The sequence below is a fragment of the Anopheles marshallii genome, chromosome 2 (genome assembly GCF_943734725.1).
Source record: "Anopheles marshallii chromosome 2, idAnoMarsDA_429_01, whole genome shotgun sequence".
NCBI lineage: Eukaryota > Metazoa > Arthropoda > Insecta > Diptera > Culicidae > Anopheles > Anopheles marshallii.
Window position 1 is genome coordinate 46,595,511 of NC_071326.1, and position 72,089 is coordinate 46,667,599.

General features: G+C 43.2%; 3 protein-coding genes across 3 annotated transcripts; 1 reads left to right on the forward strand and 2 right to left on the reverse strand.

Moving 5' to 3' along the window:
* The first annotated feature begins 3,904 nt into the window (after positions 1–3,904).
* On the forward strand, positions 3,905–42,815 carry LOC128709938 (uncharacterized). Its single transcript, XM_053804973.1, has 15 exons — positions 3,905–4,475; positions 5,894–6,057; positions 10,697–10,796; positions 19,052–19,162; positions 23,614–24,877; positions 30,036–30,126; positions 30,277–30,486; positions 30,785–30,908; positions 36,145–36,730; positions 36,829–37,005; positions 37,070–37,434; positions 37,592–37,684; positions 40,846–41,023; positions 41,581–41,592; positions 41,762–42,815. Exons 1-15 carry the CDS (start codon positions 3,905–3,907, stop codon positions 42,813–42,815), a joined length of 5,100 nt encoding a protein of 1,699 aa, XP_053660948.1.
* Positions 42,816–47,967: 5,152 nt separating this feature from the next.
* On the reverse strand, positions 47,968–50,091 carry LOC128718045 (nuclear receptor subfamily 2 group F member 6). The gene is made up of 5 exons (XM_053811719.1): positions 49,956–50,091; positions 49,711–49,833; positions 48,674–48,863; positions 48,495–48,598; positions 47,968–48,353 (listed from the first exon to the last, which is right to left on the reverse strand). The coding sequence occupies exons 1-5, from the start codon at positions 50,089–50,091 to the stop codon at positions 47,968–47,970; spliced, it is 939 nt and encodes a 312-aa protein (XP_053667694.1).
* A 2,455-nt stretch (positions 50,092–52,546) lies between these two features.
* On the reverse strand, positions 52,547–55,793 carry LOC128709314 (GATA-binding factor A). Its single transcript, XM_053804301.1, has 5 exons — positions 55,580–55,793; positions 55,328–55,432; positions 54,773–54,951; positions 53,452–53,713; positions 52,547–53,382 (listed from the first exon to the last, which is right to left on the reverse strand). Exons 1-5 carry the CDS (start codon positions 55,791–55,793, stop codon positions 52,547–52,549), a joined length of 1,596 nt encoding a protein of 531 aa, XP_053660276.1.
* Positions 55,794–72,089: the final 16,296 nt, after the last annotated feature.

Below are 72,089 nucleotides of genomic sequence, written 5' to 3' on the forward strand. Positions count from 1 at the left end.
GTGTGCAATAAATTTAGATCTGTCCTAGCCAAATATTTCTCATAGCCCGTTGACACTAGCGAAAAAGAAGGAAATCTACAATCGCATTAAACAACGCAGTATAAACGGCGCATAAGAAACTATTTCAACTGTTGGTAAATACGGTCTGAATAGTTTTTATCCGTAGTAATTTAGTTTTTTTTTATTATAATTCAATTTTGCTTCTAATTGATAAAAAATGTACATTGTTATGTAGTACATATAACAGATAGTCCTATAACTGCTCACCATTCGGGCCTATGAGGCTTGGAACTCCATAAAAAAAAACCGTCAAAACTTATTTATCGACCTGATAACTTTTTAACCAGATCTTATATCAATTATTGCACTAGGATTATCAACCCAGGCAAAACATAAAACTCTATGTAGCGCCCATAAAAAAATAATAATCATATTCAACCTGGGTCGATAATAGCCTTATCATCGCATCCAATCTCATACAGTTTTGTTAGACAATTTAAACTTATTGATTGCGTCGAAAGCAACTACACACCTGTGCCAATTTAGAAAACATTGAGCGAAGCAAAACGTGACCACATGGTGAACAGAAAGGGACCTAAGCCTTTCGTCTTCGATACCTGAACCAGTTGCATCTAATCACAATGGCTATCGGGTAACGAGCCCTTGAAAAATGAGAAATAAAAGGAAATTGTAAAGTATGTGTAAGTCTCGCATCGATTCCTAACATCGCCATAAAAACCTTCAAGGTTATACAATTCGTCGTCCACTAGCATAGCTAACCTTCAGCTGCATTAGGCTTTGATCAACTGCTTATTAATATTAATAGGATTGGGCACGGTGTGAACTGCCAGCCAACGTAAAATGCAAGGTATGTTAGTGACAGTGTATGCAGTGTCAGCATTGAACATCTTCCGGCTTTTAGAAAAGAACCAAAGAAAAGTGGTTAGTGTTGCCTTTTTTTTTGGACACACTCATCCAGTCACTGCGGGTGTGATGCAACGATCCATTCCGCATGTTATGATGCAGCCAGATGGTTGGGAATGTTTTCATAAGCCCGCTAGCAGTACTTTCCCGTGTGCTAGAAAACTAATGCGCTGTCTTCTAGTGCCCAGTAAAGCGTTTTTCATCCCGAACGGAATAAAGGTTACACATTTTATTTCACGCTTCTCTTCAGCTGCTCGCTGTAAATCCTTCTCTTCGCTGCTGTCCTCTTGTCAACTGGCCACAATCATACGCCTTATTCGTGGCATCGCCTATATCACCATCGACAGTTGGTGCAACGCCGGTTGTGGTTGAGTTGCGCGCGGAAGGATTCATTGCTCTCGTTCGCATCCACTGGGATACACTGCCATGTCCATGGCCATCCGGGTGTACTGGCGGAAGAAAACGTTCTCGCAAAAGGATGGGTGTGCACACAGGGAGTAGCGATTATGCGCTTCATTACATATGCATTTATTTTTACGTAACCAAGTTGGCATCCTATCCGCTCGAGAGCTGGAAGCTTATGGCCCCTATGCCTGTGCCGAACTCTCGAGGTCCTATGCAATCGGTTATGAATGTGTCGCCGCTTGCATGTGTTCATCTGCCCTTGCATCGTTTCGTCCCCTGTTGCCTTCCCTCCGAAAGGCGGAAGTTGAGTCGGTTGACGAAAGATATTATCCTTCACCGAACGCCAAACGATGGTACGGATAGTCTCTGCACCTCCCGAAGGCAACAACTCGTGACACATAACGATTCAGGTTTCTTTCCCTACATAATGTTTGTGTGTGCGTTTTTTTTTTCTCACTCCGTCAGCCGTATTTTATTCATACACCGTTCCTTCCCATCTTTCTTTTTTGCATTTCATACTACAGTCGACTGTTTCACGTCGAAGGTTAAACGTTGTAAGGATTCCCCGGAGAGGATCACCTTCCGCAAAGACAGAAAGGGGTAGTAGAAACGCGCCCGAGTGCTTATGAATGCTCCGCTTAACCGAGTGGTTGCTGAACGTTCTCAGGATGTGGCAAACCTGTGTTTCCACTGCCCGTGCATCCCGTCGTGGAATTAATTAAAAGTCCTTTGAAAGTGCTTTTGAGAAAAGTAATTATTTCAACATTTGATCGGTATGGCTTTTGCTCGCACTCGTTCTGTTGCGCTTCCCTGTCAGCTCTTGCGGTATCGGTAGGTGATGGTTATGTGGGTTTCAGGGTCGACCGTCGCGTTCGAAAGGATTTTTATACTAAAGTTCACTGAAACGATGCAGAGGGACAACCGCATACCGGCAGGCTAACGTTGCAAACTTGTTTGCCGGCGACGAGTGAAAAAGCCTCCCGTTGAGATCACTTCAAACAGGAGTATTGAGAAGTAGTGCGATGCTGGTCTCCTGTTTGATAGTATTCTAAAACACCAGGGATGTTCCCTGTAGCTGGCATTATTACTGCTATTTATTAAAGCACCTTTGCAAACTGTTGACAGGTTTGTTTCTTACAATCGTGATACACGGTTGACAAAACGATACTTTAAACTGTATGTTTAGTTCATCGTTTTTAATCTTCTTAATACATGTATAATACATAATACAAGTGTAATATACTTAATACATACATACATGTAGAGAAAACTTCATCTTTTTCTTGGCATAACGACCTACAAGGGTTATGCCTGCCATTTCTGGGTTACTAGACTCATATTACCACGTAACCGGATAGTCAATCCTTTGCTACGGGGGATTGGTCTGGATGGCATTTCGGACCAGTCCTGCCGTGTGAAGACTGGCGCCGCTACCAAAACACCAATATTCTTGGAATCAAAAATATATTGGGTACATTATCTAGCATAAAATGGTGACTAAACAACAAGTTAAAACAAGAGACGAATAGCAAAGAGGTTGTGGATCTATCACAAGCACAGTAGCTTGCCATCAACTTCATCACCATTTATCCCGCGCTTAAAGCACATTCACCTTTCGATGTCGGTGTCAGTTTTGATTCCTTTGTTGCTTTATGTTTTCTTTCGTCTATTATTGAATGATTACTTCACGGTCGATTGAAGGCACGGACCATTCACATCTTCTCATGCTAATACCATTTCATACGTGAACAACTTGGTTTAGCAGGCGTTGATTGAATTTCCAATATAAAGGTAAAAAAAATTGTCGTTTCGCATATTGTTAAAAATAAATCATCTCGCTAGCTAACCTGATCCGGTTGGATGCTGCTTGGGTGCCATTGGCCGTACCATACGGGAGAGGATGAAGAAATTCTCCATTTCCACGCATAATCGGGTTTGGAGCCTTGCTCTACCAGGGTAACACAGCGTGAATTTTGCACAATACAGCAAATCTGTGGATTTTGTATTTGTGTTGATAACATACAGTCTCATACGTTTGTATTAACTACAAGGTTATTTTCACTCACTGTGGATATGAAAATAATAGCTTAATTCGTACCCATCTCTGACCTCCTGTATTTGAATACTAAATGTTAAAAACTCTGTATATTCCTTTCTTTTTGTGCTAGATTGGCTACAAATATGCAACCCCGGCTGCAGATGTTATCCGGATGAAAGCGAACCCAACTTCACGACCATCGCCATTTGCGCTAAGTACGGTGCCGCTGCTGGAACCATCTTAACGAGCTGATCATTGTAGCGCTAATTAAATAATGCAACACTAAGATAGCGATGGGTGTGCCACCGACCATCGTCGATGTCACCCGAGACGGACGAGTTCATTAAAATGCACCGAGCGAACTAATTTATCATTGGCCACGAACGAACCAGTGGCGCAACATATCAAGCGGCAACCGGTTGGGTAAGCGTACGCGAGTGGGGTCGAGTATGAAAATTGCTGCCCCGTTCGCTGTTTGCACTGGACCCCGGCCAGGACCAGCTTAGGAGACGTGTGCTACCCAATGAGAGCGAACCAATGGTCACCCACATGAAGCCACCATTGCGCCGCATGTACAACGTTACCCAAAGACTGCTGATCTTTGCAGTGCTGTTCCTCAATTCGTTCATTGATCTTGCCGCTATCGATGGTCACGTCCTTCCACGTCCTCTCATCAGCACCACTAGCAGCATCCCGGTACGTAACTTTTCCACCGCTGGCAGTGACAATATTGCGACGATCATCGGCACTACCACTTCTGGCAGTTCTACGCCCTTCGACGTTTCCGGTTTCACTACCACGGGCGCTCCAAGCTCCCCCAAACGTGTTACGGTGTTGCCGTTTGTGCGCACACCGCCCATCGCTACCACCGACCATCAGCATACCGAAGGTGACCTGCACAGTGACATGCTGAACAACACTGCCGGCAGGGTTTTGGTGGTTGCACCTGAAAACTTTTCTATCGACCAGCTACGCCAAGGATTTCTCAACTTTGTCAAACTGCTGCAAACTAACCGGTCACCGGTGGCGGCGAGCGACAGCGACGGCGATAGCGACAATCTGACGCTTTCTCGCTTCGACAAGCTGATCCAGTTCCGGGCCTGGCGCGGTAAGTTCCTTGTTTGCGTTCCTTGAGCATACCTTCGTCCTATTATACTTGCCAACTTGCGATAAGAAGGGTGTTTGAATATGTTTCTTTTCTTTTACAATCGGGACACTGCTCGTGAATGTTTTAAATTGAATTCAAGCATGAAAGTTTGAATGGTTAACTTCGTTTTGTCCGCACAGCTGACAAGCTGGTTCGTTCGGGGCACTTTTCTTGTCAGCTCAACAGTTACATTTCCCGAATAGTGGACAAAGTTTGCATGAATTATGTGGTAAAGTTTAACTACCAGTGCATACTATGCAAAGAGCATTGATTTGAGTGCTGCTGTACGGATTGTATATTTAATATATGTTTCCACCTTCCGACGGCGATACCCATTGACCATGCGTCAATCACCTTACCAGCACTCAATCTCAGGCGAGAAATGAAATTAATTCGATCCTGTTGTCGTCAAGTTGTAATTACTTTATTTCGAATCGATAAATAACTTTATTTCTAGCGAAAGCAATCTATTTTTTTATTTCTATAGCAGCCATTACCCCATGTCATTTTTTTTTTACTTCTGTGCGCCTGCGGAACCCATTCGCACGACTTCATTTTCGAGCCGCTTTCCATGAACTTCTCGACCTACTCTGATCGCTTAGCGTATCACCACTTTAACCACTCTGACTTCCAATGTTTGCCCCCAGCTGGTGACGCGTGGAGATTCGACGTTTCGCTCGAAAATCGAAAGCAAAATAGCTAAGGAAATGGTTGATTCTGCCAGCTACATCCCACGAATTCAATGCCCGGTTCCGGTACCGGGAACCATGGTTTTTGCGATCAAGCAGAACACCATCCCCAGTAATTGATTTATCTATCTAATATATTTGCTTTTTTATTTTACGCAGACGTAATCCAATTTATCCGTCATCGTCGTTCCGTCAACGGTACCGGGACGGGTTGAGCGTAGTAGCGTTCCGTATCGGGCCGGCCCCCGGGGCCTTGAACCGATTCTCGATAACCATCCTAGCCACCAATCTGAGACGTACAACTAGATTTCGGTTGGATCGTTTTCGGTTTCGATCCGATTTTTTCGTCCCTACACGCATGCTTATGGTTTGTCTGTTGCTTCGCAAATTTCTGCACCCGAATTCATTTTCTAACGGTTGTGTTTGTATGAGGAAAATCACGTTACACCATTTACCACACAACATCTACCACTTAACGCATTATTGCATAGGTTTTTACGCTACTTGCCTGTTTAACCCTTTTCGCTCCATCGTTACATTCGAGATTTGAGATTTTACTAAGAAGCGCGATATCAATGCAAACAAGAAAAGAACTTACTTTATAGTACACCCTTATCGATGAGCTGTTTATTTGGCACACACGTTCCGCTTTGCGGCCAACTTACCGATTCACTCTTTCCATCATCACAGATATGGTTGCGTTCGAAAGCTGGCTGGATGATCCCGCGTTTGCGACCGTAGTTTATATGTCGGACGAAAGTGACAGCTTCATCGGATACTGTGACAGCCTATCGACACACTTATCAACCGTCTACAGGAAGCTGGTGCTCTTCTGGCCTTGCCCAAGGATGAAGGTAAGCAAAGATGGCTAGGACAATGTTTATATATTTAATCTTACACATCTGCACATTCCTGGCGTCGCTGAAATGTCCACCAATGTCTGTTCGGAGTTCGCTGTTAGAGTTCACACTCTGTCCCACTTCATAGAGGGTTTTAAGCATATTGGGTATGTCAAATAGCACTTGAAGAACAAAAGATGTTATTTTTTATCCCTCGTATATAAGACTGACATTCTTCGGGTATATAACGTCAAAGAAAGCAAGAAATCTAGACCAGACCTAGATCTCGTGAGGTTGTTGTACCAGTAAAGAAGAGTTTTAAACTTAACATCGGAAGACAAAAATGTTTTGATTAGTAATGTATTTTGTGAAGCAAGCTATCAGTATAACTGCCACCTTACACCTAATAACCAGAGAAAGGAATGATTTGATGATGAGTTGAATTGAGGAGTTTAAGAAGAAAAGCCAAAATCTAAGAAAACAAACATAAGCTAACCAGTGCAGTCTGTAGGCTCAGTTTTTATAAGAAATCTTACAAAATAAGGGCTCCATCAGCTCCTGCGATCGAGAATACTCCATCATGACACGAAATGCAGGTTGAATTGCACTGTGATACATTTGTTAGACATCGGATGGAGGATGATAACACCCTCGCCACATACAGCGGATGGAACAGACTAGCATTGGCGGTGTGAGTGAAGAAGGAGAATTAACAGCTCATGGTTTAGCCGAACTGCAAGGAGGAACAGAATTCCCAACATCCGTGAAGACCAAAAGGCTACGATGTTTCAGGCACGTGATAAAGTCCATGTCCTACCAAGAATATGCTAGGTTGTGCCCCTTTCGGCACGAGGCACATTGATTTTGGTGGTACGATCAAGAGAAGCCCAACCTGTCAGAGATCGAACGTAACCGGAGGTAGAGGACAGAAATGGTGAAGCGAGTTTCGTGGAAAAAGAACGGTATCCTGGCCATGTCAGCATAACCAGCCCATCTGTCCACGTGTCAAGATGAAGAAGATGTTCACAATTTCAGTAATTCATGTTGCACGAGCTAGTTTGAGAAACCAATTTGATCCTACCACTAATTTCAGTAAACTTTTTCACGAAACCATTGCTTGTTGAGGTGAACGATTCTGATAATCGATGCTAGCAGAAATATGGGGAACGTGATTTTATTTCATAGAATCAATCTTATACCTACAAATCTACCATTCATAAACGTACGATGCAAACTGAAAAGGATTGGGGTTACACGTGCCGCAGACCTCTCCACTGGAACTACATGCTGAGATTTGTTTGGCTAATTAAGTCATAGACATTGGCTGTTTCACTCCTTTTCTAGCAATCACTTCGCCTACATACTACCAACAAAAACAGACATACAGAGCTCTCGAAGGCAAGAAGTTTTACTCGTTTCACAATTCATGGTAACATTATTGTGATTCTCATAATGATTTTTAAGATCTGGTTTTTAGGATTTTGAAGAATTGAGCCATTTTCTTTTTTGGTTATCCTTTTTTGTAACGATACGAATGATCTTATTTAAAAATTCACATGTATAAATATTATTGTAACAACATCTTGGATTACGACACATCCAGGATAATTAGCAGCATACATCAAACTGCTTTCTTACTTCTTTCATCCTAAAGATAGGCAACCTTTTCGACAATGCCGGTGCACAAATGGTCATTTTTAGTGAAGGTCAGTAATCACCAACCGTTCCAACGATTATCTGCTGAAATTTTCTATGCAGTGTGATTATAAACACGAAAGGTGCGAAAGAAAAACACCACACCACTGTGCCAACCGTGCTGTCGAATGCCTCCCGACCAGCATCAGTATCTGCCGGCAACAATCCAGAACCTGCTTCCTGTTCGAAGGCAAACGAAATGAAACGAAGCAAAACATAATTTATGCAGTTTTATTTACATAATCACGCCGCAATCAACTTCTCAAGAGTGAGCAGGGGCGAAGTGTGCCTGGGTTATCATATTTTTTGTATTAAGCTTTCTTTCGTTTTAAGCAGGGAAAATGGAGAAGAAATAGAATCAGCACTGTAATGACGATAACGTTGATTATGATTGTACCGTTGATGTAGGTAGAACAGAACAGTACAGCTGCCGGTAGCTTTCAATCCCACCGAACGGTGTCCAGCTTAAATGGAGCACTTTGAACTGACGAAAATATGTCGGATAACTCACGTTTGATTATATTACGTTCTGGTTGTTGTGTGCACGAAGATGGTATTTCTTTCTGTACAACATAAAAAAGCGACGGTCTTTTATTCTGCATCCAAATGTTGTTTTTTTTTGTGAGGTTTTTTTCCTTTTCTTTCTTCAGTTTTGTTCGCTGTGCTCTCAATAAATTCTCTTCTGTTTTGACCCTTTTTTGCCCAAAAGAATTTGTTAATGGAGCATCAATTTGGCTGCATCTAATTACTTGCTACAAACCATTTGGGGTGGGGTACACATTGGGGTTTTTTTTTTTTTAAATGTAGCATGTATAATCATCTGCGGACGATAAGTAAGGCTTTGATGTTCGCTTCGTTTAGATTATAAACTCATTGCCATTTTTTTTTTCGCATCCGCTGTGAAGATCGTGATTCTAAAATAGCACCGGCACATCTGCGACTCGTCGTGCGACATTTGTGCCTGTTTACGCTATGGTTCGTTCGCCAACGTGCGCCAAATTGGTCAGCGATTGCCGGTCGCTGTTTTGTTCTCCTTTTTTTGCATTAAAAGAACCTGAACATCTGTACCCTAAATCTTCGTGCCACACATGGGCGAGGAAACAAACAATAAATCCAACACGTCTCACAAAATGGCAAACATACCCTGAAATGGCACCAACAGCGAACAGCTCCACTGCCGGACAAGCAGCATAGGCACCTGTTAATTGATTACATCATTATCGTAATGAGCGCTGCAGAAGGTAAACATAGAGCAGCACCGCGTGAGCTTGAGTGTGGTCCACCTTTGCGACTGAAGCTAGCATCTCCACTGGATGCTGTCGTTATCACTATCGGTTTTCAAAGAATTCGCTAATGGCGAATAACGGCAAGCATCTGGCTATCGGTCAGCAAACTTCTAACTACACTGTTGGTGATGGTATCCAACACGAATCCATCTTGTTTCAATCCAAACGCGCCAGAATCGTACAGCATCCGTACACACAACGGGCACTCCGTTGATGTTGGAAATTCAAGGACCTTTCGAGTTCGCACAGCGTATCCGCAGCAAGGATTCGCTTTTCCGTGCCCTTTTCTTTGTGGATACATCAACCACTTCAAACGCCATAATACCAGTAAAATATTGAGGCTTGCTACACTCTGAAAGTTAGCTGAATTGGAACAACTTTTTTCTGAAGGCCTCCCAAGTATTTCCATCACGCCTTGTGGCACAATACAAACGCAACACAACCTGCCAGCTATAAATCGCTCAGACTAGGTGATAACGAATATATGATGGAAGAAGGATAGATAGGTATATTGAAAGAGAGAGACAGAGAGAGAGAGAGAAAGAAAAATAAATAGAGAAAGAGAAAAACAAAAAGAACAAAAACCATAAAAAAAGTTAAGTGACAGTCCGACTATCTCTACGTATAAAGTTACCCGCGAAAAACGGCCACTCTGTTCGGGAAACGATTGAAGGCATCGTTTTTTTTTTGCATCCAGACCGTTAAATAAATTTCTCAGCAAAAAATAACACATAAATGGAGGAACGCTTCACAGCTTGATCTTTTACTTTTATTTGCACCAATTTTTCCGTCCTTTTGTTGTTGTTGTTGTTGTTGTAATGGCTTAAAGAGACTTTGAATTCCTGTGGAATTCTTTCGTCTCTTACTCCCTATTTTGTGACGCTCACGCACACTTCAAAGTCAATCAAATAGTCCGTACGTCTTATGGCTTGTTTCTCGAGTGCCTGCTGAATTTGTAATAGCATTTTCACCAACAGCCTTAAGCCGGACGAAAGTTTTTCAAGGGCTGTTGTATTTTTTGCATCAATGTGTACGGCAACTTAAAAGTATCATATTATAATTTAAATGCTGTCTTGATTCGACCACTGTTTTTGTACTAATTTGACCCAGTTCGATTTGCACCATGTCGGAGCCATGCCATGCAATGCATGTACAATGAAAGCATTCAAAGTTTGTTAACGTATTTCGGTCAACTATACCGGTCAATATCAATAGAATAGCTTTCATCGACAATGGCATCTTTTGGGTAGCTGGAACGTACGACAAGGTAACAGCAAACAGCGCTAGAACGTGGTAATGATACGAGGGAAACGTAAACTTTCCGTATCGTGTGTCACTCAATGAAAGAATGAAATGCTTGTCAAGGGCACTTTCCGTCGCGTAGGCCAACCTCCCTAGCAACGGTCACGTTGACCGACTGCCGTTTCCAGCCACTGGCATGCCAGTCGCCGAAGCACTTCACGCCAAACTCGTATTTCATCCTTGGGACGTTTCAAATTTCCAGAACTTAGAAAATCACCTCACCGCCCAGCTCGACCCATTCGCAGTCTTTTCATTACGCTCTCTATCGCTCTGCTGCAGTACTCGTGCGTTTGGTGACATTTTCACGGCCCAACCGATGCTTCTTTCCTTTCACGTATTTTTTTTTACATTTCTGGCCCATCTCTTTTCAGGCGACGGAAAAGTTCATTCCCTCTTACGAAACAGTTTCGTACGCTGTGAAAAGCATAGCGCAGCAGCTTAATTGGACCGAAGCGATCCTGCTAGCGACAGGTAAGTGTCTTTTGCAGGTTCACAACCAAACAAAGCAGCGGTACGCGGTACCCCGGCACGAGACGCATAAATAAATCAATCCGTAGCCCACGCTACGCCAGCGATTGGTTTAAACGGTTCTGATACTATACCATTTTTGCCACCGTACCCCGGTGCCGGTCAATACATGAGCTTCCATCGATAGAGTGTTTTGGTTTAGGCTTGGCAATGGTTTTGCACATACGGCCCAAACAAAAAAGTGTTTGATTGTTGCTGAGGAAAAACGAGTGCAACTTGCGTATTGCTAGAATATTCGCCATAATTTCTCACAAGTCGTGAATTTTTAGATTAATTGCTCTGTTTTCGGTATCCTTTCTAGTCTCCTTTATTAAACACTAATATAAACCGCATGCAAAATAACTAAATTTGATTCTCACATTCGTATCTCATCTCCATCAAATCTGTTACATCTCATCCGATTTGAATCTGTTACAGTTGAGAATCTTTTTCTTTTTAGCGCAATGGTCTATTAGGCCATGTCAACTATAATATGCTTACCAGACTTACTATAACCACTGATTCACATGTAAATTGTGGTTATCATGATCTTATTATAATTGTTCTGGATTGTAAACCTAAGGATCATATTAAATACTTATCAAAGGCCAAGCGGCCAGAACGTTACCTAACGTAACGTCGTAACGTAACGTAGTCATCGCTCTCAACTATCACTTCGTGTTGTTATCTCAAAGTTATTAGAGTTGATTCTTTGTTTGAGGTTTTCTATTAAAAAAAACTTTTGCCCATCGTTTCTTAAAGCTATTAAGAGACTTGATGGTCTTCAATAAAACGTTAGCGATAGATTTTTTTACCAAAACCTCCAGTTATTCCTTCTGGAGCAAAGGCTTGCTGATGTTGGCCATCAGACAACAAAGTTCAACTTGAACAGATACTTTTCCACTGGACGATTGTTTCAACTTCCACGGAGAATGCAAAGATTATTTTGTCATCGATCTTCGTCTTTAGATGATGCCGCACTGTTCTGTTGCGGTAACGTCTGATGTAGTGTGGCCAGAACAAGACATCTGTTCGGATGGATGGATTTCTCCTCACGGGATAAGATATTCTTGATGCCAAATTGACCATATCGGGCGAATACGAAGCTCTTTGAAGTAGTTTCAGGAACAATGTAATGCCGGTCGTTTAAAAAAAAACCTCAAAAGCAGTTATTACACTGCGTTGGAACAATAGTTAAAGCATAATCATAACCTAAACCTTGAATAAGTAAGCAGAAATGATATTCATTTACAACAAATCTTGAAATCGTTTGATTATTTTTGTCACTTTTCAGTGCAAACATGGTAAGAGTGTCCATTGCATCATAAAATTAATAAATCCCTTCTGAAAATGCAAGCGAACAGAAGTCCCTCTGTATCTATTCTATTCCCACTTCTATCATGCTCTTGCTGGCAGAGTTGTTACTTTTAGTATCGGTCGCTTTGGTACTGTCGACATACCATCCCGGTAGGCTGTGGGCGATTATAAATATTGCCGATGATGAGGCCACTCGGAAATCGACAAGTACTACCCACAATCCATCCCTATGGTCCCTTGTTGACGGTTTGAATTACACGAAAAAGTTGTTGCGTTGCTGGCGTCCTACGTTTGCTGGGGTTTTGCTATGCTCGGTGCCGTAATAACCGTAAAGAAGCATGAAACAACCTACCGAGCGCTTCCGACGGTAATCAAATAAAAATGTTGAAATAGGCTGCTGTGGAAAAGGACAGCCAAGACGGCAACGATCCGTTCGGCATACATACAAACACTGTAAGATCGGACCAACATGACCTAATCCAAGTGAACGGTCCTGGTCAAACTTTGAACGTACCAGGAAAAGACATATTTTGCTGCTGAATGGCGAGCAGAAAAAAAACACACACACAAATAATTCTGCCCCGGAACCGCTGTAAGCCGGGGAGCTTAAATTTTGTGCCACTTGTTTCTTGCTTTCCGTGGGCTGATGATAAGATGATAAGCAAACAAACGGCCCAAATACGGAGCGTTCCAGCAATGTGGTGTGCATTAACCGCATAAAATAAAGTTGGTGGGCAGTGATGTTGCTGTGCTTGCCTATTTTCCAATTCTTGTCTATGCATTACGATAGATCCTGGTTTAGTTCCATAATTGGCGGAAAGATTGTTAAAAATAAAAACAATACAAGTAGCATCGAATCTTCCCAACACTGAGCATCGGACATGCTTTGCCATTTGCCAAGTGGCCTTTACAATGATCCAAGGGGTTTGTTAAATTATATAACTAAATTATAGGCCACTCGTAACGTGCCTTACGCCCGCACAGCTTTTGCTTCCTCGTCAGATTTTCAGGGCGTGCGAAAATTTGATCCCGTTTGAATTGTTCCAGCACCTCTGGTAACGTTCTAGTTACCGAGCATGAAAAATTAAGCATTTTATCTTACCGAGGCAAGCGCACGGCAAAGAACTACTAGCCACGAACAGCGAACCGTTGAAGGTGTTTCCGGAAGTACCGACCAGTGCAACGGTGGCCAGCGTTTTCCATTAAAACTTATCAGGGAATGAAAAATGAAACACTTTCGATGGCTGGTACGACACGAGTGGAATGTAACGTCAGGCTCACGATCGCAATGGCAACGTTACTTCGTCTCCTTGTTCCATCGGGACCATTTCCGGACGCGCGCGGAGCTTTGTACCAGAGCCGATCCTGAGAATGCTCGCACGTGGCTGCAAAGTACACGCCATTGTTTATTTAGGGCCGTGCTACATTTTGTTTGGATTTATTTGCAGCTTTGAACGATTCACAAATTTCGAAACTGTTGTTTCTGCCGCTCTCCGGACGGCAAGTGTGCGCGGTTTGAATTCACTTTCGCAACGGTTTTGGCGATGGAAATTTCGAACGCGCCGCGTACCACAGCGAGGAACCGAACAATAAACCTACCCCTTTTAACTTTGCTCGTTTATTATTTGAACTGGACCGCGGCTGTTTATATGCAGACTGATGGTGATGAATCTGACAAATGTTCATCATTCTTCGCAAACGTTGAAATACACAGAAGAGGCGCAGTTTGTGAATCACCAAGTGGTGCCGCATGCAAACCGACTCAACAACTGACTTTGTTGAATCCGTAAATTATTTGCTGGTGTCAAAATTCAATTTCGTTTCCTCCTTTTGTTGAACATGAGTTAAAGCACGCAAATAAGGCGATGTAAATCACCTTGCGAATAAATTTGGAACTGACTGCAACTTCCTTCTTCCTTCGTGTACTATATCATTCAAATGCAAAATTTAATACTTTGTATCGGTTCTATTGTATATCCTCTATTTCCGCTTTCAAAGGACCTTTCTATGCAATTGTTCCCATTTTCACGTTCCCAAATCCCGATGAAAGAAAATCGATCGTAAAACTGATTAAAGTTTAAAACGCTGACTCACGGGATGCTTCGTCGCTGTTAACATTTGTGTTAACGAGTGTCGAAAGCCGTTTTCTTGCAGCGTTTTGCAAGAACTTTTATTCCACGGCAATGGTTCGTACAAGTGTATGTGAATAGGTGGGTGACCGGCAATGTTACAATAGTCACCTTCGGCTTCAATTTAAATATTCATTCTTCTCTTCACATCGTTCCGCGATCGCCCATCGCCCAACCGATTCACCTGCACAGTAAGCCGTTTTTCTTTCCTGTCCAAAGGTGGTACGATCGCGGAAAGAAAACTGTGAAAATCGAACGGTTTTGAACAATCCATTGTGCGATTCATCCTGCCACCAACATGTAGTCGACGTTGGAGAGGGACCATCGGGCTAATGTCTGCTATGGAGCGTTTGCAAAATCACTGACTGATTTGAAATTCCGTTCGCTGAACAATCCACCAGTCAGCTGATTGAACACTGTTACAACACCGGGCTTTTTGCTGTATCCCTTTACTGATAACCTCTGCTTCATTCAACAGGCGCACCTCCCAGGGAGGCACCTACAAAATTGGGGTGGAATTGAAATGCTCTCAGAAGCGATGAATGTGACGCTTGCCCATAACCCCCCATTGGCGTTGGCATTGTTCGCGCGTGACTATACGCGTCGGTGTTTTTTTTTTGCATTCTTACGATAGTCCACGGGAGGGTTGCCAATACATTATTCGCCCACGGCCGCACGTCTCATTTTCTTCAAGCATTCCAACGGACATCCTTAGCCACCCCAGCCGGGTGATAAATCTATGGCTCATTCCTTTCGGTTGCCGTTCAGTGGGCGCCAGGCTCATGTGTCAATCAGATCCAGGCTCGAGAGGCAAATATGCCATTCCTGGTCGTCACTTTTCGCGCTTAGGAAATAAAACCGAAGCTAACGGTATGCAATAAAACCAACACGTTCATCAATTTTCATTTGCCTGTCAAATCGAAAGTGTACCAACGCGTGAAACCATATATTGAGGTCAAACTGAGTGGGTGACAACGGTGCACGGACAGTCATGCTGAAGTACTTCACACTGTTGTATATATTGGGTTAGGAAAAGAGATGGATGAAGCCATCCGTGAAATTGTTGGATTGTTGGAACGTCTCCAAAATTCGGCCAACACTAACATCAAATCCCAAGCAGCGAGAAAAGGGAATATTTCATGGAATATCGTTCGGAAGCCTAGCAGGAGCTTCCGGTCTTCGGTTTTTATTTCGGCCAGCAGCATCCTTCGTAGGGGCCTTTAGTCAAAGATGACGACGCTGTATCACAATAAATGAAATCTTTTTCAGGCGATGAAATCTGTACGTTGAGATGTTTGGACGAATGTTTACAGAAGAAATGAATGGCAAAGGAGCTGTGTATTTCGTTGGAATAGTTGCATTCGACAAATAGTTTAGGTAAGGCAATAGGTTAAACGGTTGCTGCATTAAAATAAATTACGGGTTACCCACGCTTACAATAAAGCATTTACAAGGGAAGAATCCAAAGTATTTTCTCTTCCTCAATGATTTTCCCATTCTCAATGCTCAATGAACCGTTGCTCTATACACTGTAGTCAATATTTATTTATGAACGATAGCCAACAATGTGTAGACTGTGAAGATGTGGAGACTTCTCTTAACTTACCTTTAAACTACCCAATAAATTAAGGGAGATTTAAGGGTAATGTAGGAAATTCTCACTTAACCACTGGCTGTAATATACGGAATTTGGCCAACACTGTGTTTGCAAGAAAACTGTCTACCTTGGGAGCCGGTCTGTTTGCTACTGTTTATTCCATTGTCAGGAGAGTTCATTTTACATTGCTCGGCAGTGGCGGATCTAATGGTGGGCTGAGTAGACGGCCGCCTTGGGCCTCACCGTGTGGGGGCCCAAAAAAAAATGTTTAGTAAGAAAAACTTTATGAATTGACCTAAAAATGGGCCAGAAAAGCGTCGCTTTAACCCTCTCCGTATGCTAGAGGGGTCCCGAAGTGTATCACCCCTCGTTCAACAGTTATGAAATAAGTCCAGGGCAGCCCGATAAGGATGTTATCGGGCAGCCCGATAAGGATGTTATCGGGCAGCCCGATAAGGATGTTATCGGGCAGCCCGATAAGGATGTTATCGGGCAGCCCGATAAGGATGTTATCGGGCAGCCCGATAAGGATGTTATCGGGCAGCCCGATAAGGATGTTATCGGGCAGCCCGATAAGGATGTTATCGGGCAGCCCGATAAGGATGTTATCGGGCAGCCCGATAAGGATGTTATCGGGCAGCCCGATAAGGATGTTATCGGGCAGCCCGATAAGGATGTTATCGGGCAGCCCGATAAGGATGTTATCGGGCAGCCCGATAAGGATGTTATCGGGCAGCCCGATAAGGATATTATCGGGCAGCCCGATAAGGATGTTAGCGGGCAGCCCGATAAGGATGTTATCGGGCAGCCCGATAAGGATGTTATCGGGCAGCCCGATAAGGATGTTATCGGGCAGCCCGATAAGGATGTTATCGGGCGATCCCATCCAACTACGCTTTTAGCTTCGTATCATTTGATTGGCCTCGTACCAACCCCCATCCCCCCTTCCTGAACTGTAATTTCTGAAATAAGACCAAGACCACCCTCCCGCTGTAATTAGGAGCCTCAACTATTATTCCGCCTAGGGCCTCCAAGGGGTTTAATGCATCACTGTTGCTCGGTATCGATTGTCCGAGGTGTCTAGTCCAGTTCTTACTTGAAATATTTCATGAAACGTTTCCTAACTATAAGTGTAATCTATTTCACGAAACTATTCTTCCTTCCCTTTCCTTGAAACAATTCCCTTTCATTTTCCACAGGTAACGAAATTAGTCAGGTACAATAGTACAATTAGTACAATAGAATAAGGTGCTACAATAAGCTATTACATCATCAACAGCTAGCCGTAAGTTGTTGAGGCAACTAATTGCAACCACCTTTACATACTCGTCATATTACACCCTTGAGAAGCGAAAATCTTGTCCCCCAATCGTCACGTGCAGCTAAGCTAATCCAAACCCGCTAAGACTCTCCACTGTCAGTGGATTACCGGATTCAGCGTACACTGATAAAATCAAATCAATAGGAGTCCATTTTCCCCACCCGTGTGAGGCAACTCAAGACGCAAAAAAAACCATCATGGGTACGCGCTGGAAACAGTGAATAGGAGTGTCCAGCTCACGGATAGCGGAGAAAACAATTTCTACTGATTGAAATTTATTTTTATGCGATCTGACTGTCACGTATTGATGACGATGCGCTACTCACAGCATTGGCGACCAGCGTGCAACGGTCTGCTACTATGTTGACGCTATGTTGACCGCTGGTGGAAAGATTATGAGCTCATAAACGATGGCTGGTGCCGACACGCTGCTTCTTGCTGTCGTCCGCAGGAGTTTTCTCTGGTGCGTTTTATATGGGGTCGTCCCAAGCACCGAGAACACCGGATTACCAGCGTAGCATCGATAAGGAAGCACGATCTGCACGAGCCGGACAGCTTGCCGTATCCTGCACGCTACCTCAGGCTTGGTGACAAATTGATACAAATTTATAACCGGCGGAATTAGCTTCACTTCCAAACAGGCCTCGCCCGGTTGGTATTCTGCTTTCTTGGAACTGACATTACTAAACGATTGCATTTGGAATGAGAATCGCTTCCGATTACGCTTTCACATGCCAACCGTTAAAGTGAGAAAGTTATTTCCAGTCTGCAGCTTGATTTCGAGCTTCACCGTTTGGGGCTGTCGTGCAGCTTCCGATCCTCCCCACGATTGCTCTAGGTCGAAAATGTCGGTCTCAATTCCACGAGTCGTATCCACTGATTTGGGATTTGCTTCCGCTTTATCCAGCAACCGATACACACGCATTCGATTTTGATAAACTTCTGGGGCCCGTTCAATTTCGGGCGTTCGAAAACAACTTTGGATGGCATCTGTACGCATTCCGGGTTGATTTATTTCGTTACTTACATTACTTACATTACATTACTTTACATTATCCAATTGGTGTAAGACTGCTCGGCATCTTTTCTCATGGTGCTTCCTTTCCGAAACCGAGCTATATCTTAATTTGGGACAATAATGTGTCAGCCTTTAGACTTTCACGGCAGTGCAGGAAGGGGACGCGTTGCTTTTACTTGTAATAGCTTATTGCTCACGATTTATATCGATCCCGCGCGCAAAATAAAGCAAAATCCCCAATTCAACCGAACGGAGGAAGGTTTCGCAAGTGTACATAAATCATACTCATTTCCACACATACTCACACACTTGTAGATGCAGCCAACGGATTGCTGAATCGCAAAATCTCACCCGAGTGTGTTCCGACTTTCGCTTTCCTCCTCATTGCCGTTGACGCCCACGTGGAAAGAAACGCCATTCCACTTCGCATCCGTGTGTGCCACCAGCACGGGCGAAACAAATATTTACAATCTATTGAAGGACGGAAATTTGTACGGCAAAAGTCAACAGATTGGTTGCCAGCGTTTAATATCGCGCTATTGATGCCAAAACCGGGTCGAAGGAGTGTTTTAAATTGATTGGCTTTTTCGGCAAAAGACACAGAGCATCGTGATCGGAAAGTGTATCGGTCGATATTTGGAACTAGTTCGTGCTTGTGCACGGATGAAGTTTGTTTTTCCTCAGCCGCATAAGCAATGTGTTTAATTTCGATGTGTTGAATTTCTGCCTTTTCCTGGAAACGAACTGAAAATAGTACATTTGGCTAATTTCTAGTATAAGTTAATGTTGGATATTATGATGCATTACCACTGATTGCTTATTTTCCTACATTTACAGATGCCAACCGTGCATTATCGCTTGCCTTAGCCAGTAATCTACACATACCCTACACGATCGCAATGGACCCATCCAGCATTCCCTCCACCTTTAACGATAGCAATGGAAAAGGTAAAGTATAGCTGGACAAATTGTTCCTCCATCTCAACCACTTCTAATCACATCGATAACCTGAAGCAATCGCTCGATTAAGAAATGTAATATGAACATAATTTCACGCCCTATTACTTTCCTATTTCATTATCGATCGGTTGGTCGATAAAGATGATGGAAAAATTCAGCGAAATCCAACTCACTCCCTGTTAAACATAAAGAAAAAAACAAAAATTGCGGAAAGCGAATCTTGAATTGAAAAATATAACCAACACAAACCGATATCGGAACCACACGGCGTACTGCTCCCGATCACGGGAATACCTGCGCTTATCTGGCACCTTCTCCATCCAGTGAGTTCATAATGGAGAATGAAATGTGAATTCGAATTTCAATTATTACATTTTGTTCGTCACCACCACTACCAACAGTACACCGTCTGCCTCCGGTGTACACGGACTTTTTTTGAATGGGAGCGCTTTTTACGGCTGGTCGATTCAATTCGTTTGCTGGCAAACGGGCTTCATATATTTTTTTTGTTTGAGACTTGTAGATACACATAATTGTACGTATGCGTGTGTTCATATGTTTGGCTTTTTTTTTACTTTTTTACTTTTTCCATATTCTTTTTCCTGACCGCAAGAAGGGCAAACAGTTTTGTGTATACAAACATGTTGATCAAAACGATCGTCAGTGTGTGGTTCGTATTTGTCTTGTATGTGTTTTGTACGCGTGTGTGTGTATATTTAGTAAATCAACAATCGCAACACGATGATTACCTTAATCAAAATTGGATTCCAACAGCAGCACAATAAAGGCACCGGCATGAACTGGAATCCGTTTGGCTTTCCTTTTCCCGTCTCTTTGTCGATGCTTCGGAATGATGGTAAACGATATAAGAAGAAACGGGCGAAGAACAAACGTACGAGGATGTGTGTACCATTGAAAGAAGACGAACAAATGTCAAGGGATTTGTGCTTTCATTGTGAAAATTTCTACCGTGGTTTCTTCATTTTCTTAACTCGATTTGGTGCTGAATTGAAATTATTCAAAATGTTGCAAGTATTTCATTGATTGACAACGTATAGACGTATAGATTTTTCTTAATTGTGTTCTCGATTTTATTTTCCGAATTGTCCTTTTTTGTTTGTTTATTGATGAAACAATTTTCACTTTGCAAACATTGTATCATATTTTATATTATTGTCAAACTAAACTATGCATACATGTTCTTAGGATAGTTCTATATCAGTTATTCTATTTCAGTATTTAGCATAAAATGAATGCATAACACATGAGAATGTGTAACTTAGACAACTTGTCATACAAAATACTTATCCTGGTCAATCGTCATATTCATATAAACTAATTTACTTTGATATTATACATTTTCGTATTTGAATAATAGAGTTGCTGGCGCAATGTGTTGTGGATTTATATTCAGGAGTTCATGTGAATCTAAATGATTCAAGTCTGAAATTCAAACATCCAGTGTGGAAGTCAGGACGGGACACATTACTCGACCAAGATAATCGATAGAACAACTGTTTAGTAAATTTCCGCTGAATAACTTCAATTCTAACTATTCTATCTTGTTGACGCGGACGTTAAGTAAACATTAACATAAACATTGTTTATATATTCTTTTCAGACTTCCTGCTCCTATCGTATTGCCTTTACATTAAGGATTACAACATTTACATTCAATGCTTTTGAGTCATTAAAATTACATCTTGTTGTTACATATCAATGGAATCGACTTCACTACTCACTGAATTGTAAACATTTGTTATTCTGATATGAGGATCACATCACTACTTTTTTAAACTCTAATGTCTTTAAAGCTCTGCTGACGTACAACTTTCAATTAAATCAATTGCATGATTGCATGAAAGATTAAAACCAAAATTTTTGGAAAGAGTTTCAATCTAAATAAGAGATTCCTAGCTTAATAGGAAAATAAATGTGTACGTTTACTGTGAAATTAATTCTGCGGTATATGATCAAAGTCTTGAATAAAATGGACAACTACACAATATAAAAGATTTAAACAAAAACAAATAAATTAAATCGTCCGTTACAAACCTAAGCTAATAAAACAACTTTAATAACATTATATCGAAATAGTGTCGAAACATTAACCTTCTGTTTAATTGAATAACACGATAGAGAATTGCAATTGCCTGAAATTGAGAGGAATTTGTTTTATCATAATCAAATACTTCACGATGCTAAAAGGAGAAATTTATATATTTTTTACAAAATCTACATTGTGGCTCCCGGCAGCAACATACAACAATGACCTTTAGTCAGTATTGAGTTCAGAGCGACGGAATTTGACTATGGCGACCATATATCAAAAATGTTAAACATATTGGGGTATCTAATAACACTCTCGATTTCAGCACTAGTCTGAACAATAGGAAAACATTGTTTCAATGAACGAAATCACGGGGCAATTTATTGAGCTCGCTTGATCATTTTCCCACTCGTTATAAACTCTGTGAAGCTCTGTATTATGTAGGTCACTTTACCTTAATGACTTAACGCATATATGTTGCCGCAACTGAGCTCATACAAATAGTTTTAAAGTGTTTGATCATTTTACTTTTGTCACTCCTATCTAATAAGACACTTACGTACTTATTCATATTTTCATAGCATTTCACTTTACTAGTCTCTTACATCTTACATGTTACATTTTAGTTCTTCGAACTAACCCAACCAGAGTTACGGAGCTACCCATTGTTCAGGTCTTTACCAGAATAGAGTCATCAAATATAGCTAATTGATAAACTAATAGGCAACTTCAATTTACTCACGTTCAATGACTACCGCTCCTTTCACCACTGCCCTATTCCGGTTTAAAGTGTTCCTATGATTCGAGAAGGTCTTCCCTGTATTTAAAATCATCTTAGCAAAGGTAACAACCGAATCGTAAAAAAATCACCAAAAAACACACATACCTGTCCTTATTTTAAGCGAAAAAGGAAGCACAGCAATTTTTTTTTTGTCTGCTGTTCTTGGGTACCTTCCTGCCTGAATCCTGCCTATCTAATTTAATTAGATAACAGCATGAAAAGCAATGAAATTAATTTGTGCAACAAAACCGATCATCTTTGGCTAGAAAAACCAGTTGTGCAAATATCCAAGTAATGCTGATATTGCTCATAAAACAACAATCCAACCGACTCAATCCACAAATTGCTTTCAGATAGTTGGTCATCCTACGTAATATCTTAAGGATCTCTAGATTCTAGAATCTCCCACTGCACTTGCACGACACAAAACCAACGGCAACACAAAATCAGAAAACTGATTTGCAAACATTAAGAAAAAATGATACAACAACTTTGTTGCTTTCACGTTTGTTCGTTTTGTTTTCGCCGTGTCCGATTACGAAGCATCATGCCTGATATGGAAAAGTAAGCAAACACAACCACAGCAAGGCTGGTTATTGGAATAGCTAGTTTTTGCTCTCGTTCTGCAGAACTGTCTGATTCCGAATTATCTCGCATTTGTGCACCAAAGTGTTCCCTTGTGTGTGTAACTTTGTGTTTCTTTCCCATCCTAAAAAAAGCTCGCCGTTCCGAAAGGACTTGTTATTTACAAACGCCTCATCGACTTATCCTGCTTCCCTATTCACTGGTTTTCTTGCTCAAGTTTGCGTTTTCTTTTCCTCATTGTTGTATTTGATTTTGTTCTGCATTAACTTTGATGAACATTTGTGTGTATGTGGGTGTTTTCTTTTCTTTTTTCCCGTGATAATCTTTGCTTGTTTTCTTGCGTCCATCGTGTAAAACAATGAATCCGCCTCGCTGCACTCGTGGCGATCATTTAATTAGGCTCGCATCTGGAAACAGAAATAAATTGTGCCCGGTAAGAGCTTGTATCTTTGCCTAAGTCCCCCTCCCACTTGGCAGGGTTTGGAGGTGAAGGAACAAAAAGTATTTCAGCTGTTTTTTTGTATCTTTCTCGTTCACACTTCGTTCACGCTACGACGCTATACGTCGGCTGAATGTGGAGGATGATAAACTTTGAAAGTTACACTCATCAAATCTTTATTTCTTAACTCTAGCGAAATCTCATTAAAATCCTTATCGCTCATTAGGAATCTAATTTTCACTGCCCGTTTTTCCACGCTGTCCGTATCAGCAGCATCGTTTTCTGCTAGGGTTGTATCGTGCTTGTACAATCTGCATCCGTGTAATTTTCGCTTGAATGTAGCTGGAAAAGTGTATGAATCGGAATTAAAGTGGAACTGGAATATATTTTATCGCTTCGAACGAGAACAAATTGGAGCTTCACAACCTCATCACCATACTGTAACGATGATTCATCGTTTTGTGCAATCAATTGGGACATTGATTGGAAAAACGCACTAAAAAAAAAACACAAACAAATCATTTAACGAACTTTTATGATGGCTTGCTCTCATTGCGACGCATTTCACTTTTCTCCTCCGACAGTGGTAATCATCTGTTCGTCGATCAACTCACCACAAACAATCAGCGTAATCAATCAACTTAAGCAGTACAGCAAAACGAAAATCCTGCTCGTCGACATGGTGGGAACAATTTTCAACAGTAACAACGTGCTATATAGCCGCTTGGCCGAAGCGGACGAACCGTTCGGCGAAACGCTTCGCCATCGACGCAACCTGCTCGTGCTGACAATACTCACCGAAAATTTTCGTTCCTTCCTACATCGACTGCACGGTGTCGATCTAGGCGACTATAAGCATATCAGCGAGAATTTGCTGAAAATACGTTTGGCGGAAGAAATCCCCATTGATGCGCCATCGTTTGACGAGCGGCACGATAGCGATGATAAAGATGAAGGTGACGATGGTTCTAACCCAACAAAGGACAACAGAGTTTCCAACCTGCACCCATCGTATAACGACGATTCGACGGTGCAAGACCACATACAGCAGCTTCAACCACACCCACCGGAGTTGCTGCTGGAGCTGCTAAGCCTAGCCTCGAACGGCACGAATGCATCACAAAGCTGCGACTTTCATTACTTTCTCAGCCACGTCGCGAACTGGTTCGAAATTCTCTCGCAAACGTTCGATTCAGCACGCTGTCAAACACTGTTTGGCAGCTATTGTGAAACGGGCGTGAGTCACCGTGGCAGTGCGACCTATCTCAATCCATCATCGTCGGATAATATCACCGGTGAGGTTCCACTGCCATCTGCTGGCCGGCCCGTGAATCAATCGCTCGAAGCGACCGTCGATGAAATTGAGCGATTCTGTGACCTCTTTCTCGCTAGCTACGATAAGCTGCTGATCGAGGGACTGCCCGCCCCGAACGTAACCCAGGATGCGAACAACTGGGACGCTCCGTCAGCGACGGATCACCTGCTAATGTTTGGAGAACACTTTTACTTCTTTGACTTTCTGCTCGCCGTATGGGAGGACAGCCGGATGCACCAGCTGCAGCAGCACCGCAAGTTTCAGTTCGATTTTGTGGCGTTTGACTTTAAAAACATTTCACACCACCGCACGGCCGTGGTTTGGCGTCCGTTCCTGATCCTGCAGCAGAGCCAGCTGCATCAGCATCAGTTCAGCATGCATCCGGTACCGCCCGGGTATGCCGACTGGGTCGTCGAGGCAACGCTTGAAACGATCTGGATCTGTGGTGTGCTCTGCTGGGCCGTCGTTGGGCTGGTGGCCATCATCGCTGTCGCCATGATCGTGGGTAGCGTCGTGTTCAGTATCGCTGTGCGGTAAGTTTGCATCACAGTTTTAACCATAACATGACATTTTTGCATCACAGTTTTAACCATTTTTTGTAGGAAAATTTAGAAATCGGAGCACCAGAGAAAGTTTTCGATATTCTTGCAGCACTGACCATCTCCTGGCTGCAATATGCATCGTGAAGCATCGTATCAATTTTCACTAGCTGTAATAACATTCGATAATACACGGAAACGACGAAAATGTTTCGATTACTTTCTCCCTTTTTAGTTGGAGTGTAAACCAATTTTCAAAAACCTTTCCAGTTGAACATTGTAGCCGTGGCTCTGTTCTTTGATCCTGCAAAAGTCTATCGAAATGTCTCGGTTTCTATGTAGTCAAATGCATTCCAGCGAAATCTGAGCTGATAGCTTTAATACCAAGAAAAGCAAAACACTTCCCAGAACTTGGCCCAATTTATTTCGCTTCTCGTTGCTATTGTTGTACACATGTTTATTGCTTCCAAGATTTCTCTCTTCCAATTCCTTCTAAAGATACTTGATCTTTTTCATTCGGTATATTTTTGGCACAGCTAACGAAGCTAATATATCTATCAGTCAAGGAGAAAAAGTTTCTCCCGTATCTTCCGAATGCCCAACCGACATTTCGTAACCGTTGATTCACTTAACACCTTCCACCATCGCCATGAGGCTGAAGTTTTTGGCAGAACCTTTCCTAATAGACGCCGAGGTCCCTTTTTCCATCATGCGTATTGCAGTGTTTCTACCCGAGCGTTCATTCACTTCCATCTCGCTTCGCTTGACCGGCACCGGCTATTCGCAACCTTTGCCAGTGTCAGAGGAGACCCATCAAATTACGATCCCGTCCCGAACCTACGCAACCCATCGCTGCTTCCTGTGTACGGGTGCAGCACGGCACTGTATTAGCATGGCGTACCAAACGTTCCTTACCGTTTCGTTCCGTTTCGTTTCGGGTGCGTCCATCTGCCTTTTCGATTTGTTTAATGTTTTCATCCACTCGACCATTTCGCTCGGATCCGCACGCTCAAAATTCTACAGACCTTTGCTACATAAGTGGGGACCGAAATTGAAATACTGTTTGAGCAGGATCGCTCCTTTGCCCGGTATATGCCCGGCCTTTCGTCAAGGTTGTGGCCTGGTGTGGGGACAGGCCATCGGAATTGATTTCCCTCTAATTTCGACTACGCCGGGCCCTTTCGTTTGCAGATACGATCTATTTCTGGTATCGTTCCACGGTTTCCGTTGATTGACATGCAGCCGGTGAAAAACATCAATGTTTAACCACCGTGACCTGAAGTTGTTTGTTTGTTTCTTCCCTTTTTTTGTTGTTGTTGTCTCACTACATTTTGACTCCATTTTTGTCTACGGCACCGCCAGCTAAACATAGGTGATAAAGCAAAACACGAGAAAAACGACGACAAGTTGAAAATTGTTTTTCATCCAAACTTGTCCAATCAATTTCAAACCTACGAAAACATTGAGGTTTGGTGAGGTTTTCGTTTTAATCAAATCGTGTTTTTCTTTTTAATTCCTTGTTTTGCAACACACCGAAAAGCCACAACAGTATGCCGTAACACGCACCGTGCGCTGTGTTAAACTCTTTAATGCCACTAAATCCATCCGGCTTTAATTAGAAACACGGTTCTCATCAACCAATTATGATAATAAGCTGGCAGGTGGAACGAAATGCTCTAAAGCTTCTAACATTTACTAATCGCCCAATTTCCTATCCAACCACCATGTGCCGCAAGCCGGGACGGGGTTTCCAAGTAATCGCACGTGGTTGTTTTAATCGCTTCCTACCCGATGCGCCCGCTGGGGAATTTATTTATTCAATCACCGGCAACCGAAGGTTCAAGATTGGTCAGCTCCGCTTGCGTCGGTTCAGCTAATACGCTGGCTTCAGGCCCAAGCACCAATCATCCCCGTAGAATAACGATGATAAATAATGCAACCAGGCCCAACCTGTTGCCACCCGACCCTAACAGATGTTCCGTCGTTGCGTGCATGGGGTCCGCAAGGAAAAGAGATTACGCCTGCCAAATTGCATTCGCTAAAGTTGGTTTTATTTGTTACGAGTCACCGCATTTTGGGGGTATCGTAAATTTATGATACTTTTTACCCTTTCTCATAGGCGATGCAATTGCGTTCAGCAATTTTAAGCTTTCAGAATGGAGTTTTTAACGGTTATGAATGAATAATAAAACTGCTTTTTGTTTGGCCTTACTTATACGTAGCGCCACAGCAAATCGATAACGAGGTGTTGGAATAATTAAGCTCAGGTCAACATTAAAACTTGTACATTGATGGTTGTTCGTCATCGCAGCTGATAAAAAACATGCGTGTTTTGTAATACAAAATTCCCTGGATGGTTCATGTTGTCATTATCATCGTAAATAGTTAATTACACATCACATCTTCAGCATTTACTATCTGTGACATCATTAATGAAAGCTCCTCCATGATGTTGTCGAAAGTGGCAAAACGGCTTAAACAACTATTTAACAAATTATCAAAGGGATCTCTGAAAGCAATTTCCTGCCTGCAGGCAACAACAGCGAGTCCGTCGGTATAGCATCGACAGCAAATTACTTTACCGCCATTTAATGGTCCAATGCAGACAAATCCCAACAGGAAGTCGGATTCAGGTGCGCCGAAATGTACAGCCAACGCAGCACTCGTATCCTTTCAGTAATCAAAGCACTGAAGCCACTCCAGAAACTAGACTAGCTCACAAGAGTATTACAAAGTTAACCGACAAACTTATCCGATACTGAAGACCCACCGCTGAAGAATTCACCCGAAAAAAATAACCTCAAATTTATTATCGTCCCATCCGGTGGCAGCAAAACGGGAGACGAGGTTGACGGCTGGTACGGAGAAAACTCCTACAAAGTATCCTCATCATCGAACATCCCGTTTGAGCAGTAGCCAGTAAGGTTACGAGACGAACGAGCCGGACAACGGTATCCACCCATTCATAAGTAACCGTCTCCAGTGCGCTGCGATGGAGTGTTTATCTCTTCTCCCGTTGGCGATGAAAGTATTTCCAACTTTTAATTCGGAACTTGCTCGCTTTCAGCCCGGCTCCCAACCCCAGGTACGAGCCGGGAGCCGGTCCACAAACAAACGTGTCATGCTGCTTTGCTGACCTGCCTGTATGAAATGATGAGGGTCCTCCCGGCATAAAACTCCAGTGCCCGGAAAATTAATTGACTTCGATTAGGATGGCGCACTGGTGGGTGGGTCAACGATTCGTTGCTTTGGGTAAACCATACCGTACAATAGAAAATATCAACCAAAACAAAAAAAAAACGTACATGAAACTTCAAATAGGACGGGAGCTTCTGTACTCTAACCGCCGAATGTCGCTTTCGTTTAATCGGTTCACTTTGGTTATGAAACTTCAACCCCACCGGGACACTCCAGGCCCTGGTAAATGTAAAGAGAGCGCGAAAAACAAAAAAAAGGCTTCCAGACACCCGAGGGCGAGGCATAACTCACTCAATTAAGTTTTCATCGAGAAGGAAAATGAAACATTGACCATCGGCATGTCTTTGGCTTTCTGCCTGCGTGGGTTGTGACCTATTTCATCCTGCTACAGTCATACTTCAACCGTATAACATCTTCTTTGAATGTAAAGACGAAAAGAAAAAGTTCAACTCGCTTCATCTTACCCAAACGTTTGATGCCACAAAAAGCACAATCTACCGATGGTAAAGAATTACGCGATGAACACTCAAACATTGAAACAAACTAAAGGCGCAGTACAAGCTATTCACGATGCACGACTAGTGATGATCTTGATCGGCTTGCGGATACCGAGGGTTTGTAGGATTATCCTAGGAATAGCTGGGGCCGGGTCAGCTACAAGATCCACTTACAATTACGTACTCGTAGTCGAAAAGCGCCCCATGCCACCGGGGAGAAATTACGATGATTTATGAACGTAGCACCGGAAACGGCGCCCCATCCTGTTTGCCGCTCGGAAAACAAAAGGAAACGGTTCTCTAGGATCGCGCTAGCAGGCTATGCAAATTTAGTGAAGCAAACGATGCTATCCATCGTGAAGGAAAAGGCCCATGCCTTTGCCGCAAACAATCGGCATTCATCCATAGCGTCAAATACGAGTTTATCTTTTAACGCATCTCCGAACGTATAGTCATAAATTTCCATACGGTGTGTTGCTTTTGCCACAAGAAGGAAACGAGCTTTAATGCGGCTAAAGATTGCCACTAAAATTATGGTGGATTGTTAAACTCAAATACGTTGCTCCTGCATATGGCGCAGGTGCGTAAAAATACAAACACGGATTTTTACCGCCTGATTAAATTTAGTTAATTTTTCAGACCTCATAACAGAATCAATTTCAACATGATGTCTAAGCTACAAGAAGTAGTCATAATTACGATCATTTTCTGCTTGCAAAATCTTCAGTAAGATCTATTTACTGCTGATTTAGTACATTTCCGTAAACAAAACAACATAAATTATATAACTTCAAAGAACTTCGAGTTTTTATGCGTTCTTCACAGCATTCAGTTAGGTTTAGTATCTAGCGATGATTTGCATAATACTTATCTAGCAAACAAATCATAGTCAGAATTTTTCCTTCCTACACACTATTTGGTTCTGTTTAGTCGTTGCATCACAGTTATAGTCATGAAGGCGCAAAGCTGAAGGATAAATCTCATCGTGACTAAACTATTCCTCAAGTACACACATAACAAAGCGACTAGCGGAAGTAGCGGAAATAATTTGACATTGTTTATCTCGCTTGGTAGAGCCAAATAGTTGTTCCATCTGTTTGAAGTCCATGCTTCCATTTCTCAGCTACCAGCAACTACAACGAATTGTCATCTGCTGTCAACTCAGATCAAACGTCCTGTTGCCGAAACATGCAAACGAGACGATTTCTCACGAACTGCTTAAGATAGAGATAAAAGATCCGACCTTATCCGAGCTGAACGATCTATTTCATTACACAGCTAATTAAAATGTTCCCCGGCTCGTTTTTCTCCACTCGCTGCTCCGTTTGTGCAGGTGGCTTTCGGGTCGGATTCAAACGTCCCGCGTTTTGGGCACGCTTCCAACGCTTTACAAAAGTCGCAAAGCCACCAACCAGTACAACGGTCTGATGGCTCTTTCTTCCCTTCTTCTATCGCAGAAACTACATCATCAAGACGCGCCTCTCGAAGGGTCCGAACAAAATCGTTCTCTCTCCGTCGGATTTTGTGTTTCCAGTTGACATGCGAAGGGTAAGTGTTAACGTGCCCGTTTTTACTTTCCTGTACCATTCAGTTTTAGCGCCCTGGGAACGGCGTTCAAGTCCCAGGGCGTCCATTATGGTAAAGCCGTTAATGAAGGTCTAATTTGCATGTATTTCCGTTTCGGTCGCTTTCATACAGGTTGACGAGGGTATCGAGGCGATGCTGTGCTGCTGGCTCCAACAGCTACAGGAATTCGGTGGTCCCGAGGTTGAAAAGCCCGATCTGCTGAAGGGATCGATTGGGTCGCTCAAGAACCTGGGACTAACGGCACCGACAAAACCGAGCTCGGGCAGCGAGACGTTAATACGTCATCATACCGCTGCAATCGATCATAAGGCACGTTATAATGTAAGCATCCCTTTCTTGCAAGCTTTGTAACCGTTGGGCCTATCTGCGGCAGTGCCAGCATCCATGCTTTTGTGGCAGTAAAATAATCTTTCAGTTGTTTCTTTGTCATTCTGTTCATTCGCACTCGTCAGTTCGAACTCTTTTCATTGCACATAAATACACCCTACCAAACAAAAAAAAACAACACGCACACACACTCAAAACTTCATCTTACGCTTCCATCTTGAAGTACTTTTTTCGCCTCCCTTTAACAGTTTTCTCATTTTCTTTATCTGTCTTTTTGGCACTCTCGGCACAGGGTGATTTAGTGCAGTTGAAGGAAATCCCATCGAGCTCGGCATCCCATGAACTGAAAACGAAGGCAATGGACCTGCTCGTGATGGCGCACAGTTTACGACACGAAAACATAAATCCTCTAATCGGTAATTTTCCTCCGCGTTGCCATGTTTTTCAGGTTGCAGCGATGTTTTGCTTTTGTTAACAGATGCTGTTCGCATGTCGTGCCACTTTAGCCGCGCGGTACAACACGTCGCATGCAGCGCACATGCAGGACGACGGCCAAAACCGTCCGGATGTGTCGCGTTTAGTGCCTTGTAAACATCCACCTATTTTTATGGCGTACCTGTGATTCGTCAAAGTGTGAAAGGAAACGACCGTAGTTGGGCATCCGGAACTGTTTCTCGCTCGAAAAAAAATAATAATAACGACCGATTGCGTACACAAAAACCTTGTCCTAGTAGATTTAAGGCTCTTATCCCAATTCAAAACACACTTCGACCAAATGCTACCCAAGTGCCTTCGTGAACCATCCGACAGCTTTCTATCCTGCCACCATCCTCCTAATGGACGCACATAAACTCAGATCATCTTATTCGATCTATTTGTCATCATTAACCTGCCCGTTTATCGAGCTCCTCGAGTCTAGCAGCACTAGCGCTACCATCAAAGTTGTTTTCTATGTCTCGACGGCAACCGGCACAGCTCACTGGTGGGATTTTCCAGTCCCAGCAAACCGGGGGGTATGATGGTTTTCAAGATCAAAGTCCCTCGATAGAAATACATTCATTATGCCTTGTTTCTCTGCTATTCTCTGCCGCTCATAATTGTGTCCCAGCAGCGGGTGGAACTTTAACCACCGCTTTAGGCTCCAGACGGGTTTTCCAGTTTCAACGTTTCACTCTTAGACGTTACTTTAAATTTAGAGCGAGTGTTAAGTGCTGCTTCATAAAAAGAGCTTTAGCTTTATATTGTTACAGTTTAACTAACGGGTTGAAATATAATAAATAGTAGATTAATTACTGCGACTGCCCGTCACGTTAGCATGTGTTTCTCTTATTTAAGTAATTCGAAACATGCTTAATTGAATTCCAATTAATACTGTAATAAATTGGAAACGTTGTACAACAACATGACAGGCTTTTCCTTTCAATTCTGGAAACATTGCAACCGTAGAGTACTACCAATAACACACAGTTGTATGTTTGTAACTGTCTGAATTTTAATGTCATGCTCCAATTTCAATTCCTCGCTATAAACCGCACCGTCAAAATAAAACTGAATCCTATATGAGGTGCAGTTTATCCCATTACAGAAGCTTCCCTATGGCAGTAGCTAATTAATGTTCAGTTTCGTTCATCCAACATCAATCGAGCTGGTAGCATATAATATTCCAACGAGCCCGTACGGTTGCTTGCCGTTCGTTGCACTGACCATCAATTCCAATTATTTGGATATCAAATTATCTACCAACACGTGTTGACAATATTCCTATCCATACCTACAACAATATTGTTTGTACAGTTACGTCACTGCAACCGTATTATGTAAATGCAACGCGTAACGTTGGTGTTCCGCGTAAGGTTGTACGCTGCAGTGTGTTTAATTTTCCACCTTTCCTGAAGCATCTTGGGATATGAATTAACGACTCGAATATCTCGTCCTGGCTTATATTACTACCCCTTCAATTAGCACTGATGGGGTGCAAATGTACGGGCTTTATAGTGCGGCTTTGCGCCAAGTCTTCAATATCACCCCGTTGCAATAGTCTATAGACGATATGATTCGAACGCAAGCACCGTGGTGCATAGGTTTCCATTATGGTTTGATGAGTGGTTGCTGCTGTTATGCTGGCTGACATGGTTAATTCTTCGATCTGTTCTCAGCATACGACTATTGCCGCCAAAACTCGTGCGCTCTCTATCTTCATGGTGTGTTCATTGCTGAAGGACTCAGCGGTAATTGGTACATCTAAATCTTATTAATTAAACGTGTTGTGTTGCTTCTTGCTTCATACACTCGACTGTTGTTGCGTATTGCTGTGACATGTTAAGACTGTTCACCAGCCAACGCATTCGATGTACTTAACATCATCATGAACTATTCAATCGACCATGCATGCAGACAGGATATCGATCAACAAGGAAAGAATGATCAAAACGAGCGGTGTGATTTCAAATCAAAGTTATTTGCAATTATAAACCCTGGTCTACGTCCCACTCATTATAAATAAAACAGAAAATCTCATTATTATGTGGTCACCACATAAACATTATTGTTTATGGTCATTAAAGCAAATCATGCGTAGGGCTGTAGTATACCCCAATACATTTGTGGTCCCCAATCACATTACATTGAAATGCTCTAAATATAACAACCCTCGTTTGCGTCAAACATAGACACAAACTCCCATACAAACCCTTATCTTATTTTACTACCCAGCTAGGTTCCTGCCGAACGAACACTTCCCGTGTCCTTTTATATATTCTGCCGCAAGTTCGATGTTCTAGGGAAAGCATTATACAATGCCTGCGTTAACAATGTTCGCTGAGGTAGAAAAGATGAGGCTAGAAAACTTCGTTCGATTTAATTATTATCAGGAGATTACATTTTCCAACCAATACCGTGACCAATACCGTGTTGGTAAAAGTGGTTGGTTGGTAACAGTAGAATAAAAATCTCAAATAACCCTTGTGCAGTGCATACCTGGAACGTAAATGACCGTATGGAATTGCTATCTAAACATGTACATTATAGCTTTAGCCTACGGTATACAGCGAACACTCTCACAACCTTAGCTTTAACCTATTGTCGTTGGCAATACTCCAGCAGTATGTATGTAGATCACATCGATAGATTTTGGGTAGCCAGCTAACCACACACTCGAAATGAAACAGTGGACCTTTCCGTACTTTCTATCCTTCCAATGCTTCCATCCAATACATTGTCCTATCATGAGCAGTGCTGCTCGACTATGAACAAATACAACCGAAATCATGCATCCACATGATTGTCATTTAGATGTCTTTTTCACGCTCTGCGTAGGTCAGGCGTATTTTGTACTACAGCGCAAAACATACGTAGGATGAATTTGTATTTCCCATACGATGCGATGAGCCGGCAGAACGATACGGCTGAAAAATCTTCATACACTCACATTTCCATCCCGTTTCGGACGGTTGACCGGTTGGTGGTGACAGACGATAAATTTATCCAATGCATTAACTCACCATCGACCGATGAATCCTTGCGACACGTAATTTGCATCATATACTCGACTCCAGTCACAATTACGGTGCCATTCTTCCGTGAAATGCCTTTCCCGATGGGTGCCAAAATTGTTCGTCCCGTTGCCCTTGTGTGTCCGCATTCGCCGTGCACACACCGAACGAGACTTTGTGCAATTTTCTACAGAAAACACGACGACCCATCAAGTCGGAGCTTCACTGTCGTTCATTGGGATTGTTACACCAACCAAGCTACCAAACAGTCCAGCGCATCACATACGACACCAGTTGCTCGAAGTCGTACCACTGCTTGGCCAAATCACTCGCGCACTACATTGTCCGCATATCATTCACAGCACGGCATTCGTGCACCGCAGGGTTAAACTGAAGTGAATCCGTTTTCCTATTTTAATTCATTTAAAATTGTGTTTCCATCCCGGGAACTGGCTGTTACACCGGTAGGGAAGCGCAGTGATCAACATCATTTCGTGCTGGCTCGTTTGAAAGAAATGGCATGGCTTTTATTTCCTTTTCTCAAGCTTGTGTGCCTTTTTGTGGTAGCAGCTACTGTGCGAGCTATCTGAAAGTAAAATATACACCACAGTACGTAGTTCACCTGTAGTGTTTCCCGAATGGAACGAATACTTCCTTTCCTTCCCCTTTACCAACACCACTTACCATCAAGCCAAATGATCCTATCAGATATCAACATCATTAACTTTCCCGCTGACAACGTTATGTTTAGCGCAGCAAGAACAGGGCACTAACTTTCTTCGCATCAGTTATTTCACAAAATCATGATGATCTCCGACGAGCACTAACACAAACAATGTGTACAAAAGTGAAACTTTTAATGAGCGGGGTTCGTCAACTAGGCCATGCAAAAAGTGCAAACGTAAATAAATTTGCTCTGCTTAGTGCAGCTTACCCAGGTGACCTAGACAGCTAAAGCAAATCAATTATTATCGCTCTTTCGTCTGCAAAAAGTTTGGAAAATAAAGGATTTGCCATTTTGTTTTTGCTCTTTGCTAATTAATTGTTTTTTTTCGCTAGAATTTTTCAAAGAGATTTTTTTTCCTAATTGATTATTTTATATTTTCAATATGGCGGCTTTTGTCGTTTTAACAAATATTGTCTGCTCATTGAAATGTCGAGTTTTTCCCTAAAGGAGAATATAGTCTTTATAAGTGCTTTTCTTTTGTTCAACTATGAACATAGATTTCCCATCGCATGGAACTTTAGTCGTATATTAAAATCGTGACTCCACTGTACGTTATGAGCTACTCAGCACTCACTTAGAAAAAATGGTCGGTGCTACTGCACAATATGAGCATGAATAAACAGAAATGGTGAAATGCTTTATTTTATTCGTAGAAAACTTTCCCCCGCCACAGAAAAAAAAGCTGTTGAGATCAACGCAGGCAGTGTTGTATCTTCTTGCTTAATTGGAAATTTTGCTCCCGGGTCAAACCGGGTTGGATGGTGTGTACGGTCGAAAACATTCATCAGAAACACTGCTCATCAAACGAACAACTCAGCACACGCTTTTACGTGGAAGCAACAGAACCGATTGCCATATGATCTGAACACTGAAACAATCTCGCTGGGCCGTAATTTAAGCCAATGCATCCGTACGATTACCATCGAAACCGAATGTTTTGTGATCGTTGAATGTAGTTCAGGCAAACCGGCACTGATACGAATGAAACCAATCGAAAGCCGTATATGATGTACCAGAAATGTGATATTTGAATGGAAATATTTTTTACTATAACAATATACTTTGGATAATTTTTTTTATTAATGTTTTATTCTCTCTTACCCGGTGCAATACCTAATTGTTTCCAAGTACTGGGCATAGCATGCAGCATGAAGTTCTGTGATGGAGTCAATGTGGTAAAGTGAAAACTAAAATATTTCTACCGAATATGATATGACAACATTTCCTTCATTTGAGGAACCAATTACAATTGTTATTTGGGTAAAATGCGCTTTACAATAGCTCCAAGCTGAAATGCTTGCTATAATGGAGGCGCATGGTGGATTGAGCGCTCTTCACTATACATATAGCTGCAGTTCATATTTTAAAACATTTGTTTTTTGGTTGCAACGATAAAATAAGTTCTAAAATCTATGGTTCATCTCTAACCCACAGGCTGGTTGAATGAACCAACCCGAACGGCACTGGTGTTTGAGCACTGTTCGCGCGGCTCGCTGCAGGATGTGCTCATAATGGACGAGATAAAACTGGACTGGTCGTTCCGGTTAAGCTTGCTGACGGATCTGGTTCGTGGCATGCGGTACCTGCATGCCTCCCCGTTGCGTGTGCACGGGTCCCTTTCGTCGCGGAACTGTGTCGTTGACGCCCGGTGGGTGCTGAAGATTACCGACTACGGCATGCTAAGCTTCTACGAAGCCCAAGGCATTGCACCGGCACCTCGGGGCGCCAAGGAGCTGCTCTGGACGGCCCCGGAAGCGTTGCGCGAATCCAAAACCTACCCCAAGGCGGGCACTCAACCGGCCGATGTGTACGCGTTCGGTATCATCATGCAGGAGGTAGTGGTGCGGGGGGAACCGTACTGTATGCTTTCCCTATCGCCGGAGGAAATCATTGCAAAAATCAAGAAACCACCCCCACTAATACGGCCCTCCGTGTCGAAGGGTGCGGCCCCGCCGGAAGCAATCAACATTATGCGCCAGTGCTGGGCAGAAAACCCTGAAATGAGACCTGATTTTGCAACGTAAGTCAGTTGTGTTCGGTTGCGATTGACCGTGACCGTGGGCTTAATAAACAATGACGATCCTTCTGTGCTACCTTTTCTTACCCCTTTTTGCACAGTATCTGTGAGCGTTTCAAGCAATTAAACCACGGGCGGAAGGTTAACTTTGTAGATACGATGTTTCAAATGTTGGAAAAGTACTCCAACAACCTCGAGGAGCTGATACGTGAACGAACGGAGCAGCTAGACATTGAGCGGAAAAAGACTGAACAATTGCTTAATAGAATGTTACCAAGGTGAGTCCATTGGGGATGTTTCAGTGGGAAAGCGGAAGGAACTGATCGTTCTACCTCCATGCAGCTCTGTAGCGGAAAAGCTCAAACTTGGACTAGCTGTTGAGCCGGAAGAATTCGCCGAGGTGACGATCTATTTCAGCGATATAGTGGGCTTCACCACGATCGCGGCCCACTGTACGCCGGTGCAGGTGGTCGATTTGCTGAACGATCTGTACACCTGCTTCGACGCCACCATCAACGCGTACAACGTATACAAGGTAGAGACGATCGGAGACGCGTACATGGTGGTCAGCGGTCTTCCCGTCCGCACGCCCGACCACGCCGAACAAATCGCTACGATGGCTTTGGATCTTCTGTCGCAGAGTGGCCATTTCAAGGTTCGCCATCTACCCGGCGTTCCACTGCAGTTGCGCATCGGACTACACACCGGTAAGCATGTGGCAAATGTGTAAGCACACACTGAACATTTATGATTGAAAAAATTTTCCCAATTCCACGTACGGAAATCTCTTACCTGTCCACTTTGCTAACCTGTGCGTTGGTTATTGCGGATGGCTGTTATTGCGTCACCGAACATCCCTGCCAGGTCCCTGCTGTGCCGGTGTCGTTGGTCTCACGATGCCCCGATACTGTCTCTTCGGTGACACGGTCAACACGGCATCCCGGATGGAATCAACAGGTACTACCGCTGCTTATGTGTCCAAAAACCGGCACAACGCCTCACGTACATTACGTTCCGTTTTGCTCCATCACACTCACGCACACACACCGGCGCACGCCATCAATCATTCATAGCTTCCTTTCGAACTCATTTTCCACATCATCATGCTACATTGGCACCTTATTTTTCATGCCTCATCTATACCGTCCACCGGTCGTGACCAACACATGGGGAAGTAGAAAATTAGATTTGCCAGTGGAAAGATTGCTCGTTTTCCCAACTGGAATGTGTTCTGGGTCCGATGTGGTAAATGTGATTTTTTAGGGATGGTTGGGAAACTGTCAGTCAACGTCGTCGACAGTTTGTAATCCAATGTAGGGTTTTGGGCAAAAAAGTTTTCGTGCACAAAGTCGTTCTGTGGGCGCAAATAAGCGGTGAAAACAATAAAAAGATTGCTCTTGAGTGGTCCCCATCGATGGTGTGATCGGGTTGAAATTCTTTAACAATGTATGCTTATCAAATATACATTGATCCGCTGGTAATAGGTAGAAAAAAGACCTAATAACCCGAAAATATGGCAAATCATTTCCGAATTTTTGGGCGATTTGCCTGACCTGCCTGGTCGTATACAAAAAAAAGTATATAAAGTATTGCTTTTTTGATTCAATAGCCTGCAAACTTATTGAAATTTGCTACATAATAGCGTTTACATTACATCCTCGTAGCTGTACCATGATCTACCAGCGCCCTTGGCAAAAATTTACAAGTGCAACCCCAATATCCACCCTCCCTTACACTGCCCCCTTGCAAACAATTTAAAAAGAAACTGCATATATTTATTTGTCAAATTTAGAACCTAATTTATCGTGAGAAAAGTCTTCAATTTGTCGTTATATTTTAATACAGAACCATACATCGTTCAAAAGTTGTAGAATTTGAGGTTTAAACAATTTCGATTTGGAGATGAGTTTAGTCGTTTTTTACAATTCCATCTCATCCAAAATCAAGAGCAAAATCGGCAGCATATTTCTTTTTCGGTAGCTAGTTGTACCATAATTCATACTACTCCATTCACGTGAGATTTGTTGATAATTTATTTTCACGATACAAACTTAACTACACCTCAGTGTTGGCGTCCTAAGCGTATGTTTCCCCCACAGACAAATGATTATTGATATTTTCACACATATTATGTTTTTATCTTAGTTAATGGATATTCTTGTCCTGTGATATTAGTCCTCGGAGTAGCTTGGATGCGACATCGCTCAAAGGGCTAATGATAAGAATCGACTCCCCAATTGCAACAAAACTAATAAATTTTAATTAAATGTACTAGCTTTTTGGGCTTTTGGCACCTAAGAATGTATATTTGTTAAAATAATCTCTGTTTGGCAACAAGATTTGTTCTATAACATCCCGCTAAGTTAAAGATAGTGTATAGAACACGGCAAAAATACAATAACTCGTCAATTTACTACCACCACGCCTGCATTCCACAATGTTTTTCAGCCATGATGCTACCATTGTCGTAAGACGGCACGGCAGTTTTAGAAATTCAAGTTGTCCTCCCGGTGTTTGTTCTGAATTTCTTCAGCAAGTCACTCTATTTTGTTGCTTGTGTGAACGAAATCCATGCAATATGAAATAAGATATGGCTAAGACTAGCGTATCTCTACACTTTAAATGGTTCTTCCACCTTGCGGTTATTGTGTTATGACTCCTTCTCATTATGGCGCCCCCAAAAGACAGACGTTCTTAAGGGGGCAAACCTGACCAACCCCACAATACGGCAGTGATTATTCTGATTATTAATTCTCGAGTTGGGTGAGTTATACAAGATAAAATTGAGATACGAAACTTCTCTTTGCACGCCTTTTCATCAATCATTGTACAAGCACAATCAATGTACGCGCCGAAAAAAATTTCCTCCCCTGGTGGTCGAATAAACGTTCCTAATCAAAAAGTTATATCTTGTCCTCAAATTATCATCCCGCAGTGAGCAATCGATGAACAAATGATCAATAATCACATTTTCCCCCACAACATGATGAACGTTTGTCGGTGTAGGAAATCAATTACGTTTCTTCTCCTGCCGCGTTATGGCATTCAACGATTGTAGCTTATCTTATCACAGGTCTACTATCGCTTCCGGGCCACGACCGGTTGCAGTTCGGGTCAGGTCGCAGTTGAAATAGGCATAATCAGCCGTAGCGCCCGTCTATCCGGTTCAATTTGTAGACAACGAAAATCGCATTAATTAGCAGATGTGTGTTTACCAGACACGTCCAACTGCACGCCAATTTATCGATGCACGCGCGTTCAAATTTATGATCGATGGTCTTTTTTTTTTGTGCTGTTGCGAGTATCATGATGGTTTTGTGGCTGAACTCTTATCTTTCTCATTTTCAGCTTTGCACTGAGTTGCATCCCGTTGTGCTGCCCAACAAATTCAGACTCTGAAATGCGCTGAGGTGACAGTGTGTTGACGAAAATGAACCAAAACGGTTCAAACGTCATTGCTGTTTCTGTCAACATTGATAGTTATCGTCCAGGGGACGTCTTGCGGGGTTTTGCACAGTTTGACGTCATCCAGCACCAGCTGCCACTTGCTGGTACAAGACAGTCCCGCTTACGTGCACAGTCCGATTCATGCGAATAAAATTACCCACTGCCGTACCTTTGTGTCATAATTTCGCTTTTTTTTGCTTCTTCTTTTCAACGGTTTTCACCGTTCCGTTCACCGTTGGTTGGAAATTTTAGCCACGAATACGCCTCGATTCCTCAACCACATTTGCCCATTAAAAGGTTTCCGGAATTGTTCGCGTACAAACTACCGGGCGCCTCCACGTACATACGGGTTGCAGCAGCATCATCGATGTCCTTCGCGCACCCGTACCCCGTTCATTCGCTTCAACTCGCATGCATTTCTTCACTCACGTACACCAAATGTAAAACATCACCTTGCATTCATTTTTGCACTCGCATTCGACTGGCGACAAAAAAAATGAGAAAATACGCCACCATTATGAACGGAGAAAAAAAAACCCCCAAACGACGATCCATACAGACCCAGCTAACAACCGTACCTGGTTGGGTTCGGGTTTGGTTTTTTTTTCTCTTTTGTACTTGTCATCCACATCCTGCTACACTGCACACCGCGTCCGTTGCACTCGCAAAAGGATCGTCCTGGAGGATTCACATGTCCCAGCAGACGTGCAATTTGCTCGAGAAAGCCGGCGGGTACGTAATCGAGCCCCGGGGGCCTATCGAAATCAAGGGCAAAGGCAAAATGCACACGTACTGGTTGCTGGGCAAAAAAGGGTTTGACAAGGCACTACCACCACCGCCGCCGATCGGGTAAGCTCACCGCAGTGGCCGTGATTCATGGTCACATTAAACACCAAACTTAAAACCTATCGCTATTACCGAAAAATAGATCTGTTCGATTGCTTTTCATACTTCGTTAACTATACTTAAAAGGCACTTTTTTATTATTGTAAGAAATATTTATTTGATATAGCCATTGGTTGGCCATTGGTCTCTAACATTACAATATCGTTTTAATGATGCCAATCAAATAAAATCTGTTAAATAGTTCCAAAGGCTATATACATTATGCAAACGAACATGTACGCGACCACAACATATTCCGCTCATCTTTATTAATCATCTAAAGGTCGAATAAACAAAACAAAACTTAAAATACTTCTTTCCTCCTGAGGTTACAACTTTGTTCAATCTTAACCTCGGTCGAGATTATACCCATCCCCACCCCACCTTAAAAGGATCTTAATACCTACGGTTTGCGTTTTTCACCCTTTCTCACAATATATTGTTCACCATCAACTAATGACCACCCGGCTGGCCCTGACCACGGCGAATCATCTCGTGAAAAACAACCCTTTCATCACCAGGGAATCGCACGGGTAAGTTTGGGTGGCTAATCCATCCTCCTAAACAAACATCCCAAGAGCTTGGTTCCCCCTCGTCTCCCCCTCCCGTTTGGGTTCGTTAGCTCCCGGGTCCTTTCGGCTGGTTCAGATTCAGCACGAGCTGTAACGCTGTATATCTTCTTTTATTACCCGACACTGACAGGCTCGACGTAGCGATCCTGAAGCACTCGCTCTTCCAATCGCAACAGAACCATACTAAAATCAATAACGCCTCCATCCAGAGCAACACCTGCTCGACGGCGAACCACTCGTCCAGCCATTCGCCTTCGGTAACGGGTGAATCGATCGATGTGAAGGTGGAAATAACGCCACCCGTTCCCCCCGGCCCGGAACAGCAACAGAAACCGGGCCCCGATACTGCCGTCCTCTCGACATCGTTCTCCATCGACTCGAGCTCGAGCAACAACACGTTCACGCTGAACCTTGGCGACTTTGTACAACCGAAGGCAACGCCACTGCCGAGCCCGCAAACACGCAAGCTGTCCGAAGTCATCGCCGACGGTTCGTTCCTGAACGCGAACCCGAACTTTGACCGGCTCAATCCTTCCCCGACCTCCACCGCCAGCTCGACGCGGCTGTTCAAGCGCATCGAAGAACTGATCGACCTTAGCTCACCCTACAACTATTACAAGTGTTTAAGTCCGAGCGAGAACAATCTGTCGCAATGTACGGAGTCGCGCTACGGCAGCTACCAGTTGCGCTCGGATAGCTGCTCCAGCAAACCGGGTTCGACGCGCTTTCTACGACGCCAGTTCAGTCTCGATAAGGATGACGTCGGACCGTCGTCGGGTGGTGCAACCAGTGGCGCTACGATGAGCCAGAAAGCCACGCTCGATACCATATCATCCATATCAGTCGATCGGGAGCAGCTGGCACGGATGGGCACGCTGACCTCCATTCCCTCGATCAGCTCCACCAACTCCACCTCGCTGCCGGGTGGTGGTCAGAAGCAGCGAGGTCTCGCCATGCACCGCCAGCAATCGGCCAGCGTTGCACAGGATCTCGAGAAGATCGAGGAAATCCCACTGTCGCCGCAGTCCTTCATCATCAACCACACTGGCAGTAGCAGCACCTCGAGCTTGCAGTCGGAAATCAACGAGCGGGGCCGAGCGTTCCGAAATGGTGGTGGACCCACCGATCGGGCCCACAACGGCAAGGAACTGCGGCTCAGTGTGGAGGCGCTCGGTCTTCGGTGAGTGCACCAGGTCAGCTCTGTGTCGTTGCTGTAATACGTGGGTAATACGCGATCGTAACCGCGCCCGGGTAACGACACCCACCATGCTCGACTGAACCAAACAACCTAAAACATGTGACCCCAGCAGGGACAAAAACTTCTCGATAACGCGACGAACGACGCGGTACAAATGTGTCCAGATTTCGCCGACTCCGGATGATATTATTTACAGAATACGGTTGTGTACGGTGTGAGCAAGCACGTGTTCAAGCATGTGGCTATGTTATCCTACTCCGGCTTTCAGCACCTAACCACTAGCCTGCTAAAACTTTCGCCGTGTTTTCTGCCGCGAGTGCCACAACAACCGTGCTACAACATAGGAGAAATGCGACGCTGCCACCCCCAACACACCACCCCGAGGCCTGCCCGGTTGGATGTGTGTTTATTTTCTCTCTAGCGCACACGAAAACAATCAACAAACGCTAGCAACAACAAACGGTTCGCCGCTCCGAACGGACACGGCCCGACGTATCAATTTCGCTGCCGCAAGACACTTTTCCAGTGGAATCAGGTGGTAGAAAGCGATCGGGCACAGTGGAGGCGGCGTTCGTGGAATGTGGCAATGAGTTGTTTGGCCAACAAAAGGAAGAAACAACTGAACGGCGAGTAGATCGATGTCCATCATCTTTTGATGTGCAACAGTGTGTCGAACAGTGTGTTGAAAATAAGTTTGAACTCAACCGGTTCGAATGGCGCCCTCGAATGTTTGGCCATTCTGTGCGCTCGTTCATGGAGTTTCGTGGAATGGAACGAATTCATCACAACTCCGGCACAAACAAACCTGCTCATTTCATTCAATCGAAATCTGCTGCACGCCTTGCGGAAACAAAGTATCGAGAGGTTTGGTTTGCCAACAGAAAATAGCTAAAATGCGCCGTAGAATGTTACAATTATTCTCCGTGATAATCAGTCAGGGCGAATGGGGCTTCAAGAAGATACAACTAAATAATAGACTTTTTACAATGTATCAGTGATGCTCCGGAGTAACTGTTGATAAGACTTAAAGACACTTTCTATACCCTTTCAATTAAGTACACTGATATTTTCAGGAGTCGGTTCTTTGTTTTTAACCCTCCATTAGAGGATACAAACTGAATGATATAGCCATATTTTCGCGATTTGTTATCATCTTTATTTTGATCGGTGTTCTGAAAGGTGTCTTTCCCTGGAAGATGACTACGGACTAGCTCAAATTGAACACGTTCTTAAAGCGTTACATAAACTGCTAGCTTCTTTGAGCAAGATACACTAAAAATGTCAAGAAAAAGAAGTTAATCCTTTGAACTCCCCAATACTTGCCTCACATTCTTTCCCCCCACCCGTTCAACCAACACAAACGGAACATCATCATTTATTAATTTAACTCTCACGCCTCAGCTGAGTTTTGCATTTCCAACGTTTGCTACCGAGCGTCTGATACCGACACCGTTTCCTGCACCAAAACTGTAAGTAATCCGCTTTCGACCTTCAAAGGCCTTACGTTCACACGGCTGCACTGTTCCCGGGCGTCTCCTTGCGATCCAAAGGGCGTCTCCTTTGCTGGTGCTGTTGGCGTTGTTGGTGGTAATTTAATTTAAACACTACTTATTTATTCACGACAGTCAACAAACAGTTGCCCGAACCTGGAAGAATGCTTAGTACGGTTATGCACGTCTAGTGAAACATACGGGCCAAGAGAGCAGCTCAGCTCCTACGTGAACATTTCTTTACGAAAACCAGCAGTAAGGTCAAGCCGTTTGCTCCGCACGTACATGGGTGTGGAATTAATTAGTTCAAACTATTTTCACAGCCACTTTCACACGATATGGCACGCGCTTTCAATCTGACTGAAGCGTCCATTTGTTTGGGCTGTTTCCTACTCTTTCTTTCTGCTGCGTTTTGGCGCACCCCTGTAGCGATATGCTCTCGTGTGAACTTTGCGAGCGATTTCAGGGAGCTATAAATCGGGTCAAACCTATGATAAACATTCCCACGAGACTGCACATACGCGCGCAAGGTATTTGGGCACGTTTGCAAAAGCAATAAACGAAATGCTGGTCCGACAATTAGCACCGGACATTAACAAACACTTCCGTCAGTAGCGTCAACGCACAGGTCGCTGGGGGTCATCAGACCATCGTTTCGCGACAATAAATTGAAACAGATTGGGACGGAATCTATGCAACAGCTTGCGCTACGCAATTTCCTATCCGAAAATCGCGCCGCAGTTTTTGTTATGCCACCATCATAAAACCTCATGGAAAATCGATTCGACTATTTTATTATCGCTAAATTCTCAATGGTGTTTCTTGATTACAGTGAGGGCAAGGAAAATACCCAAATGGGTTCAAGTGGAGGATGAAAATTAGTTCTTTTTTAATATGCAAACCTTTCATAATATTTTTATGTTGAACCCCTTCAAATTTAAATCTCAGTTAAAAACCAGTTAGCTAAAAAATGCTCCTATCAGATACATCCTGTTTATGTAAATAGATTGTAATTAATACAATTAGCTGTGACCGTGTACGTGTTCTAGCGAAACATAAATGCCAAACTGAGTGGTAATACCACGCGTAACTATATTACAATGTATAACAAAACAAAAGACGTTTTCATTTACATGCCATTCCCTCCTTCACCCTGTTGAGTAGACTGAAGAGTAGAATACGGATGTAACTAAACATAAAAAACCTTATCAGTTAACGTTGTTTCTCCTGCTGTACGCCAAAATATAATCTATGACGAAAGGTGAGATTGTTAAAATGTTATAACGTGTTAAGCTAGTCAATAGTTGAGCTGTGCAAAATGTCAAACATGCAATGTCACAAAGCTGGCGCATACTAACGGCGATAGTTAAGCAAGCGTAAAGCATCTCCTACCGCTTTTGTACGTCGTAGTGCGCATTCTTTAACCGCGTGGTTAACAAGAAAAATAAACAATTACTTTCTCGATTTGTGTGTTATAAAGGCGAAGCATTCGAGCTGTTTCCAGTTTTTCCCCAAGCCGTTTGTTACTGGTCCACCAAAGAACTGTGAATAAATAGTGAACTTTCGCTAGCATGTCCATCTAGCGTATCAGTGTAACATACAGTGTTTCTTAGCCCTACTCAAAACTGGCATCGGGAATCTCAACACTGTCGGTTTTAATGTTAACATGGCAACCGTTTTGTAATCGTATATGCCCGTTAGGCTACCATAGCAAGCGACGGTGTAGAGATTCATGGTGACAGTTTTGAGTTGAGCAGAGAAACACTGTAATTCAAAGTGTCTAGAGTAATAAAAAGTAGAGCAAACAGTGCAAAGCATCAATCCAAACAAGCCATGGCTAACCATGTCAACCGAAGACGCGCTGGTTGCGTTACAGTTCGCGATGTTGTTAGCGCAAGCCGCTCGTCTTATGTTGACTATTGTTTTTAGAAGTAACAGATTTCTGTGTCAGTGTTCACATTCGCACAAACAACCCTGCGACTTCCGGGCATCCTGCCACCCAACCGACCGACCGTTAGGTCAGTTGTGGTGTAGCGAAGAAAAGTTAAGTTTGTTTCAAGATGTCACTGTGTTGTGTTTGTACTCGTGCAGCGGCAACCTATGCTTTCGCCTCAACAAAGGGCTAGTTAGTGGGGAACAGAAGCGCAAAAAGCGCAAACTAAACAGCGCCAACACACAGTTAGGGCAGTGTACGGCAAATGTACAATGAATATGCACCATGAAACGCTACGGTATTAGCGGAAGCTATTCTCCAAACCGAAGTGTACAGTCACATCTCTAAGAGAATACGATTTATATCATCTTGTGCTGTGTAGAACCGAACTGAATATGACAAGGAGGTACGTTATTAGTACACGTGCGCGTGATTGTGTGAGTGTGTGTGTGTGAGAACATACATATTTACCCTAGTTAAGCGGGAACGTTGTCCCCGGCCTGTCGATTGCCGATGGTAAACTATTCAATCATGTTTATATGGATGTTAGAGATTATTTTATATTTTTCCACTCTCCAGAATATTATTGGATGAAAATAAACAATGCCAAACAGAACTTTATTATGGTAGCGCGAAGCGGACGGTTTGTGTGGGTTTCTGTGTAATATAATTTATTTGAAATACATGCGAAATTCATGTGGCACGGCATCTCTCAGCAATTATTTAAAACTTTAATTGTGTAACAATTTTCCATTTATGTTCCCACAAGTATACATTGTTTTTTCTCGAAGTTTCTTATAGTTAGCCATGGATTAGCCATAGTTTACACTATCCATTACTATCCATAGTAATTTTCCTCAGTTTTCCATTGGTATTAGGGTATCGACCTCGGTCTAACTGCTCGTTTATATTGCTTATTTATTCGCAATTAACAGTTTTTATTTATTACTATTTTTGCTCACAGTCTCCGCTATACCACTACACTTTTTCATATTCTTTGGACAAGCTTAACACTATGTACACGTTTGTTGTGCTGGATGTTGAATTAAATATATTTGTTTAAGTTTAATTGATTGTTTTTTAAAGTTCTAACAACAAACTTTAGAAAAACAATCACTTCAAAATCGCGAAAAAAAAACATGAAGCCTTCAAAACTTAATCTATAGAAGTTACCTTCTGCTTCAGGAGTACATACACGATCGATGTCAAGCTCGAGTACGTTTTTAATTTAATTGTCTTTCAGTTTGCACTTTCAGTTAGTCCAAAAAAAAACAAACTTTTCACTCAGCTCTTTTTCGTAACAACTTCACTTTTGCACTGCACGGATAACCTTTTGTGCACGGGCGCTACATACTTTATTCCAGCACGGTCAGCATCTAGGTGTAATTACATTACAAACTCTTGCCTTAATGCCAATGTCCTGCAGCATTGCGTTGACCTTCGCAACCGGATGGCATTCTACCACGACGCAGGTAGCGACAACATTCCTTTGCCATTCCATTCCGGGGCAACGGTTCCCAGTTTACTTCGCCGAAACTGGCACACTCGCACAGCAGCGAAAATGCACAGCATTTCGTGCACATAATTAGATTCTGCTCGCACTAACCACATTCCATGCCGAGAAGGAGCCCAAGTGCGTAATGCGTTGCCCGAAGGAATTGGGTAAATATAACGGAGCATCCTTTCCTACCCGGGCAGCCCACCGGGGCAGTGTACTACAGTTTCGTTAGAATAGTTTCCAGTGCTAGCCCATCATCACTAATTACCTCCCGCAGCATCGCACGGACGGCAAATTCGTTAAAACGCAACGCCACGGTTCGCAAACCAAGCAACAGTTTCCCCAAACGTGCCGATGCGCTTTCGAGACCGGCAGGATGTGCATTCGCCTCCGGGCCTACCAGCACCCGTACACCCCCGGTACCGGTGGATGTGTACCGGACTTCCCGAAACGGCACGCCGGCCCTACACTGAAGCTCCTTCGACGAGGTAAGTGCCTCCGAATGGGTCGGCTGCTGCTGCCAGCTGTAGTGGCTGAGGGCGGTAAGGGCCCGCTCGGCAAGATGTTCCAGCTGGTTGGCTTCCCGTTCGCTCAGAGCATACTCTGTTGTCGTTGATGTCCATCCAGGTACGTCCATTTTGTTTGGCCAATTTGCGTGCGGAAAGGAAAGATGAACATGAGCGAAGGGCAATGGGGGGGGGGGGGGGAGTGGGGGGTGTATTTCCTTACAAAACCGTAACGAACCTTTCCGACACAGAATCAACGTCTCAAGCAATGATAGTTCGATGAGATCCACCCGCAATGCCTTAATGTCTTCCACTACCGAACGCAGATGTCCGTCGCAGCAGCTTGGGAAGATTGAGAAACGGTGCGAAACAGCGCTGAAGGAAGGGTGAACAGGAGACAGAGACGCGCTTGCTTACCGTTCGACCAGCGAGGATATGTCGATGGACCAGTTGGCCACGCGGAGCAGAAAGCATTCGTACCACACGTGCCGCAGTATCTCGTTCTGCTGCATCCGGCTCAGGATGGCAAAGTGCTCGTTATGACGCACTTGCCGGATACACGCCATCAGCACTTGCGACAGAATCTGCACCGAGAACCCGTCTGCAAGGGAAGGCAGAAGAGCAAGAAAGGAGCGCACGTCAATGCCACGGAGGTAAACGGATTGAGGAACTGCCATCGCAGGATGATGGTGTTTGATTAGCGTTATTTGCAAACGGAGTAGCATTGGCCAACGGAGGGAAAGCGAGAGGGTGCGCTGTTCTTCTGTAAAAGAAGCGGGTGATATAAAAGCGGTCGTTTTTCACATTACTCGTGTTGGAGGCCGATCGGTTTCTACTGCAAAATGGATTCGCTTCATTGATTACATTACTCGGAATTCGTTTATCTTGCACAATGCAAAGTGTAGATTGATTCAAGTAGACAGGTGCCATTGCCTGCATCGATTCCTACAGCTGCCTGTCGCACATCCGACGTACGTATCAAACATATCTTCGGTAAAACAATAAGCTTTCGCCTCGTCTTCCCGATGCACAGTTGATTAGCTTAAGCATCCGTAATCAGTAGGAATGCATCCAGCTACCGGAGGGAAGGGAATGTAGGAGCTCATTATTCACCCACTTGTAAGCCCATACATGTGCAGGGGTTGCTTGTACAGTCAACAACATTCCCGTGCTTTGCCTACATTGATCACATTACCGTACCGAGTTGGTTGGTATTTCAAATGTGGTTGCTATGGGTAACGATTTGATTCTTCGAAACACGTGTTGGGCAACACATTTGATTTTAAACAATTCACGGGATGTAACCGTGAAAATCTCTTGGAACATTGTTATGCATGCATGTTCCTCTTGGTCAGCTCACTTACCCCCGTTAGTCCTATGTAACACTTTTCTCGACCGTTCTCCATTCGCTGGCTTTCTTGGATGTAGTTTCTGTGACACTAGTTTCCGTCCCTTTCTTGGACCCCGTTCTTGCTGCACGGCCGCCGCATTCATACCCACCAGAAAACACTTCTGTAGCCGACAAAAAGGACACCAATTGCGACGTGCCTTATCCACAGAGCATTCGCCTTGACCGGCTGCAAACAACGGACCAAGCAAAAGGGAAAAAGGATTTTATTTTTTCTTACTTGCATTGCTTTTAATTACGCACAGTTCCAATAGTGGGATGCAATCCAGCTGCTCTAATGGATACACTTACAGATGCACGAGTATATTGCACGTTTGCGAATACTGCGCTTGAAGAAGCAAGAGCACCCATCACAGCAAACCGTCCCGTAGTGCTTACCGGAGCTACGATCACCACAGACACGGCACACCAGCGCCTGCGAGGACATCTCTGTCCGTTGTCCGGTTGCCAAAAATGTACTGCCCGCGGGACGCGTTTGCTAACCGCGTTTTATATCGCTTACGGGTACTTCTGAGCAACACATTCACAGCTCACACCTTACAAGACGCCACCACAATCATTTATGCATTATTTGCTTTCCCATCGACGGTCACCGCGTTAGTTTAATAGACGAACGTGTTCTTGGTCTATCGCATCAGCAGACAAGAACCTGCCCTGAACCATCGGGAGAAGGTGGCTTATCCGTGTCAAATCGGTGTAGTAATTTTTCCGTGTTTACACGAAACGTCCTTATAATCGTAACCGGTTATACTTGTGGGGTTTGCTTCGTATGCAAGTCATAGCTCCATGCAAAGGGTGAAAAGCACCCTTGGATAACACCCTCGGTTTTGCAGCTACTTCACATCTAGTAGCACATGTGGGACTCTTGTCAACTGACGATGCTAAACGTAAAGAACTTCACACTTTGTATGATAAATAAGTGAAGAATCAAAATGTTTGTAATAGTAAAACTAGTTTCATCAATTCATCAATTCAATTGCCTTTGATTTCTTGGAGATGTTTTATTGTTTGAAACTCAATGGCATAACTTATTTTGTTGATGGAAACAATTTTTCCATCCCCAATAGCGTGTTTTTGTTCCCCATAGCCATTCGCTACGCTGCCTCGTGCGCAACTTGATAACAATCAGCAAATGAATCAGTTAAACCACCCACTCTGACATACCCTTCTATGAAGTATGAGCCCCGGTAGAATAAATATAGGGCTCCTTCACCTTTAACAAGGAATTCCTTCCCGCAAATCAATGCAATCCCACTGACAATCGGGACAATCAATTGGCGCCGGGCTGTGATCGGAAACGTGGCGTGGAAAAAAAAACATATCCACCGTTCATCGATCAACCGTCATTCATCATTCCACAATCAAGCGAACGCATCGTGAGCACGACCCGAGCCGTGGATTACTTCCGCTTCGGTTTCATACACCTTCGAAAGGAAATCATCTACGCGTGGCCTGGACGATGGAGCTGTGTACATGTGGGTTAATGCGTGTCGAGAATGTGGAATCATCAAAATGTCACTTCAAGGCATGGGAAGCAACATCGTTATCGATGAGCAAAGGTTGACACATCGTTCCGGTAGCTTCGCAAACCATGGCGAGGGAGGGGCGTCGTGTAGCAATGTATATTTACTACAAGCAAACATTGATCACTCCGAGCGTCAGGACAGCTCATTAGAATCGAGCACATGGTCAATCAAACACTGTGCACATGCTTGTATGAGCGACTTCTTTCAATTTTCTTTACAACATGGCAATTTAATATTCAGATGCGCTACAAACAAAAATGGAACCAATGATTTGTGCAAATTAAAACAGATGAGTGATCGACCAATCGTTTCCTACTGCTGCTAGAGCATATTCAAAAAAGGAATTAAAGAATTAAGCATTAAAACTTTCAAACATTTTTCCAACATGTGGGCTGAAATCATTCATAATATAATAATATACATAGTTCAACTTCCTTAATAGTGCTTTATTCTTCAATACTTCTTCCGATTATTCAAATACCTCCCGTTCCGGTTCGTAATACAGTTCCTTTATCGGCATATATTAAATATGTTGCTACTGTTACCTGTGGCTTACTGTATCACTAACTCTTCTCGCTCTATCTCTCTAGCTAGTTTTTATTGCAACACGAACGAAGCCAATGGTACTTCATCTTCTGCTATACTCCAAGTAGAATATTCTAGGTTAAATGTTTAGGTTCTCAAGTTCTGATCCTTTCTATCTAATAATCTAGTCTCTAGCTGTTTAATCTTAAATGCAGTGCTCTCTATTCGGGGAATGCAATGTGAACAGTGACTTTGTTTTCTCTTTTCGATTCGCGCTCGATTTAGCACAGTAAAGGACTCCCAAGTGCGAGGAGCTCGGAGCACTTTTTCCTAACGTTGGAAACATAAATGCCTACAGGTATATTTGCTAAATATATTTACAGATGCCTTGGCTTGTCATGATGCAAAACGTGTACGTCACATTTCACTAACGCTTAAGTATGTGTTAATACAGATAAAATACTAGCGACGATATGTACTGATGCTCTCATGTGCTCACTTGCTCACAGCTATTGGTACGAGTTTTTGTGTTGCTGGAAACCGTCGGCATTGGGCAGCATTTGGAATTTTCGACACCTCACACCACTGTTCTGTATGCTCGGGAGATCTGAGACCGTGTTTATATGCAATCAACTAAAGGAAACTGTTATTCCTCTCCGTCTTTTACAACATTCGCACCTTCTATTGCTCATTCCACCAATGTGATCTTGTTCTGTCTTGTCTTGGGTGTCTTATTCTAATAACAGGCATGTGACAAGCGAGGAACTTGAAAATGGAATCGGCTGCACAAACGCATAAGTACTCATACTGCTAATTAATGCTCGCTTTCGTTTATGAAGATGCCATCAACTTTGCCGCCTGAATAACGTTGTGCTGATGATGGTACCCAGCTAGATCCGCTGCAGTCGGATGGTGATGATGATGGTGGTGATGATGGTGTGGGTGCGCATGATGCGAATGTGACAAGGACGCACCATTAACCGAGCCTCCCACACCCGGTGACACGTGGTGCGGGCTATGGTGGGTGTGCAACGATCCGAAACCTCCACCGAAGTAGCCACTCTGTAGGCAGTTGTTCATGTAGTCCCCGTACCCATTGCTGGACGGAACGGACGATGTCGGAGTGGTGGACGCACCCAATGGATTCGATTCCGATTTGATCTGCCCGAACGGTGTGTTGCTGGTGGGTGTGTTGCTATGCCCACCCAGGTTAGATGAACCGGAAGCATTAGAACCGCCGGCACCACTGCTACCAGCGTTGCCAGTAATGGTCGAACCACCGGTCGTATGATTGTAACCGTTGACGGGCGAATGACTGTGGTGGGTCGACAGCGAGTTCGAGCTCGGTGTCGTGTAGATGTGCGATGCGTTCAGTCCCGCATGCTGCTGATGAGATGCGGACGAGGACACGACACTCGAGATACTTCCCGGCACGCCTCCAAGCGAACCGGGTGGCGAAAGGGCCGATAGATCATACTTGCCTACTAAGGATCCCAGCGATCCACTACCGCCGTGATGCGACGATCCTAGAGACGATGGCAGATTGTACGATTGTCCGTGATGGGGCGAAATATGCAGGGAACGGATTGCGGGCGACGAAAGGTTTTGCGACTTGGGACTTCCGGTAAGATTCTTCGAGTTGCCATTGCGATCGGTTTGCAGCAAGCCTGTAAATGGACACATTCATCAGTATTCACCCATGGCACGCGAGCATCGCTTTTATGCCGCACACTTACCGTCACCAATTCCATCATCCTTTTTGCCACCCACTAGCGCCATCACGTCCGTCGAACCGGATCCACCCGTTTTCTTCGGCTTGCGCTTACGCGTCTGTATGCCATCCTTGCGCATTGCCAGCGGTCTGTTGACGCCGTGCAGCTTGAAGTATAACCCGCAGGCGTTACACACCGGTTCACCATCGTTATTGCGCCGCCACAGGGTCGTCGTACGCGTTCCACAGTTCGTGCAGCACAGTCCTAACCGTCGCGTGGCAGTCTGCTAAAAGAACGAACCGAAACGGGAACATTGGGAAGAGAGAAAAACAAACGGGAGCCTCATATCAGTTATGACTGTGTGTGTGTGTGTGAGTGTTTTTTTTTAAATACAATATCGACACCCCCAAAGCATCGAGCCAACTTCAACACCGGCAACCTGTGAGAGAGGAGCTCCGAAGGAATGGAAGCGTTAACGGAGCTTCCAATTTATCATATGACACATACGTTTGCTTCTGATTGTTTTATCATGCTCACAGAATGCGTGTCTTCAAAGCCCAACCAAAACCGTTCAATATGTATTTTAACGTCAATTAGCAGTTCGAAAAGCAACAGCGAACTAACGCGGGATACGTTGGATACTTGGGTACGGTAAATAATTTGGTGTGTTTATTAAAACAACTGCCAAAAACATTTTCTTTTCTTCCCATAATAAAACAAAACATGTTAAAACAATAAACAATAACAAAATCCTGTTCAAAAATTTCTTAGTATTAATACCTCAAGGAAAAATTCCTATCATGCTCTAACGCATAACGTATGACACCACCGCTAGAGGGCAGCGCACGTCTAGCAAAGACACGACCCATTCCGACAATTTACCCTTTCCGACAAACGGCACTATGGTCGAATAGCGAGAAAAATTCCCATTTTCTGTTTTTCAATTATTTCATTAAATTATTCAATCTCATCCTATATTTAAATACAAATATCTATTAATATGATGCACATTTTAAATGAACGAAAAATTTAAAAAAGAGTTATATCAACTCATAGCACATTGGGCGCTCGGATGATATAGTTCAGCTTAGTTTGAATTTTTCACCATCCATTTTCTATTTCCATTGACCCGATATTATTTAAATCGGTCCCTTTTTACATAATTTACGATGCATTTACACACCCAATTTAAATTGCTCCTGTTTTTTTTTACTTTCCTCCCTTTTCTGCCCTATTTCCTAACCTTTTCTTCCCTTCTGAGATACCCACTAGGCCACTAGATGCTAAACGTTATAACATACAAATTAACAATGACAGAAACATGGGTAAGAAATTGGATACTCACACTCACCAGTCTCTTGCTGGGCTTTATCAACGGACGGTTCATACCGTTCATCTTGTGATAGAGCCCGCATGCATTGCAGAGATAGTGGCCGGTGCCGTCCCGACGCCAGAGCGGTGTTGAAATGGCCCCACAATTCACACATTCTCTTCCCTCGCCGAATTGGAAATCCATTGCGCTGTCTGCGTGTTGATTGCGTGTGATTTCGATTCGTTTTCGAGATTTTTCGTTTCCCGGACAATCGCAATACGCAAAAGGCGCACAAGGGGTAGGATTTGAATGGGTTTGAATACAGTTTCGCGAATCATTTACCGTACGTAAGGACATACGATTTCCGCGTATTTGAAAAGCGCGAGCGAGAAAGAGAGAAAGAGAGAGGGAAAGAGAACGCCAGAGCGAGAGAATTGTTCGTTTGTTTAGAACGTGAATGTGGAGCCATCGCCACGATTTCGCAAAAAGTCCACGAAGGGAAGAAAACGGCGAAAAACCGGGAGGGAAAGAGAAAAGTGTGTTTTAGTATGATTTATTCGCTAGTGGCTATTACCTTTTTCAAATTACCATATGGTGAGGTGCGCTGAAAGCCGGTCGGATCGTAGGCGCGCCAGGAACCCATCATCACGTTCTGCGCATAGAACTGGGGTGGAAGCTGCGTGTGCGTCGTGCCTGTCCGTGTTTCGACCCCACCAACGAGAAAGAAAAAACCGGGTAAGAAAATCAGACAAATTTGCAAATGGCGGATCGTGGCGAACTGCAGCACAAACTGGTCGAACGGGGTTGCGCCGGTAACGGTCATGAACATGTCTCACTTACCAAATCCATCCGCCGGCCAGCCATTTTGTGTGGAAAAGTTGGCCGAATGTGCCCCGTACTGGGAGTGGGGCAAGGCGCGACTCGAGGGCACATACACGGGTGCGTTGGCGGCTGCTGCCGCGGCTGCCGCTGCCGACTGATGGTACGAGCCAGTGTTCCCAGTTGCAACCACAGCTGCCGTCATGTCCGAGTATGCGGCAGACGTGTGAAACATGATCCTAGCCGGAACTACACCGTCGTCGTCGATGTAACACTCTGTAGAACCGAAAGATACAAAGAAGGAGAAAGCGATCAGAAGTGGACGACGGGAAGGGAAAATAGATTAGTTTAGTGATCACAGTGCAGGCAGTACAGTGGGCACGAATTTTCTTCACGACCCATGCACCAACGACAGTGGAAAAATGTGTTCCAATGATAGCGATGACAGATTTGCTGGTGTGCCCTGGAATGTGAACTATTTTCACGACCTTTTCCTCCAAATGAACGAAACAAGGGTTAGCCTCATCGACACGGGCGGCACCTGCATCGTGGGAGGCCTTGCCCTGCAAACAGCAACTATGCCACGGTTTGACAAATGAAGCACATTCCTTTACGAATGTCTAAACTGTGGATAAAAATGAACTATACGTGGTGGAAGCATCAAACAGCAGTTCGAAATCTCTAATTATAAAAAAACTCACGAACGACAAGATGATGCAAAGAGTGTCTGACAAACTGCTGTCTTGAGAGAGTGTATGAAGTCACAAGTGACTATCACTGTGACATACGGATATCGAAGATATTGCAACAATTTAAGTCAAATATTGCTACAGTGCTTAGAAACCTCTTCGCAAAACAACGTACCGAGTAAATTGCAGATATTCATCTTTCATTTGTTATACTCGGAACAAAAAAATGAAAAATCCTTTTTTCCAGAAAAGTAAATTAAAAAAACACACTTAGTGGTCGACTTGCAATCATTCTATACATTTAGATTATAAAACTATCAAAATCTTTAGAGTATGTGTTTAGAAAATTATATACTGCAACAATGTTATTTTGAGAGTTCTTTTAACCAAATCACCAAATATGTTTTTTTTTTCAAACATTTTTGGTGATTTTGCAGTAGTGATAAGAGACGTTTTAGGATAATTTATATTAGTTCCTCTACTGGAGGAGTTTTTAACATTATAATTTTTACAACCTATTTCCCAAACGTAGAAAAACCCCAGTGGTCCTGGAGGTTTGGAACATGGCTATATGAAAGGCATAAGTCATGATAGGTAATGTAAAGATGTTTTAATACATAATACACACAAACAATGAGGTAGATCATCCCAAAAGTTAGAAAGCTTAAGCTTAAGCCGGTATGTGTCAAATAATCGAGCAGATTTCGAGCGGCGAATCGGTAACGGGTTGCATCAATCACATACGGACATAGATTTTTGGCATAAAGAATGACATTAGGTATTCTGTACCGAGATTTTCAGGATATTTATTTTTTATTTTAGTTTAAAATTGTATCTACATTTTTTATATACATAGATACTTATAATAATTAACCTTATTTATATATCAGTCAATTGAGCCGTCTCAACAAGAAAAGCCGGTTCAAAACCTTTATGAGCTTATTAATCCTACTCGGTATTTACATGTCTTTCAAAAGATTGGTTCAAGCATGTTCAAACCGTTTTTTATACTCATACTTATGGGAATACGTAAATACAAGCTAAGAAATTTCCTCAAGTATCGTGAGTCAAAAACAATTTTATGTAATTTATAAAGGATGAAATTCCTTTATTTCAACATTAAAAAAAACATTCAACTTAAAAAATTATCAATTGTTGAGTCGAGCGAAGAACTCAAGAATTCAATCCGATGCTGACAACTAACCCGTCACCCGTCACGCCACATGTTAAAAAAATCAAAGGATTATATCTCATTCGCGCTTTCGTTCTCATTCGTTTGAATACTGTGATTAAAGAAACATCACAGTTTTGTTGTGTTGTGTAAGTTGTGTTCAAAGTAGGCGTTGTAGTTGGTATGCGATCCGTATGTAGCTAAATCTGGTGTATAAATAAAAGGAGAAATCACATGCATGTCGCATTTTCGAGTGTTCAGTGTGTTAACTGACAAACGTTCGAGTTTGAAGCATGATCCTTAGAACAACGTTGCGAATATATCCGAAGCATTTTACTGTATCAACGATGAAGAACATGGCAAGTGGAAGACACTGATACGGCCGGACTCGAAGAATATAATCCAGATCGTGACGGTCATGGTGCGGCACTAAAAAAACTTTTTTAAACAGTGATTGACCATCGAAGCAGCCTATAATGCTGATAGATTGATGAGAGCTGGACGAATTATTTGCTGGCTTCCCGTCAGTATGGTTATGACGTTCTCATTACGAGCGATGATTGCTGTACCATGAGTAAGCCAGAGATCGAGAAGTATAAGGAACGGACGTTCATGGCTTTGAAGAGAAGAGCTATAACGAACTAACTGGCAACGCTTAGAGTACTGAGGTTTTGTTGAACATGTATTTCCATACACCTTGCGCTGTCGTGTGAAAACTTCGTCGAATCATTCCCCTCGTGCTATAGCTGTATTAAGGAAGGACACCAATCAAAGAAGCATACTTCAGCCAAAGAAATTGTATAGCACTCTCAAGCATCCCATTATCCAAAACTGACAATCCAAATGGTGCAGGTAATTAAGATCTCTGTTTATTCTTAACAGCACATGCTTAATTTTAAAGCAGTCGGTGAATCTCGAATCTAACAGAATGCCAGGGTCTTTTATATAAAATTCCATGTACAACGGTAAACCGCAACGGGTTTAATTAAAGTAAAGGACTACAAAATGTTAGTTACTCTAGATCGCTTAGTTTGGGTTCCGTGTTGTTGAAGTTTGACATCAAACAGTAAAAATGTATAAATGCACGAAACAGTTCCATGAAGTAGAAAGTAATACATCACCATATTTTTTAAAAGGATAGAAGCTACGAGGGTGAGCTAAATTAAATGAGCTTGCGCATCACAACGCAACAACAAACGGTATGTTCATATTCTGTATGCTATTATAATCGAGAGAAATAATCGGAGGACGCAAACTTCGGTTCAGTTTTAAAGCATAATTTATGTTTCGTGTTATTTTCAAGGCAATATTTAAGTGATGTTTAGACTTTGTAAACTGTGAACTGGAAAACTGCAAGTAAATTGAAATAATAATTTACCTTTTTTGATAATTTTTTTTTAACTGATTTTTTTATAAAAATAATAATTGTTAAACACCAGAACACCAGAAATTAAAAAAAAAAAAAACTTATTAATAATGCGTATTTATGTATTTTTTTTCCTTTTTTAACATCCTAAGCCTATGGGAAATATGGCCTAACCTAGTTTAAACCTGCTAGAAAAATGCTTTGTTTTGATATTTGTCGAGCAGCTGTCGAGCACTTTCATAAGCAAAACAATCTAACCATCGATTCCCAGGCTTATCTGGCTTGGCAGTTTGTATGGGAAGCTGTAAGCTTATAAGCCTGGAAACGTCAAAACGCATACAAAAAACTGGCTTATCCCGTGATCTACCCCAATAACAGCTTACGTCAAATAATGATGCAGTTTAACTGTACAATCACACTTTATCCATATTATGTATACACTTTTGCACATATATAAAGACGCAATCTCAATTTTGGAAACAACCTTAATTTTTACTCGGCGAATAAAATGTTGAACCATGAGGAAGACACCCGGCCGCAGTTTATTTGCGCGTAGAACAGCAAACTATTCACCATTCCCCAACTGCGTATACTTCAGAAAGCATCCGAATCGCTCATCAAAGACCCATAAATTGGAATTAAGATTAGCGACGCCAAATGTCCATTTTCACCGTCCAGAATTTACGCCACCGAAAGATCACAGTTCACTTCCTCGATCACATTGTATCGGATCCGATTAACTTGCAATCCACCCGAACACTGTGCAGCTTAAAGCCTTCGTTTTTGTCACCCTAGTGCGTATCGATCGTCCTGTCAACAACAAAAAAAAGCTATACACCAACAGCAAATGGACGTCCGGAGCACGGGACAAACGCCACTACACGTTCAGCGAAACACTGCACGCAACAATTTGCACATCTCTTATCGCACCCGCGCAACTGACTAACTTCACCATCGGTTTGGACACTGAATGTGGTACCGATAGCAGTTGGTACTTTCTTTCCATCACGCTATCGTTCCAGAATCGTTTTGCTGGAAGCGTGCTGGAACGTGTGTTTCTCCTGAGCCACACGTTGGCCGCATGTTGGCATTCGCTGTGCCCTTACGCCGAATAGTCCCAGTGGAGTCGTTATCGCTCAATGGCTATGCCAGGGGTTTTTTTCTTTGGTTGACAACATCAACAAAGCACCACTGCGCACGATGGTGGATGACGAAAACCAGACGTAAAACAATACGGCCTCTGGCGCATAAACAGAACCCATAATGAACCGAGCGAGAAATGATCAACTAGCGTCGTACCAGCATATCTTTGATAAGGGGCAGACAGTGCCCCAACTGCAAGGAGCTATACGAAAGGGGTACTGACTCGAAGTTCGGTTTTCAGCGTTATTCTTTTTTTTTTAATACATAACTTCCGCCCCCGGTTCTGGAGTGGCATATTACCAGCACACCATTATGATAAGCCGCGGCAGACATGCAGTGCCAGCACATCAACCCCGATGCGCACGGTACTCTGTACGGATGGGTGAACATGGGCCCGGAACACGGTTTATTCGATCCGGCCAGGTAAATCAACCATCGTGAACCGGAGGCCAGTATTGTTCGGCGGAGTACAATTTGCGCACCTTCCTTGTCCTCTTCACTATTCACCATACCGTATCTGCGGGTTCTAGACGGTGGACAAATGTTCTTCCTTCCTAGGCTTCCTGGCAACTTACCGCAATACCGGAAACTTTTACGTATGAGGGCGTTTTTTTCAGGTTTTTTTTTCAATTACAATTCAGGCAAAATGTTTTTCGTCTTATCGTACCGGGGGGACAGCTGCAAAGTTTCCTTGGAACTTGTTCTATACACCCTGATAACCCGTGCGATCAAGTTCAACCGACTGTGCAGTCGTTCTTTGGCAAGCCCTTGCTCACGATCACACACTCCACTGCACCATAAAGCATTACTATGCCGCTAGCTGAAGCAGTTAAATTTTACTACGCAGCACCTACGTTATTATACGCTTAAAGCTATCATATTCCAGCTTCATCTTCATCCCAATCGCGTAGCTCTTTAAGCGTGCTCCCGAAAGCTCACCGAAGCTGTCTCTGTGTGTCATTTTCTATCATCGCACTGTTCACCGTAGACCGGTAACATCGGACCCCCGTAACGATTCACGTGACGAGGAGAGGAAACGTGATCTGCTACGAGATCGTTATCAGGTGCGATAAATATCTCGCTATCGTTCGTTCAGTCGCCAGATTGTGCTATCGTTTTGCTGGTAGTGCTTGACAGATGACATGTGTTTTTGGCACCCAGCCAACGTGGGGCCCTATTCCACTGGTAATCTTTGCCACCGGCGGTTAAAGAAGGCACGGGAACAATATCTGCGATTTCATGCAGTTCTTAGCGTAATAGAAATATATTTCTTTGTTTTAATTTGTTGTGTTAATTCATTTTTTTTAATTAAAATTTTGAAATCCTTTGCGTATTAAAAGAATGAAAGGTTTGTAAGTGAACTATGAAAATTAGCCAACACTTTAACTCTTGTTCTCTTCCTCTTTAAAGATTTTTAATAAGTGAATGGTGCGAAAAGTGAATCGTTAGCCGCCTCAGAGTTAACTCCCATGCTAAATCTCCAAATCTTGTTTAACTCATTCATGGGCTCTATAATTCAGAAGCGAGTTAATTCGCAAACGATTAATGAAAATGTTCCACACATATTCACATTAACTCACGCACTGCTAAGATATAACTTCAACATTCATCATCCACATGACTACAGATGATATTAACTACATTTGATAGTTTTACAAGTTAGCCAGATGGAAATGGAATGCTAGTATGTATATTGTATTAAGTTAATATGAGAAAATGGCCTTTGAAAACCTCAACTGAAACAACCGTTTGGCTAATGTGTCTACGCAAAGAATTGACTTTATTTGCCTTAAGAAAAGGAAGGAACATTCCATTTCTCTTAAGCACCATGCCCTTCCATCTTTCCCCTTATTCACGATTCGTTTTCCAACACGATTCGTGCAGCCCTTGCATCGAGATCGGACCCAAAATGCACTAACCCATGCGCGTTAAGGAGCATATATTTCATTGCATCCCTTTACCCCAATGGCCATCGAAAAGTCGCTCGCGCTCGGGGCTGACAATCGCATCCGATAAGTGTTTGGCGCACGATGCAAAGCGATGCCTGGGTGGTTGATCGCCGGTGCAGGCCAAAACACGCACACAAAAAAAAACACCAAACGTGTCTTGCGGCGTTCCCAAACATAAAACAGATTCTTTCCATTAAGGTTCTTATCGAACTGCGAGGCGCCACGCGGTGTGCCACCCTGTCCTGTCCCGCAAGGTGGCCTGGTAAGCTCTTAAGAAGTTGTTCAATTGGTCGGATCGTCGGATCGGTTGGTGGACGTAGTTCCATATACTCCGGGTAGTTCTTTTTCAATGAACAATTTGACCGCATGGCTGTCGTCGGCACTGTCCTTCCTGGCGACTGTCCAATGATCGCTTTTCCGATCTCGGTTCCGGTACTGGTACGTGGTTTTGTTTCATTTTTCCAAACAATTTCAAACGGAGTTACTGTTGCTTTTTTTCTATGTCCGTCGAAAGCCCATTCGCTAGTGCGATTAGCCGTCCACGGGAGGGCAACATAACCACAAGCATAAAAGCATTTGCGGCTTTCCACCAATAAGAACGGTTCGGCTCAAGTTTCATCATCGCCGGAATCGCCACCGATCGCGACCACCTCTGGAATACGAACCACCGCGTCCAGAATATGAAACACAAAAAAGCAACCGATCCGATCTTCCATTCCACCTGCGTCCAAGTGAAAGACAAAGCCCACCATAGGGATTAAACCAGCCGGACGCATTTATTCTCGTTCATCTTGTGCCGCGTTTCGTTGCGTTCGGTCCGGAACCGCGGAATCTAACCAACGCGGCGCGCTGTGAACGACGGAGAATCGACAATAAATGCGATGAAAGATGAAGATTCCGTAGATCCCTGTCACCCTGCCTGCTGTGCGGGAAAGCCACTTAACACAATCCTGCCACTAGCAGGAGATCGATCGTTCGAAAAGGCCAGCACGAATTCAAACCAGCCAATGGTGGTGAAGAAAGGCCAAACTCACGGTTCCCAGACGGTGTTTCGTGTTTTTAGACGGTTTTGTCTTTTTTATTTGCGATTCCTGTTGCATCCTTCCAGAATTCTTTGACTTCCACTTGCAGGAATCGTTTTAATGCCTCTTATTTTATCCACCCGGGCTAAACTGATCGCTTTCCGCACGCACCACGATCGTAGAAGGCTGGGGACGCGCAATTTTGCAGTTCCAAGTGGCTCTGTTTGGAGCACGGAAATAAGTAATTTATTATGCACGGTTGCAAACATAAATTATAATCCTTAAAAATTATGATCCCCCTTTGTGGGAAGAGGCCTTTTGCTGTTTGTTTCCTATATATTTTTTTGCGCTTTAAGTGACCAAACGAAAAGCAGTCCAAAACTGATGTATACGGCCTTTGTACGTTCAATATTTAATAATATACCATCGACGTTTTCTTTGATAGCGCATTTTTACTAGCTACACATGCTGTCTTCTTTATTTTTAATATACTTTTTAACGATAAAGACTTTTTGGTTTTAAGAACAAAGAAATAATTATTTGACATAGGTATGGTATTCTGAAAGAAATGTATTTGAATAATAAGAGGATTGCCAATATTTGGCAAAAAATTACGCTCACAGAACTTAATATCCACTAACTGCATAATTTTTTATATAATTTATTGGTATTTATCTACTTCCAAAATTTCAATGCGCACATTTTCTACATCTTGATACAGATAACTGAACAGATTTAATTTAATGGTATTCGTCATAAAAACATAAAATAAGTGTTTACCTAAGACATCTTAAATTTCAAAAATGAAACATTTGTATACTGAATATGGTGCATTTGTAACTAAAGTCAGGAGTGGGTGCTCTTCGAAGCTTTCTGATTGTTAAAAACCCCAAATCTGACAAATTTCCTCAAATACAGCATCAAACGATGTGTAACACATTCTGGTAATTGATTATTCCATTCGTTAACCGAGTAAGCCCCAAAAAAGGAAATGCCTATACTACTTATGCATATCGCATTAAAAAATAAGCTCTATTTAAACATTACCACACCACTACGTACCATTAGAAGCGTTATCAACCATTTCTTTTCGTTTCTCGTAAAAAAAACAGTGCTTTCAACTCCCACCGTAATTCCCCTCGGTTTGGCAGGCTCCCGTCTAGTCCCACCGATACATCAAAGATATTCTTAAATTTTATAGTTTTTTGATTTACTTGCTGCATTTACCATGTCCTGAGAACGATAAATGTATTCATAATTTTATGATCCATCTCTCAACCATCCTGGGTTGCCTCAAACATTCAACTAAAACTTAGCAGCAAACTACTTCAAACTGAATAAAACTCAAAAACACAACCTCACTCTAGCAAATACGCTTCTACCTCTACCAAACTGGTTCGCTAACGCTAGCTATCAGCGAGTCGTAAAACTTTACCGATAACACCACCAACGAAAGGAACAGTTTTACGACTTGGAATAGACTAAACTTTATAACCCTCATCTTTTTTTTTCTACTTACTCAAATACGTGCAAACGAGCTGCTTTGTAGGAGCGTAAAGCGAAGCAGCAAACCCAGAAAAAAAACACCCGCACAGAAACTCTTCACATGCGGCATACGCTCATTGGATATAGAGTCGTAAAACGGAGCGAAACAAGCCCTCAAACAAGAAGCTTCGAGTGCGTAGAATTAGAATTAGGCTGCATCACATAGCTGGCGTACGGTTTTATTGAGCGGCCATTTTTCCACTTCATGCCGTAGGTTTTCCATGCCCCCCTTGGCGGCCACAAGTTTTCCACACCATTTTCTCCAATCCATCTCGGCTGAATGATTGCGTCCAGCTAAAAATTCTTATCACTCGTTATAACAACCTTCCACCTTCCTGTTGCCTGTCTTTTCGAAAGCTTCACGCGGTCTGCAGTTGGCGAAGTGATTTCTTAATTTTTACGAGCCGAAAAGCGCAATTAACTTATCTGATACACCAATCTACGCAATCAAACCCGTTAATGTGTGATTCCGGGAACACTGGGCCGGCTCAGGAGATCTTCATTCATTGCCCCACAGCTACCGGGTGGCTGCATTCAGCCGCAATTCCAGCAAACATGAGTCCAGGGAAATTCCTAGAAAATGTATAAATACTAACCCGTCACATCGTACCCCTTAGACTGATTGACCAGTTAGGCTGAACGCGAACTGGAACGGGCAGCGACACCGGACCAGTCGGCTACTCTAGTTCGGGTGATTTGGAATTTCTAATTTCCAAGACATGAATCTTCACCGAAAAGCACTGTTAAAGTGCCCACAGCATTTCGGGGGAAAGGAACGAGGCTGGCTGGTGAGAAGGTATCAAATTAGATGCCCAATTCCGGGGGTCGCGGTTCGGTTGCTTTGGATCTGTTTCCATTTCTTTATCAACGCTTTTTATACCCGAAAAAACAAATGAAAAAGCGCCACAGCTATGAATAATTCGAATTCCCTCCGTGCTTAGAACGGCCATCTTTTGGGCGCTCCGATACACATACCGGAAGCGTACGAACAAGATTTTTACGACCATGTCCATTGGCGCACTGGATAAATACGTGCCAGATGTATCTGTGTCGGTTTCTTTCATGTTAAATTCAGAGAAATCAACTATACACCGCGTATAGTAGGCATCTGAATGAAGAAATATACTCACAAACAGGCAAGAGCAGTAGCATTTAATATTTAAATCCGCCACATTGTGCGGTTTGGCCAATCTTAAGCTCCAAACTCTTGCAACGTACAAATGGCATACTGATCAAGATCGTTACTTTTACGATCATCCATAAATGTCTACCATCCAACGGCAGTTCCTTTTAACAATTAGATTGAATGTGTAACCGAAATGGACTTCTTTGACATTTTGCCAAATAACAAAACGGTATTCTGGATGGACCCACTACGAACTTAAAATGATCTCCTCGCATGCATGGTATACAAGGATTTGTGGTGCAAAGGTAGCATAAAACTCATTAGTAACTGTAATTTAAAATTATTGCTTACAATTAAAACTAATTGTAGTTACATTTGGGGCCTTTTATAAGTATGTAAGGCATGCATTATATATCGTTTAGTGAGCTAATTTGTAGGAAGGAAACGAATCACATATTGCATTTTTTTTATTAACGATAGAACGGCCGGGCAATATAACTTATAAACTATTCTTATTATCTGTAATTATAACACCAAAACATCTTCTAGCTATGAGGATGGATCCTTCTCTCATCCTTCGTATGCACCTATGTACATATACTATGATGTCCTTCATTTGGACTTAGGAGCGGTGGTCATTTATGAAAGCACGTATTGCGTAACGTTGTGAAATTTATCCAGGCATTAACCAACATCTAACTCTACCAATGTGTTGCAATATTCTGCTGGCATTGTTAAGATTTCATGAAATCATTAAAAATGTGTGAAATCTTTGCAAGTGTGCTGACAATAATATATTAACTAATTTCACGGTATTTGAGTGTAGTTTCATCACTTTTTATTGATGTTGGCCCTGTGGGCACTTTGGACTAAAACAAAACAAAACAAACCTCTTGAATGGGCAAAGGATTACGGGAATCAGAAGTCTACAGTTCCTTGCCACCTGAGCGACAAATTGATCTCTAAAGCTAGGAAATAATTGAACACAAGTCTTACGGAAACGAAGCTGATTTATTATCTCATTGCTAAGGAAAAGTGTTTATGATTATGTGATAAACAACATATAGTACCTCTCTAGGTACATGTTACCACGCTAACAGCATACTAACATTATAGGTACAACAGATCAACATGAAATAGTGCTTTTTATTAATTTCTGAAGAAACCATGGTGGATATCATTTTTATGATAAAATCCTATTTTCGATCATAATTTATGGTAATATCATAATATGTTTAAATTAAGCACCTGTAACATACTTCAAACAGTCTTCGGTCTTAGAACTTTCAATTTCCACCACTGGCCGGAATCATACTCTAAGCCAGTTTCTTTTTTGTATGCGTTTTGACGTTTCCAGACTTATCCGCTTACAGCTTGCCATACAAATAACAAGCCAAGTTAAACCTAGGAAACAGGGATTAAATTGATTTCCTAATGAAAGCAGCTATTCCAAGCTCGACAAATACCATAACAAAGAATTATGCTAGCTGGTCTGAGCCATGTTAGACCATGTTTGCCGTGTGCGAAAAATGCAAACACATTTTTTATAACGAAAACAACTGAAAAAGAATTGTTTTAATCATCAGACTTATGTATTGTTTCAAATGAATTGAATTAAAAGCTAAATTTATGAACTTTAATCGATTTTTCTCAAATTGTAATTCCGCGCATATGATCCCTTGTGTCATTATTCATGTGAAAATGCAATGTCCTTTACGAATCTGTACTGAATGATACAGCCCGGTACCTGGATTATTGGACAGATACAGGCTAAAAGCTTAAGCTTTCTAACTTATAGTGTGATCTGCCCCATTATTGGTAAACTTACCATTTTATAACTCCCTCTTCGTACTATGCAACTATTTCAATATTAACCACACTGCATTGACTTTGTCGTTATAATTGTAACTATCATTTAAAAACGGCTGCCCTGTCTATTGAAGAATGCGGATAGTGTTTGAAAATTATTTAAAATAATTCTACCTTGAGCATCTTAAATTTCAACCCACAGCTTTCACCGCACCCAACCATCAGCTTGTTCCAGTTGGACATTGCCAAACAGCGGTCCAAACAATGCTTGGCCAATCGGTCACTCTTGCAGAACACCGATTGGAAAGCGACCGTGCGTTGTTGTATTGGTGGATGGAAAATTATTTCGAGCGTCTTCTGCCAAGGCTATCTGGTCGGGATTGCTTAACCCATACAGCTAATCGGTTTCCTCAGCGGACCGGACAAAAAATACTCCATCCCCATATAGGCGAACCACACCGAATGTAGTCTCAATCGATCACCTGTCACTACTTGCTGGCCAAATCTGTAACGCCAAACAAACTCACCCAGCTCGCCGACGATCGATCTGACCGCCCATTTGTCTTTCGGCAAGGATGGGTTTTGATGTTCGATAAAACGGCGCTGAACGCCTTGACGATAGTGGCCAGCGGAGCTAACCTTCACCAGAAGCGCATCCCTGTCACCAAGAAATCGAAACGCACACTGGGAGGCATTCGCTGTGACCTCGCACGATTTCGATTTCGTTCGGGCTTCCGTTCCGAAATTATGTATGCCGCTTTTTCGACACGCACTTACCGGTCCTCTTGCTCGCACCCCATGATGGCCCCGGGCGTCGGCATCCATTAGTCCAACCCGACACCGAAGCAGTAATTAAATCATCTTAAATCACTCTCCCAAACCACACTCGAACCGTCCACCGTACGGGAAGGCCCGGCGGAGTGAAAACCCCCGAAATGAAACTCCCTAATTGATTCAGCGAACGCAGCCAATTCCTTATGCAAATTCGATACATTCGCCCGGTGTGTGGAGCGTTGAACACGACGGTAGAGCAAACCAACCAGAGCCAATATGTCTACCGAATGCGACATAGGCCTTTCGTGACCACGCGCTAGCATAAATATGTCCATCAACGGATTACGATTACGGCGATTGTTCGCTGGGCAAGGATCAATCTTGCAGTGTCTCTGAAGCACCACGTGAGCCTGCAAAACGCGATCAAATCATACGCGATAAGACGCGTTCGCACTGGAACAAAACAAAACCAAAACCAAAGTTCGATCGGACATAGTTTGCATGCACTACTGATGCTACTAGCGCAAAACTAAACAACAACACAACACATACACCGATGAAGGAAGACTAAAGCAACATTCTTTACGGCTTGGTGGAGAGGGCTCTAACAAGGTGTCGGTTTCCTTCTTTTGTTGTGAGTTTGTTTTGTTTTAAGTTTGCGGCTAAACCCGAAGCATCTCAGATATGCCAACCAGCCTGCCTACATTCAGTCAGTGGGATAGTGGTACAGGGTTGTAAGCATCGTTGGTCATCATTTCTTTTGAAATCTTGAAATCATTCAATATTCTCCGACACCAATCCAACATCGAAAACTCCTTCAGAGAGAAGCTATTCTTGAAGAGTGAAATGACAAATATTTACACCCGTCCTGTTTGACCACCGCAATTTCCAATGGTGCTCAATCGGCATTCAGCAGTTCGGTGTTGTGATTAATTAATTCACTATGCTGATTCCCGTTAGTGTCAACGCTGCCTCGCCGCCCGATCTCACATTTCGGCACCGCGGTTTGGTCGCTGTGAGCACGCCGATACACGTTGAACAAAATCGCCCCGTGCCGTTAGCATCCCTTTAGCTCGCACCAAGCCCTACCCCCTGCCCTCCATTATTCCATCGTTCACTCATTGACTCATTTGCAAATGAGACATTTTTACGATCACCATAACCGTATATTATGGCGTACTTAAGACCAGGGCTTTTACGACGACCAGTTGACTCTTAAGATTTTACGAAACCCGGAACGGTGTTCGAGTGATCGGACAAAAAAAGGGGGAAAACCTTTCGTCACCTTTTCCGTCTCCCAATGCTAGCAGGCGCTACATCCTGCCGCTACGCCGCAAATCATAAAAGTACACACTCACCAACAAAGGACATCAACAGCCGAACAGGCAACGAAAGCCCATCCGCCTCGTTAAGAATCGATCGCTGCTTCAGTGACGGTGACTTCGGGGACGATCGCCAGCGACAACGATCAACGCCACCACCGCGAACTGTGATCTTGATGGACCCCGGACCGCAGGCCCATGCACGTAAAAGTGCTTCCACGAGATTGATCACTGTGGCGAAAGTTATCGACATCAACGCGCCGACCGCAATCAAGCCAGAACAAAATGTGGACGCGCCGTTCAACCGTTCGGGTGTGTACTAGAGGCAAAGCAAAACAACAGCAAAAAAGGCAAACGCATCACACTGTTTCAAAAGGCAGCGATTTTCTTCGCTGGACAATGCAAAATTGCTCTCGCGGCGGTCGAGGGCGCGGGCACGGAAACGACAAAATGCATATTATATGATAATTTAGCACTCGATCATTTATTGATTTTAATGGAAATTGTATGTTTTATATGGTCACATGGCGTATGGGCATGGCGTCCGCTGGTCGTCGTCGTGGTCGTTTGTAAGTGTCGGCATCCTTTCTGTTTGTGTTTTTTTTTTTTACTCCTCTCTGTTTTTGTTCCTCTGTCGCTGAACTTTTGTCTTGTGATTTGCTTTGCGGCGGTACTGGCATTTCTTATTTTCATTTCATTTCCGTTTCACCCGCGGCAGATTAACTTTACGCGCCTATGTCTTTCGCTTAAGCTTTCAAAAATCTCTGTACTATGTTTTTACTTAAGCAGTTATACTTTGGTATAACATTTAAGAAAACATTTCTATTGCCTGTATAGTTGTTTTCATAGGGCCCTACCCAAACGGTACGATTCTTATTCTATTGATCATACTTGGAAGCCCATACAGGACCACCACATAGACTCCGGATGTATAATTTTTTGAAAAAGATTCCTCGACACAGCAAACAAAACCTCAGCCGTACGGAGCACTGTGACAAATAGAGCAAATGACAGGAACAGATACAAATACCCTAAAGAATAGTTTAATCGGAAATGCCAAAACTAAAACGAAAACAAAGCAAAAGACTTCCAACGACGGGTGGCAGAGGAGCGGCCTGACCACAAGAACGGCTTGGCGATCACGCCAAGAAATATTAAGCTTTCAGGGACAGGCAAACGTGCCGACAAATTTGAAAAATGTTACCAAATATTTCTTGCCCGATTGTGCGATCATGGAGGCTCGGATCGCGCCTGGATGACGCGATCGCACAATCGGAATCCATTACGCAAGCCTCCGGAACGATTGGTTGGATTGGTTCGGACAGAAGAGACGGCAGGCGGACGCGCTCCAAAAAAAAAAAACGATACCTGATGATTTCGAAGCGGACAGGATTCGTAGCAAACTGGAACCGAACGAAAATCGTCCACGGATCGTCGTTGCTTCGGCGGCGGAAGAAATATCTATATAAATTAAATCACTGCAATTAATTTCCTTAATGTTTGTTTTCCTCCCAGCTGAGCAGCCGACCGTACGGAATGGCGTCTCGCGTGAACGAGACCCATTTACGAGAAGCGTTTGTTCAATTCATTCCGGCACATCTTTCTCTCCCTAAATGTGCTTAATCGACCCCGGAACGATTGACTCCAGAGGCGTCACCACCGAATCAATGAGAATCCCCATCGTTTCGTTTACCATTCCCTCTGCATTCAACGATCGATAGTACAACTGGGCAGTGGGAAGTGGGAGCTCCAGGAAATCTTGCTCCTTCAAGATTGATCAGATGCAGATAGCGAGACAGAAAGAAAATCGAACCATCCACTTTGACAAACATTCTCTCCACCGGATCGCGACTTAAGTGAGACCAAAAAGCTTGCCGACGATCGTAAAACTGCCGAATATATCAATTCCTAGTTGGGTGACCAAACACTCCATTCAACATTTGCCGCCTTCGGATCGCCGTCGAACGGACCATGATTGATCGAACAGTTTCGCTGTGAAACGCCAGGTTTGCTTTACTTCCCCGGATAGACTTGTAACGCATGCATGCCTGGAAACTTTGCCTGTTTGCTCCAGTCCATCCATTTCCCAGGCATTGAGCAGTGCGTCGAAGTACTGCGGAGGGAAAAAGTGGAAAAGTTTTCTCCAAACATTTTAATACTGCTCTAATGTTTCCTTTCAGCTCTCTCCCAACAAACGGATCATGATGCTACACCAGTGATCAAGGGTGCGCCGGATGTAAGCGTTTTATGCGTTGTGGATTTTTGTTGTACATTTCGCTTTTTAAATACCAACTTAAACCAAGGCAACGCACAGCACAGCATCAGCGCAAAGCGAAGAAAAGAACATTTCTCTCCCAAGAATAACGTTCGAAAGAAAGTGCCCTCACACGGTAACCCTTCGTTTTTTTGGGTTTTGTTTTTTGGTGACATGTCTTTCGTTGCTTTGTGCTTTGCCGACGGGGAGAACATTTGGAAGATTATCGTTGTCGCCAGCAGTGAGATAGTGCGGCGCCGATCATTCCCTTAATTTCACAGCACCGACCAGAGGGAAAGAAGATACCAATCGCTTCGAAATCTTGTTAATCGAAACCTTTTATTTATTGGGCCCGGTCTCG

Excerpts from the sequence above, each read along its gene's own strand:
- LOC128709938 (XM_053804973.1), top strand. The coding sequence starts at position 3,905 with ATGGTCACCCACATGAAGCCACCATTGCGCCGCATGTACAACGTTACC. Across the intron at positions 30,487-30,784 it reads ATCATAAGGCACGTTATAAT|GGTGATTTAGTGCAGTTGAA; the intron begins GTAAGCATCCCT and ends CTCTCGGCACAG. Across the intron at positions 36,731-36,828 it reads ATGAGACCTGATTTTGCAAC|TATCTGTGAGCGTTTCAAGC; the intron begins GTAAGTCAGTTG and ends CTTTTTGCACAG.
- LOC128718045 (XM_053811719.1), bottom strand. The coding sequence starts at position 50,091 with ATGTCCTCGCAGGCGCTGGTGTGCCGTGTCTGTGGTGATCGTAGCTCC. Across the intron at positions 48,864-49,710 it reads GCAAGAACGGGGTCCAAGAA|TTGCAGACGGGTTCTCGGTG; the intron begins AGGGACGGAAAC and ends TTCTGCCTTCCC. Across the intron at positions 48,354-48,494 it reads GTTGATTCTGTGTCGGAAAG|AGTATGCTCTGAGCGAACGG; the intron begins GTTCGTTACGGT and ends CAACGACAACAG.
- LOC128709314 (XM_053804301.1), bottom strand. The coding sequence starts at position 55,793 with ATGTTTCACACGTCTGCCGCATACTCGGACATGACGGCAGCTGTGGTT. Across the intron at positions 55,433-55,579 it reads CTGGCCGGCGGATGGATTTG|GCACGACGCACACGCAGCTT; the intron begins GTAAGTGAGACA and ends AAACACGGACAG. Across the intron at positions 54,952-55,327 it reads TCAGCGCACCTCACCATATG|ACAGCGCAATGGATTTCCAA; the intron begins GTAATTTGAAAA and ends ATCAACACGCAG.